The 72,089-nt window shown below is 38.3% G+C and overlaps 1 protein-coding gene across 1 annotated transcript; it reads right to left on the bottom strand.

Moving 5' to 3' along the window:
* Positions 1 to 17,549: 17,549 nt before the first annotated feature.
* On the bottom strand, positions 17,550 to 57,575 carry LOC104369238 (collagen alpha-4(VI) chain-like). The gene is made up of 31 exons (XM_032991252.2): positions 57,455 to 57,575; positions 51,059 to 51,408; positions 47,980 to 48,058; positions 47,246 to 47,391; positions 47,058 to 47,150; positions 45,474 to 45,527; positions 44,512 to 44,583; positions 44,016 to 44,042; positions 42,624 to 42,668; positions 42,336 to 42,389; positions 42,028 to 42,090; positions 40,951 to 41,016; positions 39,808 to 39,861; positions 38,843 to 38,878; positions 36,414 to 36,476; positions 35,523 to 35,585; positions 34,552 to 34,614; positions 32,893 to 32,955; positions 32,401 to 32,451; positions 30,458 to 30,493; positions 30,267 to 30,329; positions 29,890 to 29,952; positions 27,591 to 27,626; positions 26,719 to 26,755; positions 26,131 to 26,142; positions 25,531 to 26,018; positions 23,486 to 23,576; positions 21,622 to 22,293; positions 20,635 to 20,728; positions 20,135 to 20,406; positions 17,550 to 18,221 (listed from the first exon to the last, which is right to left on the bottom strand). Exons 1-31 carry the CDS (start codon positions 57,573 to 57,575, stop codon positions 18,049 to 18,051), a joined length of 3,600 nt encoding a protein of 1,199 aa, XP_032847143.2. The 3' UTR covers positions 17,550 to 18,048.
* Positions 57,576 to 72,089: the final 14,514 nt, after the last annotated feature.

The following is a 72,089-nucleotide window of genomic DNA, read 5'->3' as shown; positions in this document are numbered from 1 at the left end:
GGACGGATAGGAAGAAAAAAAAAAAAAAACAACAAACAAAGCAAAACAAAGGACAACAGTATTGAAATCAGAACAAATAAAGAGAAATTTCTAAATTAATAGGTGTGGTAAAATTATTTGGCAGCTCAGTGTAAAGGAGTGGAGAAACTGATGGGAGTGAAGTTAAGAACAGTAAAGAAGGTCAGAAAAAGGACAAGGACAAAAATTAACCTGCAGTGCTGAAGCTGCAAGATAATTAGAATTAGGAAGGGTGAGAGAAGGATAATACTAGCTATATCTCTCAGGCACAAGAAGAAACAACAAAAAAGAATATGCACAGGATCTGAACACCACCACCCAAATAATCATGCAATTTATGCACAACACACTAGTGTCAGTCATCAGAGCCATCAGAAAACTGCACATATTACCACTCCAGACTACCATAACAGGAAGAAAATGTTTTGTTTCATTCCTTAGTTTCCCTTCACAATTAAAAAACGAAACATATCTTCCAGTATCAGCAAAATATATCAATTTTAGGTCTTACCCTGTGTCCTGGAGATCCCGTTTCCTGGACTGCATTCCAGACCAGCAGGTCCTGAACACCCTGTGAATGGTAGCATGTTACATATGGGGTATTCAAAGAACATTCACAGGCAACATAAAAGTTACACTTTTCTATTGGAAATCAACAGATTTCCTTTCTTCTTCCTTTATTTACTACATGCTTAAGTTCCACTGACTTAGGTGTAAATGAAAACTAAGAAAGAAGAGCATCAGGTCTGACAATTTTCACTTTTAAGAGATAAACAACCCAGTTAATGTCAAAACGTCAATTTTCTTCTAGTAGTTCAGCTCATTTTTGTTAAGTGTATTATCTATCCAATATGTTCAAAGCCCATTTACAAATACAATCCTCAAAATTATATTAACACATGCACATCTTTGCTTTCTGTGGCAAGACCCTTGTTTAATTTCTGACTTTTTTGGAAAAGCAGTACTGAGTAAAAAGAGCTCAGTGGGACTGAACTCTTCCTGGTCTGTTCCCATCCACAGCACCCAGCTCCCCTTTCTGTAGGGAGCAGTCAGCCCTCACTGCCCCCTGTCACAGCAGAGAGGATCTGAAGTTAATATTTAGCCATGGAAAAACTTGGGGAAAAATCAGGACAAAGAAGTAAATGGAGAATAAATGTGATCATCACACTGCTCTTAAACCAGAAATTTTCTTCTACAGCAGTATTTTATCTAAAAGGCACAAAAGTCATGTGAACTGGAACAGCAGGCAGGACACTCAGAAATGGTCATTGCTTCTGTTTAGGGTGACACAGGGACAAAGCATGGCCAGCATTAGCAGACTTTGAAAATGACAGACATAACATCCAAAAATCAATACAAGTGTGAAATCAGCACATCAAGGAGAAGCCTATTTAAAAAAAAAAAATCAATATTAAATAACAACAATTATAAGGTACTTGCCATTCAGCCTCTATACCCTTTTAGCTCACATTCCCCCACAATTCCCTTGTGCCCAGCTTCACCCTAGTTAATTGGGAAAAAAAGGTAATTAAAATGTGAAAATTGGCTCTTTTGATAAAAATATAAACTTCTCAAGAAATTATAACAGCATTTTCCCACTGAAGCACAGGCTTATGAAAGATTACATATAAAAAATCAGTCATGGATTCATGAAAAAAAAACCAAACCAAACCTACACAATGACCAGCCAATGACTTTTTTTACCAGGGAAAAAGAAAATGAGATGCAGTTGTTACTTTAATGTGGCATCACAAGACAACAAAAGACTTGCAACATCTTGTTCCACACATGTGAAAAAACTTCTCCCTCTAATCTCCCAAAACCATACTGTTGACTGCAGTGTATTCTCTCTAATACCTTCTCTATGGCAGAAGAGTGCTGCTTCCAAAATGTGATTTATCTACTTGTTTACTAAAGCACACACTGATTTCCCATGAGAACAGTGAAGAGTTGGCAGTTCAATTTATTTAACAAAACTTCTAATCACTCCCTAATTACCATGTAAGTAAAAATATTGGAGAAAATATTAACGGGCAATTTCTGCACACAGAACATCGAAAATGTCCGGTGATATCAACAAGAACAAGTCCCTGACAGATATTCTACATCTGTGGGGGAATGTGTATCAGTCAGCAAACTTTCAGAACATGGGGCACTCCTTACTCTTTGTTACTCCATACACAAATGGCCATTTACCAGGAAGGTTTGGGTCAGAGATCTGGCACTCAACTTGCCTCTGTTGTCCCCAAGCCATGATGTTCAGCAGAATGACTTTGCTTTTGCTGTGGCCATAGCTCTGCATCCAAGGAGAGTATAGATGTTAAGCAGCCTTATTAGCAGAAGTCTAATGTATAACGCCAATTTCACAGCTCAGTCCTGCTTATGCAATCTGATCATCCCTCATTTTAATGGGTTTTTTTTAGAACTGGTTGAGGCTCTATACTTTACATTCAGCTTGGAAAAACTTTAAACCTCTGGAAAGTCTGATTTTTAAAGTTGTGATTCTGAGTTGGGACCAAAAAAAAAAAGAAAAAAAAAAGGAAAAAGAAGCATTTTTCCATGGGATAGAACTTTGTTGTTTCATTTAGTTGTCATTATTGTATTATTTTATTAATTAACTGAAGGATATCCTCCACTTGTAATATTTTGAACAATTATGGACTTCCTATTAGAAAAACAAGTCCTATCAAAAACTTCTATAAATACCACTTTTCTTTTGCAAAACAGAGAGGGGACAAACGATTTTTTTCCAAGCTAAATATATTTTGGCATTTCAATATAAGAAACCTAAAATTCATAACAAGCCCACAGGGATATTAATGGTTGGCATGTATCAAACACAAGCTTATTAAATACTTCCAGAATTAACTAGCTGGATTTAGAAACACACAACTAGTTAGCTTGTTATTTTACTTTAGAAGTTACCAACTCTGGTTTTTATGTTCAGAAATTTTTTCGTATTTTTTCTGTGTTTTAGTTCTCTTTTTTAAGCTTTTGCCATATAAAAGATGATGTTAACAGACTGTTGGACTTGCAAAATTGGGCACTTGAAAGTAAGGGAAGGTCAGGACTTCCGGTGATAAACTTCCAATTTATTTCTCTCCAAAACTATTTTTTCTCCTTTGTCCATATATTAGTAGCACAGAGTTAGCCTGAATGACTTCACTCTGACATGGTCATACAGTGCAGCAGAGCAAGACCTCCTATGTCCATCTACTTTTACTGTAGGGAAGGCAGGAGCTGTTTTCCCAAAGTTCCTGTCTACAAGCAAGTTGGTCTGAAGCTTCTGGAGTAGGAAGAACCACTGTTGGTCCCATTTGTGTGACAGCCTGTAGATCAGCCTCTGATCTGGACATCAGGAAGCGTGATGTAAGGAATTGCAACACACTGAGGAGGAGCAAGATGACTTATACTCCATTTCACCTTATACATATGCTCACTGTGCCCCTGAACCAGTCCAGAGAGAAGCAAAATTGCTGCAGTCCATGGGAAGTAAGATCTTAAAAGCAAACACAGAGGAAAAAGTTGGTCTTGGCTTGACCCGAGAAGACAGGAGAGATGGTGGGAATATGTACAGTGTTGTCTTCAAAGCTGATCCAGTCTAAAAGAAGGAAAGGTATTATATAGAGAGAAGAAAGCCAAGTTCACCAAAAAAAAAAGTCCTCCTGCAATCACTGATTACTCTGAAAACACTACTGCACTGTCTCTAACTGTACCTCAAAGCAAGTCTTTAAAGAACCTAGCCCCAAAAGAAACTGCATTTTTATACTACTACTACTAGAAACCAGTCAAACTATTGTTTATGCTCTCTTCACAATCAGCACAATTAGAACCATATTGCAAAACTACCAGAGATGGAAACTCAAAACCTAAAGCACCTGGTTATTCTCTATTTACTAACTCAAATGACATTTTTCTTCAGTACTATTAATAGAAATATTGTAATATTACAGTAGAATGGACCAAAGTTTGGGATCATATCTACACTTGTAATTCACGCATGTATTCATTCATAATATCTCTAATATAATAGGAGACTCACAGCAAAACGTAGATTAAAATTTATATTCTCTCAGTTATTCTGAAAGAAAAAAATATATGTTCTCTCTGTTATTACACTTAATATCAGGTCTTAATTGACCAAACTGAAATTATTCCTAAATTATATGCCTTTCAGGACAGGACAGGCCTCCTGCTTTAGGACTGGTGTAGCCAAAATAAGCAGCATAAGGATAAAAGTACAAACCTGCCTTCCATGCAAATCATGTGGACCTCTTTTTCCTTTTGGTCTGGGATCACCAGGTTGCCTCTATTAAAAAAGAATAATTAAGTAATCATACTCATTGGAGTCATGCTTGGTTAAATCAATACTGTAAATTTCAAAATGAGGTTCTGCAAAGGAGATATGAAATATTGTATTGCATGTTGTTCTTCAACTCTCTAAATACAGACTGAAAGGAAGATTTTCATAATATTGGCAGACAACTAGATTTTTCAAAGAATATATGATTTCCAAGCCAAAGAACAAAACATTTCTAGTGTCAGGTCAAACAGCCTCTATTAAAGGATAAGAAATGATGAGTATTAAAGGGGTAAAATCACTGACTCCAAAAAGTCAGCTTATAGTCTCACAATCCAATTTCAAAACGCATGGAAGAATTTCCTTCATCCTGTGGAATAACCATCTGACTACACCAGCTGACAAACCCCACACATTCATCCATAAATACAAAGGAATCTAACTGATCTGAAAGAAGATATAACAACACTATTACCTTCAAGCTACTTTCTTATGATTTGTAAAATCAGATAAGCAGCCTCAGAGTTGCAGGCAAGAAAGTACTTTAAACCCAACTTCCATGATAAAAGCCACTTTGCATTTATCCTTTATTTAGATGTGCAAATGCTAGACTGAGTGATCTCACCCAACAGAAGTTCTGCATATATCCTGACACCTGTATTTATGTCTATGAAAATTACAATTGTTTACTTTTGAGATAACCTACATATCCTAAAATGCATAAAGTATTTCAAATATCTTACACTTTCACCATAAAGACTGTAACTCTTAATTCTGTCAGGCATTTGTTTTTTGAATTCTCAGCTTATCATGATTCTGAAAGTTTGAGTTAAAAGGGAACACTAAAACTCTATTATAATACTTTTATTTGAATCACTTCTTCTGATCTCTGGTTATGTGACACTTTCCCCCACACCCTTTAATAGCTATTTTAGTCTAGCATCGAGCTTATAATTTTTTTTCGGAAGAGTAAATCAAATAATCATAAATTGCGAGGTCCTAGTGGAAGAACTACACAACACAACATGGTTTACCATGCATATGATACCAGTCTTATAAAGCAGCTTATCAATTTACAGAGTTAGCAAACTATCCAGAGGGTAAAAGTTATATCTAAAGGTTTAATAGATGAAACAAAATTAATTTAAAGCTCTGCTTCCCTGAACTTTCTAGTCCACAGAGGCTTTTCAAATAACAAAAAGTCCAGATGTAAAAAGTGTATACTCTTGAAAAGCTCTGTGCAGCTGTGGCCCAAACCATGCGTACTGTGCTGGCTGTGATTGCTTTTTTTTTTTTTTTTTTTTAAATGAATTTAAGTATCATACAAACTGCAATTCAAAAAGAAACATGATAAAGCTTATTTAAACTTCAACATACGATTGCTACTCAGATCAAGGGACTGGTCCTGCAGACATGCCCTAGACCTTTGCCTGGGAAATAGTTCCAGAGGTCGATTCCAAGAGCAGAATAGGCAAGCCACTTTTAAATCAAAAACATTAAGGGAGGGAATTAAACAAATAAAACTAATACACTAAGTTAACTAAGGGAACCTTACTTTAATTCCTGTTTTCCCAGGAGCTCCGTGAGTCTCTACCAGACCCACAGTTCCTGCTTCATTCCAAAATAAACAGAAGGAGACAAATACTACGATGTAAAATAAGAAAACAGAGAAAAAACACAGATTCTTTCTCAGGTTGGACTTACATTTTATAAAAATCAACTAATGCCATAAAATTCATAGGCTACACAACCACTATCTATGCCTCCTTACAGCCCCTCCACTAGAAAGGAGCTGTCAAGGTTCCAGGAAAAAGGTTGATCTTCCAAACAGCACACAAGATGGCATATCAATAAGGCCATATTCCTCTTTGATGCTGGGATTCATCTGCAACCCACAGTTGAGCAGAATGACTAGGAAGGAGGAAACTAAACAGAAGAAAACTGTAGGTGCTATTCTATCACTTGTAAGTTAAAATTAAGGTTATTGACAGATTTTGTCTTGAAAGTGGGTCAGAGAACATGATCCCATTTTCTCCAGGACTTTAATCCAATGTAGGTATTTTTGATATAACAAGAGTTTGGCTTAACCAAACTTTGCCACTTCCCTTAGTATCCTCTCTCTGAAATATCTGGGTGCAGAATGACAACAGCCAATGTAAATAAAACTTAGCTTTCTAGTTGTAAACTAACACACTCCACTTCTTTCCTCTCCCTTAAATAGCAGAAGCTTTAAAAACAGAGGCCATTATTACTTTCATTGGGATAGCCCATTTTTTCTAGTCTTCATCATGCCAAACTTTTTTTCTGTTCATTTCCAAACAAGTGTTGTTATTTGTTCTTATACTCTATACCTAGCAAAAATATCTTAACAACATTGATAGCAGCTGTCCATCAACATGGTCATTTAAAAACCTGCAGGGCAAAATACTGTCTGCTATTACAGGAGAACCAGTACAAGCATCAGTAGCAATGGGAACTTTGCTTGAGCAAGCCAGCTTAGCAGCTTGGCCTTGTATCTGTAGCCAAAGAGCAGCTGCCACACTATTCTGAAGAAAGCCACACCATTCTAAAGATTTTCTGAAGGAAATCAGCAGATGTGGGGTTTGGATGATACATGACAGCAAAGGCAGCTCCACCCTCCCAGCCCTTCACAGCCGGCTTCCAGCAGCTGTGACTGATGCCTTCTGTTACTGAATGTAACATGGACCTTTGTATCTAACAGATCTCAAATACCAAAACTTGTGTGTTTCTAAAGAAGGACACGCATTTTCTGCACTTTTTAAAACAGGTGTAGAAAATGCACAACAGGAAGACAGAGTTCTCTCCATTGCTTTAGCATCTTTTTAAAGGAACAAGTCTCACTACAGGGTAATGAAAAGTACTCTTCCGCATTCTCTTTACAATGGACACAGTGACAAGCACATTTTTCTGTATACAGGACAGAGACATGGAGATTTCTATCTCTATCATCTCTCAGGGTATTTACAAAAGTGTAGAGTGGGGCTGGAAATTGATTTGACTATGTGCTAAGTAAGGCTTTACACCAGTGAGAGTACTGTAGCTAGGGATAATACCTATAAAGCTGCCAAACAACCGCAGTAACTTTCTTTCTTTTGCAACAACAGTAACAAAATCCCAGCAACACAGAGTGGTGCTTAGTGGACTTCGGTGAGGATTGGAATTGTGTGAATTAAATATTTGTATTCTAAAGTACAGACTAGAAATATTAAAAATTCTCTGTATCTTGCAGGTGACTGAGTTGTTAAGGGAAGGGACATCAGAAAGGGCAGTGCTTTCTCTAGTGCCCAGACCAGCATATCACATAATATGTGATACAGAAATGAAAACTGGAACAGTTGAGTGAAAAGATTAAGTGACCACAGACTAGAATCATTCCAGATAATAATGCTATGAAAATAGAAGAACAATGTGTCTCTATACTTCAGGATTGTATTTTCAACTTAAATGCTTCAAATAACAGCGTATCTAGCATCAACTATTTTAGAGTAGAAGGAAATTAAATAGTTTATTTCCAAACAAAAGTTGATATGGTCAGAAACTAAAAGTATTATTGACAACAAAGATCTTTGTAGATATAAGGAACTGTGTAACCACACAACATTCATTTCTGGGGAAAAAGGATATTACCAGAACAAGAGGTAGTTTTCTTGTGAATTACAGCAGGAAAGAAAGTGGGACAAACTAGAGTCAAATAGATTAAGCAGTTTGACTTGGTCTTTGCTCTTAATGTGATTTTGTGACCTGCTCTGTGTTCCTGGGAATGTTTGCCCTTGGCTCTCTGCTTCTTCTTCTTCCTCTGCTGCTGATCAAAGCAGGACTATTTGGACCTCAGATGTGTTTTCTAACAGGGTGTGACTCCACTTCCTAGAATAATGGCACTTCTTCTAGGGGGAGGAAACGAGTCCCTAGGGATTGTTAAGAACACAATAGCAGTCCTGGGTGTCATAAGCCAACACACAATGTATTGTATCAAATATTCTGATACAATATTTCCTTAAGAAAAGGTTTGCAAAAACGAGGCAAAGAAAAAAAAGCGGTCAGACAAGATTCCTAGTCACTCATTGGTGGTTGTGACTCATCTCACATAGCATGACAATCCGAGAGTTAATTGGGAGACAGGAAATCAATTCCCTTTTTGGTCATCAAACACCACACTTGTAAATAAACACAACAGTAACATCTACACAGTATGTTCAATCAAAACACTTAGGATTGGTTGCAAAACACTAGAGACAGTGAAAAAACTGGACAACTTTTGGACAGAACTGACAAAAATAACTGAAATTCAATCAAGAAAAATGCATCATAAGTCAAACTGAAGCCTGCTCAGCTCACTATTGGCAGAGGAAGATAAAGATAAGCAGTTGGTTCCCAGGGTAAATTGTTTGCTGGGGAACGTATCTTTAAATAAGACTGCATATAAAAAAAATAATTAACTGTCACATCAAGGAAGCATTCAAGATGTCTTTCCAAAATAACAGCAAGCATTCCATGCCTGCAGAAAGTATTGCTTTAAGAGTCTTGTTCTCAAGACAAAAAGACAGCATTGTTATAGATAAGCACACAACAGAAAAAAACATTATCTAGACTTCAATGTTGAGTGGCCTCTGAAAAAAAACAAGTGAAAATAGCTTTTATCTTCCATGACAATCTTTGAATTTGGCACCAGAATAGCAAAGAGGACATAAGCAAGCAACCTACAGGACACTGACAGTTCAAAACCAGTCTGTTCCAAAATTGGTGCTCACATCAGAAATGGGGTAGGGCTTGATAGTCCCAGTGTATTATGTTTGATTCTAAAAAAGCTTTATGGAGACCATGACTTTGTAGCACAAAGGTTGTCCTCAACTAAAATGTACATTCAGATTCTACAAGATGAGGTTCTAAAAAAATCAGGCATTAATTTTGTAGAAAACACAGAGATATTAGATATAGATCAGCCTTCTGTTCTCATCAATACAATCCCTCCTTTTTATATATGTAATTATGTTTTCAACACCAAAGTCTCAGGGAACAATGTTGCAATGAAAACAAGACTCATCTCTAATAAGCCACTGATTGACTGGTATTCCGACAAACTGGAGCCACATAATCAATTTAGCTTGTACTGCCTCATACAGAGCAACTAGTATTTTCACTCTTTTTTTATTGAGAAGCAACAATTTGCTTGAATCCTGCCAGTATTTATTTTCAAAAGGACAGGAGGAAATAGCAAAGTGAGGGACAGAGGGAGATCTGGGAAGGTTGCCACAGGTAGGAACTCAACATTGTCTCCTTAGTGTACCAGGCAGCTACCGCTCGGGAAAGGGGAAAATTTCCATGAGCAGGGTCTACACTGTACAAATGAGTTGGGTGAAAAAATGCCTGCAGAGGCTAACATCTTTCACCCCTCTCCTGCCTTCCATCCGGTATGTTCACAGCAAGGGCCATCAGACCAGAAAGCAGGAGGTTGAGCTGGTTTCATGACCGCTGATCTGCTCAGTACAAAAGGCAGCAGCTCTACTTCCCTTTCTCCACATCCCCCTAAAAATGTCCAAAGTACAAGGGAAGGGAGCTCATGAACCCACATGTCTGTGTGGGAGATAGGAAATGTTTGGCAGTTGACAGAGGAGAGAATGGTAGCTGTAGAGAAAGAAGTGAAGCAGCAAGAGACTCTCCTGGGATTTGGGAAGCCAGTAAGAGGACTTACAGGACACACACTTGAGAGATATTAGTTCATATATATTACTTATTGCGTTCAACCACCAACTTTTAGCCTGTCTGGCCAAATTATTCCCCTGGATTGTGAAAATCAGTCTGTTTCCTTTGCTTTTGAACTAAAGTATTCAACTACAGTTATACAGATTGGTTGATTGACAATGCACAGGAGGTTGTAGGAAGTCAGAGCATGGACAGCAAGAAGGTTAATACACACATAACTAAACATCCATACCATCACAGCTCTTGAAAGCAAGCCCTTATAGAAAAACATGTGCTACAGCACTTGGAACAAGATTTACACCCAGAAAGGAGACTAAGGAACAAAAGCAGAAAACCTCTCTAAGACAAGTATTCACTAATGAAAGGACTAGAACTCCTGTGAACAAAATTTATGATAATTGTTAGATTAATAACATTAACTCATACTTGATAGTTTGTGCGTGACCAAATCTATGACCCTTCTTTTTGTCTTAGCTTATTAAAATAAAACTGTCAAGTCCTTTGTTAACAGCTCGTTATAGATAACTGCAACAGTGTATTAGGTATAATTGCAGAATTTATCACATCTTGGAAAAAATACTGATACAGAAGTGTCTTACACTATCACTTTTTTCTCCATTATTGATAGGAAGGTGGCGATATTAGAAAGCTATTATTTTATCAGTAATAAGTTTTATGGAAGTTTTTTATTGCTTTTTTCTCTTATCTATATGTATCTCCTTTCCTGGTCAATACCACATCCTGAAAAGAAACTTGAAAAATCAAGGTAATGAAAAACATTCAGATTGCAATCCTCAGTTGGTTACACATCCAGTACCTTACAAATAAATAAAACAGCATGTTTTCATTATATTACTTACTGGCGGGCCTGTCATATGTGCTGGCCTCCCTTTCTGTCCTTTTTGACCATTAATGACTTTTTGTCCCTAAACAAAGTGTACAAGAGTTCAGTTAACACAGGCACCATTAGTGTTGGTTTTTTCTTCCTTTTGTGAATAACAACCATGTTTACCTGAGGTCCTTTGTATCCTCATTTTCTTTGCAAGCCATACTGACCAAGGTGTCCACAATTGCCCTGTTTTTAAATGAAGACAAATATTTGTCTTGTTAAGGTTTTCTCATGTGACCTAACAGACATTAACGTGGTGGGATTTATTGTATTTAAAAGGTTTGTTTTTTCACGTTACATCTTCCTGCTATGGATAACATATCCATATGTAGCATGATGTAGCAACGTCACTCACATTGTCTTGAGAGTCTGTGGGTAACCAGAACAGCTATTTGCTCTACCCCTTGCTTCTTTCTGCTCCCAGCACTTTCAGTGAAGAGATTTAGCCTTGTAACAGTAATAGCTGCACCAGCATTGGCTTTTCCTGACCCAGCAGAAAGGCCTGTATTATATGCAGAATTTCAGCTCTGTTTGTGTTCAGATGAGACACCACTTCTTGTCCAGCAGGGTACATCACCAGGCCAATTCTTATGAATTTCTCCTTCATATCAAATGAGGATGTTAGGTTTTGCAGTATTTTTTTTAATTCTTTGAAGTCTGACTTTGAAGTACCATGATCAACTGTAAACACAATGTCAGCAACCAAGTCTCCATCACATATTGCAGTGGAAAAAGGATGAGAATAAAGTGTGTTAGTGGCCATCTTCTATGCTATTTCTATAATTAACTAACTGTGGACTGTTGGGGTTTTCTTCCTAAGACAAGGTAATTGGGGAGGGTCCATAGCCCCATAAGGAGTTGTATTTCATTAACAGATACTAGTTGTATCAATTACCAATGGGTAAAACCAAAAAAGATGACGACTTCATCTCCATTCCTTTCAGTATCAGAGAGTACAAGTGCCTGACACACACCTACACACGTAAAAGCACCAAGTTTTAATAATAATGCCAAGTGCAAAACTTCACGGGCACAAGTATGTCCATGTCACCCATATTCCTAATTCCCTATTTTAAAACAGGGTAACGCTAGGCAAAGTATTTAATACTCTGGGCTAACACAATCCTATTCTTTGTTTTTCAGCAGCCTGTGTATCTTGAATATTACAGAAGTTGCTGGAGATGAGAGAGCACGAGATCTAGAATGGCTAGCATCAGGTGGAAGGTGTAAGTCCTTACATGTCACCTCCCACATTATTTCCTTACCTTCTACTTCTTTAATGCTATACATCTAGAACTCTGTAACAATATTCAAGACATTTTTAGAAAACACAGGGAAGTCCCATTCCTCAGGAAAATAAGAGAATGACTGCATAGCCATCAAGTTCAGTTGGATCACAGCTTCATGTATCCTCAGGGCTATCACTTTTACTCCATTGTCTTGTAACATTCCTGCTGACTCTTCCAGATCATCTTCAGAAGGCAAAGACGACAGGACCAATAAAACCCGATTTCTAACTGCTTCATTAACCAATTCTTCAAAATACCTTTCATAAATGTAACAGGGGGCGTTGCCAGTTTTTAGCGGCCCACCTTGCAATGCTTGCATTTTTAGCACATGCATCAACATATGCTTCTTTGTTTTACATGTGTCCAGTTCAGACTCTTCATGAACTCCATCATTGTACTGGACAAGTGCATGATGGTATTGGTTAGAGTGCAATGGCAGATCAGATTTCAATTTGCTAATAAAGTCTTTCATGTAAGGAAATGCATAATTTTCTGTGTCCTGTTGGCCTTGAAGCAAAAGGACAGTATCTGTAGTGTCTGCAGATGCCACACTAAAACATAGCATTAACAATTTTTAACTAAATCCCCAGACTCCAAGAACACAATGTGGAGGCAATAAAGTGTCATTGTGCTTACTCAGCAATAGTCCAGAAACAGAAAAGCTTAAACAGTCTCTATATGTAGAAACTGGTCTACATAGTTTTTACTTTTATAAAAGCCTTTTCACTGTTACAACAGTTAACTAATGGAGTTCTAGACAAATGCTGAATTGCCCAATATCTGAAATTCTTGCTAACTTTAAAAAAAGACTGCCATATCTGTGATTCCTTAAGATCACACTGCAGCTTCATTTTGAGGAAATGCTAAGATCTTACATTTCTTATTAAGGAAATTAATTCTTTACATTGCTCCTAGTAAAGAAAATGCTTTCAAGTATTCAATTTCTTTCAGAATTTGAATTATTGAAAGCAATTTCTTTCCTGTACCTTCTCTCAGTTACAATTAGCAGGAGCCTAGACTCAGTTTATATTTCAAAATACTTCCCCTTTCAAAATGTGAAATATTTTGAAATATTTCAAATATGTCAAAGCCCATCACAGGAGTTCTGTTCTAACTAATTCTTCACAAACTCTTTACTACTAGCTGATATAGAAACAGAAACAAATTTTTCAAAGAACAGAATAAAACACACAACAAAGCTGCAAAATCCGTCATTTAGAAGTTGGCAGGTTCAGAACTGCTATCAGAATCAATTTTGCCACCATAGTTTTTAGGAAAAATCAGTAGTAATTTCAGAAACTCAAATCAAAACTTTTGCAGACACACGTATTGGCAAATGAATACAAAGAGACAGATATCTTACAAGGAGAAATTTTTTGTTGTTTTTTTTAAAGAAACCCTTTTCTGATGAGCAGAAGAGACAGTTTATGACACTTACCAGACAAAGGGAAAGGTGTCTGCATGGAACATTTCAGACCATCAGGGTCTCTAAATGGCTTATGAAGGCTGATGCCCTTTTAAAGAGTTTCAATTAATTTGTCATGGAAAATCCTCCCACAATGGTATTACATAGATACATTCTTGTGGTTTGGAAGCCTCTAAAAGTACATATTTGTTGTCTCCCCCTCCTCCTATTCTTTCTCTTTTCCCTTCTCCACCTCTCACCCTTTTTCTCTCTGGACTGAGCACCAAGATGACCTTCAGGGCCGAGATGCTTCAGACATCAGGAGCAGCAGCTCTGGAATTCACATCTGGCTCCTCCATGAAATCCCGCTTTGGGGATTTTGGCAGTACAGTCACCCACAGCATCCCTCAGCCCTGTTCATCCAGCACAATGAGGCAGTGGCCAGCAGCTCCCTTCAAACTCACAGGAATATTTCAGGGTTGGGTTTGTTTTGTTTTGTTTTGTTTTGTTTTTATGAGGGATAACAGTACACCAATCTCATGAGATGCTTGCAAAAAAAGTTGTCTCTGTTCCATCTCTGCCAAATGTCAGTCTGACACAGAGTAGAGTCTCTGGGACTCAGTGATCATGTGCTATCAAGTTCTGCCTCCCTTTCTCAGGATATAGGATGTGACAATTCTTCCACAGTAACCCAGGCCTCCAGCAAGATCAGCTGGTGGATATAAATCACCTGTCAGAAGCTGAGCCTGAACATACCATGAATGATGAAGATGGGAGAGGAAGGTATTGGGAAGAATTTGTAACCGTGATTTAGTCTTCTTAGGTTGGCTGTGCTCACCTTTGTTTTTTCAATGCAGTTTAGGAATGTTTTGGGAGTCTTCCTTATCAATGATAAATTCTGATATAACAGCATTTGCTAGCAATGGTTCCTTTCCCCACTGCTTGGCTATGGGATTCTGAGCTGAGCTGGCCAGCACTGGATAAACTCTAGTGTAAACTACAGCAATGCAGTATTTCTGGGCATCGAGTCAGTAGCCCCTTTAAAACTTCAGCAAGGATACAGCCAAGCACTTTGTTTCCTCAGAAATTCAGGCCCTGCTAATCTAAGGAGTCTGGCAGAGTCTAGTACACTCTATCACAGATACTGGGGTAAATTAGGCACAGCTGAGATAGGAAGACAGGAACAGAAAAAGGGATAGGATTAATTGCAACATAGTCTTTCACTATTAGAACACCTTCTTTACCAGCACTGGCAGTCCTGCATTTCAACAGTAATTATCTAGGGAGCTGACTCCTGATAGCCCTTCAGAAATGCCCTTTCTTGGGGCTGTGGCTGCTCGCACTGCTTTGCCTTGGGAATTCTGTGTCAATTCACAGACTTCTTGTCACTGAAAGTGTAAAGAAAAGAGAGTATTTCAGAATTCAAAGCTGTGGATTAAATTAGCCAAGGAAATTAATTAAAGAGTAGGAACCATATGTTATTTCCCCCTTAGATTCCCCTAGAGAACACTTGACCTTTTCCTTCACACCACTATTACAGTAAACCCCTGCCACCCTCCTTTCCTGTAGATCTAAGTTAACTGGTTGTTCGCATGTTGTCAGCTATTTGTACCGGCTTGCAATAAATATCTGGAAAGATGTAATACCTAGCAGATGTTTTAGTTTGATAAAGACATCAAACAGTCCTTGGTTTTCACAAACACCATATTTCTCAAATGAAATGGAGATGTTCTTCTATTAGACATACTTGAGAACTAGCAATAATTTTTTTTTTTTTTTTTTTCAAAAGGGGTTATGGGATTTGGAACTAAGTAATCCTTGATTTTCTCCAAGGCCTTGAAAACTGCTGACAGACATCCCTGGAGAGGGAAACGTGCATTCACCCAGAAAGAAAGTAGTCTGCGCAGAAATGGGTCATACAAGATGCTTCACAACACTACTTGACCCCAGAAAACAGCAGAGGTATGTGGTAATGCTGTCTACTGCCCAGCAGTGCATTTAGGTTTGATGTGAGTTGGACTTATACCAGCTGCCTCTAAAGTCATTGGGATCTTTTCTTTGGCTTCAAGTGAGAGACACAGTGATGTAACCTGCTAACGGACTGACCTGCAGAGTTGCTGAATAGAACCACTGCTATGGGGCTGCCAAGAAACTTGCTACAGAGGTTCAGAGACTGGACACTTCCTTCTCTTTTCTTTCAATTCATGAGGAGGAGGGAGGGAGCCACTGATTTTGAAAGAGGACAGAAGCTACTGCCAACTGGCAGAGTCTGTGGAGAAACAGTTATTAGACACAGAGAACAGCATTTTGGAAATCTAGATATTAAAAACTTCAGAATTAGAAGCACTGTATATATTGTAATAAAAAGCAAACATAGGTTCAATTTATTACTTCACAAAGTAAATAATCCAGCTCTAGACCCCAAACAGACTGCTAAGGTGCCTTCCTTAAGCACCATTTCCAAGTCACAAATGTAGAAAAAGAACAGAAACAGAGTCTAGAGCACCTTCCACTCCATGGCAGTCCCATTCTGTCTCTTGCAAGAAAATCCAAAGCTGAAAGACCAAAGGCTTCATCAGCTCACCTGTTCCCACTCAGAGTTTGGGTCAGTAGCAGTGTTGTGGTTTGGGCCTGATCAGCAGCCAACCCCCGCAGCTAATCACCCTCCCTTCCCGGGAATGGGGGAGGGGATTAGAGGGGTGAAGGGAGACTCACAGGCTGAAATAAGAACAGTTTAATAATGGCAATAAAATGAAAACAATAACGATGATGGGGGGAAAACAAAAAGCAATATATAACCAGGCAATGTACAGCGTAATTGCTCCCCACCCGCTGACCAATCCCCAGCCCGATCCCGGCCAGCGACCCTGAGATACCAAGATCCCACAATCGCAATCCCGGAGGAGAGAGAGCTCCTTCCCAACCACCCCTCCTCTATACAGTGAACATGACGTTCCATGATATGGAATATTTCACTGGCCAGTTTGGGTCAGGTGCTCTGTCCGTGCTCCCTCCCTGCTCCCTGTGCCCTTGCACACGGGCAGGACATGAGGAGTCTGAGAGTCCTTGAAGTCTCGGTAGCAGCTGAAAACATCAGTGTGCTATCAGCATTTTTCCCATACCAACCCCAAAGCTAAATCCAAAACACAGCACTCATCTAGTCCCCGGAAAGGAATATTAACTCTATTTCAGCCCAAACTAAGACAAGCAGTAAACCATGAGACATTTTGACCCCTCCTCAGCTGAGCTAAGGGTGGCACTGTCACCTTTGAGTTGCTCAGCATTATTATAGCCCTGAGGCTGACAGAGCCTCACAAGAGTCCACTCTGATCAAAGTCACTGTTCACAACAGACTCCTCCTGGGTAAGCCAAAACCACCAGGCTCTGGAAATCCAAGTTCATGTATGTTCCTTAAAAGTTTGTTGAGGATCTCTTGGCCAGCAGTCCATGCAAATACGTTAGAGATATTTTATCTATCTTGTTGTAGACAAATACAGAGAACAAAATTACAGGTGAATACAGCCACCTCTATAAAGAGTGGCCCAAAGTGACAAAGGTAAATGCACCATGACTTACACAGACATAAAATGGGCAACAGCAGAGTTTGGGTAACAGCATAGTGTGAAAGCTCAGCTAAGTCCTACTCTTCTGTAGGGCACTGCATCTTTAATCAGAAGATGTCCTTGGGATTTTTTTTTTCCCCCTCAAAAGCAACCACAAAATGTAATGTTCTCAAATGAATGCACTTGTTTAACATTTGGTAATAAGTGAAAGGGACCAATGCTTATTTACATATGAGAAGTCACACTATGAGAATACATCTGTTGCAAGAACTAACAGCAGAAGTGAAATATTTGAGAATGATTGATTTTATTCACATGTTGGATTATTCAGAAAAAAAATAAAAAGCCAAGAATGACTCTATGGTAGAAAACACTTTAAATCAAAGTGAAGTGAGTTCTAGTAAGTCTATGTCATTTGAGAGCTAAATGCTTTTTGGTATTTCCTGTAAGCAGGATAAATGCAAGCAAATGCATCAAAACATTTTGACGTTAGTGTCTTGCATCCACTGTTATTTCATTAAAATCTCTGAGGTATTGTTTTATTTTTTCACTATATTTAGAAAGTGCTCATTTTGATGTTTATGGAAGAACGTCAAGTTTCCATAATTTTATCCCTTTTAAACAATACGCTCTTGGCTAACAGAAGTTCCTCAATACTCAGCATGCTATATCAGATGAACTGAGAAATACCTTTAATTTTCTTTTTCACTATTAAGTTACTAGGTAATAACTTCACAGTCAAGTATATCTTTCAACTAAATCATGGGAGCCGAGAGGCTATGTAGGGCTTTCTCTTTCAAGTCCTTTTCCCCATCACCCTGATAGTATAACTAAAGACTTAAAGTAATTTAAGTGTCTCTGGATTAGGGAGATACTATACACAAGAATCCACATTCTTCTTGTGTTTCAAATCTATTTTTATTGCCTCCACAGCCCCCGTACCAGAACTGACCGCATATTTTCTGCTCTTTGTCGTAGTACCACTTCAGAACGTAATTCTCACATTCTCCACTATCGTGAGCAAGGTCACATGCATCTGGAAAATAGAAATAAGAGACATATTTAATGAAAGAAAGATCCACCCTTCTCAGCATTGTAATTTCTGGGAAAAGTAACGTTCAGTGCAAGCTGGCAGATGAAAAGGTAGCCAGTGTTCAAGGTCTACAAGGATTCACACCAAGTATTCACACAGAAACCCACAGTGCCAGCATGGTCTGAAGCCTCTCTTCTTATGATTGATCTAACCAGAAAAAATGTCTGAAGCGATTAGATTTTCAGTGACATAAATAAAAGAAATGCTAAAAGTTCTTTAGCCTTTTAATATAGACTTTTTACTAAAATTATTGTAAAATGATCACACCTGGTCTATAGAGATCAGGTAAATAAAGCTTTTCAGAATGTCCCTCTTCTTTACTCCAACTTGTTACACTGGTATCCATCAGTAAAACTTCAGAAATGAACATACACATAGATGGTTAAATTATCCATGATAGTCTCTTAGCCAAATCCCAGAGTAATAAAGATGTAAATTGCATAAATTAGCCCAAAAGTAGGTGAGAGTAGCATACTTTGTAGCAATCAGGTATTCAGTAAGTACAGATCTAATCAGCTTTTACCAGTGTAAATTCAGTTACTCGAAGTCAGAAGAGCAGCTCTAGACTTCAGTATCTGTATGACATCAAAGGGGAATCACTGAGAACTAAACCAAAATACTGATAAAACTACCCAAACCAAAGTTTTAAAATAACATAACCTTCTGCTCCTACTCAGCTGAAAAACAGTAATCTCAAGCAATAGATCAGTACAAAGTACATCTCTCAAAAGCCAAATTCTGGAACTGTGCTACATGTTTCTAGAACTGCTAGATCACTAATTACAACTCAGGATTGGGAATGTCCGTTCATACATCTCCTTAAGCAGCTTAGGTCACTGCTCACAACATCAGTGCAACGACCCTGACTGCTTCCTCACAGGAAATACTTTCTTTGTAACGTATAAACAGTAACATCCCTTCATGATACTGAATCTTCTGTGTGACCACAGAGTTCACGAATAGGTTAATGGGAGCACTGATTCAAGTTTGAACACATGCAGTTAGGTGATCAGATCAATTCCATCTGTGCTGAACAAGTCTGTCATGCACTGTGGATGTATGGCATCCCCAGAGGTACATTAGCTTTTAATTAAAGATCCCATATTAACAGTTTTGCAAAAGCATTGGTCCTCTGTCATCGGGGAAGGAGATACCAGACATCCCCAGAATCATTGTTGAGTGGAGAGGGATGAAAAACAAAAGGAAGGCAGCTGTAGCAATGAGCTACCACACCCAAAGCTATGCAGACATCACCGCATATTTTTCACAGAAATTCTCTCCAGTTGTAGCCTAGACAATAAAAACACTCAACAGTGTTAAAAGAATGTTGTAACAAATTATCTTACCATCAGCTTCCCATACCTATTTTATGAAATGGCAAATTTGCAAAGAAAAAGGCATAATTAGGAAACAAAGTAAAAAACACGAAGAATATATATTTTGATAGGGTATCTCTGCTGAGGGATCCTGTTCTTCCTACAGGAACAGACTAGCAGAGACATATTTAGTTACTCCGTGTTGAGCTAAGTTAGCAGCAGGAGTAACTCAGTAATTATAGTGCAATTTAGGGATTTAAAATGATCAGGTGTTTCAGTAAAGGAGATTAGAACTTTATATTATATTATTAAAGAAGTTACAAATCAAAGCTAAAGTCATAATGACACCTGCAGTTCAGTCTTTAATTACAAACTCTTACCGTATGGATTTGGACTGAATACAAAAGTATGGTGACAAAACGCTCTGAAAAACGTAATAAAGGGAAATGCTTCATACTGCATAAATATTCAGCTGAGCCCTTCACCATTTATAGTCTTTGTACTGAATTTAAAAAGATTTTCATATTCTAAAAATCATACCATAATCACTGTAGGCAGCTCTAGTTTCTACTGTTGCCTGTAAGTTTTCCTCGTTCACCTCCTGAGCTTCTCCATATTCTTGTGGCTTTTCTCCTTCTGCATCCTCCTTTGTGAAATACTCATTCTCCTCATCACCATATCCCGTTTCTGGTGTTGTGTACACACGTTCTGTGGTGGTCTCTTTAATATTCTCCAGGACTCTATTTTCAGTTATTTCAATGTCTTCTAAACCATGACCATAATCGGTTTCATTAGTTCCAGGAAAAGGCATCCTTCAAAGCAGGAGTGAAAAAAGAAAAAAAAAAAAAAAAAAAAAGTATTTAAGCATCACTATGCCCTTGAAAAATGCATCTGGTTCATTTCTTCTGAACATCATGAAAAAAAATTTTGATCCCAATCTTGTTTCTATTAAAACTACTTTGAATATCACTACTAACCCAAAAGAAGAAATCCTATGTTCAGAGATACATACTCAAAAAGTTTAATAGGAAATTTGAAACCTTTCAATAGTAGACAGTTGCTGTTGTGTGTCTCCCTGATCCAAGTTTTCGCACTCTTCTTGAAGTTCAGGTGGAGGATAACTGTTCATTTCTTCTGTGGGGAAAGCACAGATACCACGGGTGAATTCTGAAGTCCTCCAAACCCCAGTAGTTTTAATAAAAAGCACTATGTTATTTTTTTTGTTGTGAACTGGAGTTTGCATCTTTCAATAAGTAACACACCATATCTCGAGTGACTGACACTATACCCAGGAAAATTAAAATCATTTTAGAGATCAGCTAGATGAGAATAACTCCTGAACCAACCTTTTATACTTTTGTCTTGCTCTGTAATACACTATCTATCCTTCTATCGAAATTTTGACACCTCTAAGTACATGCTTCTGATGAGGATTTAAAATCAGTGACAATTTCCTTCTTTATATTCTCTTGTTTGTATTTCAAAGCACCTAGGACCTCCTAATCTGCATGAACGTGTCTTGAAAAGTGAAGAAGTTCTTTCTCTGCTCTACAGAGGAGGAATAACTGCAGTAAAGAGAGGTTAATACCAAATCTGCTAAACATTTAAACTTGTATCTGCCCCAAAGCCTGAATAGGCATAAACATCTCAGTAAATCTGGACCTGCCAATGGTCAGAGGAGAAATGAAGTCCTAAATCAGGAACATAACTCTTTTCTCTTCACTGAAGAATGGTCTTTCTTTAGTGAAAGTGGAGTCAACAAAGCTACACATTAAATACAAACTTAAGGGAAAAAAAAACTACTGAAGACTTTGGCCTAAGGGACCATTAGAAGAATATATTGCTGTTCTGTCATTACTGGCACTTCTGTTACTGTCCAGCATCTGCAGCAAACTAAAGATGAAAGATTGGCTAGCTAAATTATGACTAGAAACTGAATAATAGTGCATATACACTGACTACCTTTTTCTACACAGCATTTCTCTTGCTTTCCATAACTTAAGCAAACACCATTGTGTGCTACTTACGTTGTAGAAGATACAGAAATGCCCGGCTAAATCTCTGGGCATATACCATCTCAGATGTTGACACCCTGCCCAATGTCAGTAAGTGCTGGTCTGTGGGGGAGCTTGACAGCTCCATCAGCTGGTTGTCACTCACATCATTGCCAAGTGCAAGAGTGAACAAGGTGAATCCTTGGCACTTGGCTCCGAGTGAAATTTCTCTCAGCTTCTCTCTGTCCCATGTGCTTGTTTTGCTTCCAACTATTGTAAATATGACCCTGTGTTTTCTTTGTCTGGGGGCTTTAAAGAATACATTTTCAACCGTCCACTGTAGAGCAGAAGCAATGGCTGATGGCCCTTCCAGTTGGTGAACAGACTCGTGGATATGTTTCTTCATCAAATCTTTATTGCCATATGTGACTAGATCAAACTCCAAGGCCACAGGGGTCTGGTTTCTGTCAGGCAAGAAGCCTCTGGGAGCCTGCTGCACCAGTGCCACTCTGATGCCTCCATATGATTCATTTGGCTGTGAGGAAACAACAAACTGATCTAGCATGTTGCTCACAAAGTCTTTGGCTCTTTGAAACTCTTCACTGCCGATGCTGCGAGAGCTGTCCATGATATAAGTGATATCCATATCCATCAAAACAGCAGGAGAAAAAGGCACCTCGCAGTTGGTACTGGGTTTGCATTTGTCTAGAGAGGAAGAGCCAATAGGCAGCAAACTATTTAGCAATACAACAAAAGCAACTGTTTGGAAAAAAAAAATTCACACAGTCCTATTCATCTATTTTATTTTTCTTACATTTTGATTTTAAATAAATCAGTTTGGTAACTTGAAATCTCATTCTAGTAAGGAGCAACAGATGAGTCTTGCCAAACAGGGTTTTGAGATACCATAGGAAATTATTCAGGCATGAGAGCAAAATAAGTTCATAAGGTAAAACTTAACAGAGTTCCCTTAAGGAGTTTTCTTTTGTCGAAATCTAAATATTGTAAAGGATACTGGAGCAAACTCTATTTTTCATCTCAGACCACTGTTCAGCATTCTGAAATATTATCATTTAGTAGCTTCCCCCCCGCTCCTTCCCCATAGAATTTACAGTAAATTAGTCTGGTTTCCCAGAATCATGTTATTTTAAGTGCATTTTTGTTTAAAAGGAAATGCCAAACACAGTAATTCATTTCACATGTCTGAGACAGCAACTAATTAAACAGCTTTTATGGTTTTGAGACTCAAATTCTTACTGTCCACTGAAGGGGAAATTCAAATCATAACTTCTCAGCAGTAGTAATGTGTAACCAAGGAATGAATGGCACGGAGGTCAAGAAGTCCCTAATTGCAGAAGGGGTTAAACTGGCTGGAAGTAGGAATGCCAGAGACAGGACTCCCTGTAAGGGAGTGAAGTTTCTCTTGGTGATGACAAGAAACAGCCACAGGATTGTCTTGTATCGATCCTGGAATGTGAGCACTGCGTGGCCACCTCTGGGCAGCAGAGCTGGGCTGAGCTGCCCATGCAACCAACTCATGGGATTGGTGCTGGTGCAAGTGTATGTGAGGAATCAGCTCTTAACGCATCTTTGCAGACCGCTTGTAGAAACAGTTGGGGCAGCAGGACTCTGCCCAATGCACTGGGTTATTTTGGGGGGTTTTTTTGGGGGGTGGGGGGGCATAGTGGGGGCGGGTTTCTTGTTTGTTTGTATTTTTTTAATATTAAAGCACAAACGTTATTTAACGGGTACTGTAAAAATTCCCCAACACTCCACTGAAAAAAAAAAAAAAAAAAACAAAAACCCAAAACCACCACCAAAAAAACGCCACAGTAGAATTTATTACTGAAAGGGTAGAAAGACCAATACAGCAGCCGGAATTTGTAAAATGCCTTACCAAAGCAAAGTGTACAATATGTGATGCTCTCCAAACTTTCATCCTGTTGTCTTTCCCAAACAAACAATTGAAATCTTCTAGTATCGTCAATCTGTGTTTTAAAGCAGACACAAAAGTAACATTTAAAAGGTAGATAAAGGACAGATAAAATATATTAAGACTTTTGGTTTTTTGGCCAGTGAAGGGCTATCACTTTTTTTCTTTTCTTTGTAGGGTTCTACAGAGAAAAGAGCAGGATCTCCTATCTCAGCTCTTTTTGGAACAAAGAGAAACCCTCCACAGTGAAGATGTTTTCTGGGGAGAAAAAATTCTAGCATTAGAACAACTTCTGTGTTGCCTGTGATCACCTGAATAAAGACAATCTTCCCCAGTAGATGTGACCACAGAAATTTTTGAGAAACTCTGAAGATGCTCGAACAACCTCCTATAATTTCACTGACCACTCAACCCCATCCAAATGTGATTCAAGGGAAAAAACGTTTCCTTGTGGACTACGATAAATAAAAATGGCTTTAAAGTATCATAATATTGCAGGATATGAACCATATATATGGATAAGATAAAATAGGTGAGGAAATAAATAATTATTTATTTTCATTAAATTTAGGCTTTGTGTGTGTTATATACAACACATACACAACAGAATTCACTTCTGATTAATGTCTGTAAAGGATGTTTGAGATAGGCCTCTTCAAATGAATTAGAATTGGCAATGACTTTTCAAGTGATCTCCACACTGAGGCTCCTAAAGCAAACTAACCAAGCCAGTAAGTATCTGTGGCTACAGGCTGGTAAAATCATGAAGATTAAACCACCTCTCAACTGCAAGGGCAGAAGTCCATCTGAAAAAGGGAGGTTGTATTTTCTTGGCTGGTGGTGGTAAAGTTAGTTGCCTTCCCACCACTGTAACCATAAAGGAGAGCTCAGAAGTGATTTTTCTTTTTCCTTTCCCCCTGTTAAGCAGCTTTTTTAAACTTTTCTACTCTGAAAACTGATTTATAGAAAGTTGGCACCTTTGTAAATACCAGATGTTGTCATATGCATTCAGATTCATAATCTGCTTATACTAAGTAAGCAAAATACTGATGCTTGCTCCTGTTTATCCTGTGGAGAAACCCAGTGAATGAACTACAAGCTTCTTTCTCATATGCCAGCAGAATTTTTTCATTCCACTAAATTACCATTCAGCCAGTCAAATACGTGAATTGACTAATATGAGGCTGCATGAGAATAAATATATTACGAAGACTAAAAGGCTGACTTAGATGCTGCTAGATCAGAACTTAGACTCCAAGTTTTGCACTTCTTGTCACATGTAAGCAAGCACAGTTTCCTTCTAAAGGATAATTTTGAAGAAAGAGCAGCTGGAAAGAATTCTACTTTGAAAAAAGTTAAAACTGAGCACAGATGATACAAAAATAAACTGAAAAGAGAGAGAACATGGAATCCATATTATGAAACTTTGAAGACACTTAGAATTGTTTTCCTTTGGTACCTGGTAAAATGGATTGCTTGTTTTTGTTTACTGTCTTTTCATATGAAGTCATATTTTAAAACAGAAGTTGATAATTTTCTCCTGTACTAACAGTAATACAGCTATCAAAAGGGATTTTGCTTATTTTAATTTTCTTTTGAAAAAAAAAAAAAAACAAACCTGATGTACTTGAAAGCCTTCTAGTACTACTTTTTCTAGAAACTAGGGCCACAGTTTGTTAATTAAATGGTTAGTACATGCCACAACTTAAGTGAAATGGCATAGATAACCAAGTGAAATCAACGCAATGTTACTGAAATTCTGTGAATTGGCATAAAAGCAATAGTCATAAATAATTCATGTGCAGAAAGACACCAGATGGTGATCACTATGGTCAAGTGCATCAGTGTTTTTTTGTTAAAATAGTAACCTTAACATACATACCCCTTTCTAACAAGGGATTGGACAGTTCCTGTAGAATGTACTGGCTTGAAAGCACACTTTACTCAAATACCAGTAGACACTAAGTAAATGGATGACTGACTCAATTTTCTATAGTCTGTCTACTTACTGAGAAGGCACGTCTGACATTTGGCACTTCACTGAAGGCAATAACCACTGGAGTGATATCCAGGGCACTCAACTCAAGTACAGCTGTGCTGATGGCAACATCATCCTGTGATGGACCATTGGCAAAAAACAGGGCAACTTTTCTTGTGAGGATGCCCTGACGAACACGTTTGAAGACATTTCTTGCAACAAATCTCATGGCTGCCCCAATATTACGTTTTCCAGTGGATCTCTCTAGCGGTATTCTCTGAACTGCTTGCAGCAGCAAGTTGCTTTTTTGGAATTCTGAGAATCGGATGAGATAGCGTATATTGGTATTGAAAGAAACAACAGAGACACGAGCGCCCGTTGGACAATTGCTTTCACTGATCTTAATGGCCTTCAGCAATAACATCACAATGTTCCTCATTCTTTCAAATGCAGCTGGCGTAACATCTTCAGACATATCAAAAGCAAACACCACTTCAGTTGGATAAACTGGACATGTGTCTGTGTATTGAAATAAAAAATTTGTGTGAGAACCTTTCCACAACTCAAACATTGTTAGTTTCTTCTTCAAGTCTATAAAAAAAATGGACATGCAGAGGCCAGACAGGCTTACCTGATGAGCAAGCTGGAATGAAGAAACGGAGAACAAATAAATTATTTTGTATTCATAGTCATTAAAATAGTGACATATTCACTTGCTTTCACTAAAGAGCTTGATCCAAAGCTCAGACAGCTGACAAAATCTGTCAGTGAGAGACAACACTCCTCTTCCACTATCAAATACTCAAAATAGTGCAATTTTACTAGATTAAGAATTAAAGAAATCGTTCTGGGTTCTGCTGAACACACAAGTCTGAGAATGAACACTCCAAATCTGGAGGACAGGTGATACACAAATATCATCTTCTCTCAGAGAATTCCCCAGAGAGGGCTGGCACATTGCCAAAGAATTAATTTAATTTTAGATGAAGAAAAGAGACATTTATTACAGTTTTTTGTAATTAAGAGATAGGGAAAATGAGCAAAAAGCCTAAACCTGTTTCATACACCTGCTGAAAACCCCTCACAGTTAACAACTACCAGTCATCATCAAAATGAACCCAGATGCAAACTACCAGCCTACAGGGTTTCCAATGGAGGCTATTCCATTTAAGAAGAGACTAAGCTGAATCGGAGGTAAAAGAAGATGCTCCCTACTTACGGCAGTTTTTTCGTGTAAAATTCACAAGTTCACAAGGCTGCAGGAGCAAAGCAAAAAAGTAATTAATGGCAAATCCCAGACCATCCCAGACTGGGAATCTTAGTATTGGTTTGAGCTGAAGGTCACATCCCAGCTTCTGAACTAACTCTCACTACAGTAAATCCAGAATCATGCATTCCAGTTCCTGTCTGTTTCATATAGTACAAGCGTTCTGCTCCTGCTGCAGAAAGTAAAGGTTTTTTTAGACATACTCTGTTGGCATTTAATCATGCTCTGGAGTATTAAGCAACCATTTATCCATTCTTTTTTTTGTGTGTAATAATCCGACCTAGGAGGTCACCAGGCAAAGACACTTCCTTAGGAGAATGGGCATTTCAATAGCAACTCACATAAGAAAAGAGGGGTCCATGAAGGAGGAGAGGACCCGTTCTGGACACAGAACACACCTGCAGATGTTGCCCAGGCAAGGGTTAGATGGAGCCTTTACGCAGAAATGTTCATTTTACATAGGATTAGGATTCTGAAGAAATCCTGCTCTGCTATTCTCAGTGAAAATAGCTGTTGCTGACGATATGCCTGCCTTTACAAGAGGGTGAGAAGTAATCCTAAAGTTGAGTTGGTGTGTAAACTGATATGAATTTAAAAATATGAAAGCATATAAACGGTCCAATAGTTTGTAAAACTTTGGACATGGCGTTAATCCATATGCATAACTGTTTCTCATTATTTGCAGAACAAAACCACCCGCTGCACTCTGACAAGTATTTGTTTTATAACAGCTAATTGTGCTCATTGCACTCAGTGCTTATAAACAGAAGACTAAAACTGCTAATTCCATACAGAGTGCTGTTAGCTGTAAGGCGATTACTTACTTCCATTAAAATGGTGCCCACTGGTCCCTTGGCACCCTGAAACAAATCAAACACAGGTCCAGAAAAGCAGACCCTGATAACTATTTCCATCTATTACTCTGTAGCACAAAGAAAATTCAGGCATGCAGTCTTTCCCTGACAACCATTTGTGAATTTGAAATATGAGGAGACATCAGTTCCCAGCATGGATTCCTGTGGACCTGTTCGAGACAGAGTTGCAAACTACTTTTCAGACTTCTTTCCCAGTCCATTATCCATAATGGTTTTATAAATGTTCGATACTTGTTGCCCTTGAGGACCAATATAATTCAGAATTGGATTTCCTTTCTGAACAGCAGTTTCTGTGCTATGGTTCAGTTATCTGCACCTTACATCCTTTTCAAACTCCAATGTGTGAGATGCTCGCCCTCTCCTCTTGCAAGGTACAATCCCCATAGTTCCACCTCAAAAGATCCTGCAGACCATACACAAATCATGACTGCTCAACCAGGATAGCTAGCTACAGCTACTCTGCAGCCTTCTTCTTGGGAGCTGTAGGCAAATGCCAGGATTCCAAGCATCTTCTTTCAAAATAAAAGTACTGTTTAATCTTCATAACAGGAATAATATACAGGGAAAATAACTTCTTTTCAATGCAGCTTCAGAGTTTTCATCATGTGTGCAATTCAGATGTGTAGCAAGACTACTGAAAATTTTCACTTATTCACAGGGTGCTGCTGTGAGATACACCAGAAAAATTTGAACTCCGCATCCCAAAACCTTTACTTTAGCCTCTCTCTACCATAACACTACAGTTTAACAAAATCATATAATTACTCATGTCCCCACATTACAACGCCATCTCCATATTTATTCCTTCCCCCTCCAATTAACCTTCCATTCCTCCATCTCCTGCCTGAGGGACCTTCCTCATCTCCTCTGCTGTCTTGCTGCTAGCACCATCACAGACATCCCTTGCTTTTATTTTCTTATGTTTCCCAGCAGGTCCCAGTTCCTCTTTGGTACCATTCAGCAAGAGTTAACTGTGAATTGCCTAACCCTAATGAATGCTACTTGTAGCAGCTTAGTGGTGGTGATTGAGCTGTGCAGGCTTGACCTATGTGGATAATCACACCACCAAGTTAGGAAGGATGAGTAAAACGGGCTGTTTTGGCTGGCCCTGCCTACTACCTGTACCTCTTCCTGCATTCCTATTTCTTCCACTTCCCACGGAGTTCCCATTTTCACATTTCACTGATGCACTGCTACTACAATAATCCCACCAAAAGTCCACAGATCCCAAGCTTCACTCTCACTTCTACATCTCCAGAGGAGATCTTGAGCTTGAAATCTCTCTGAAGGCTTCCTGACCATGGGATGTTGACAAGGCCAGCAGCTACCTGACTCATCAGCACACAAGGTCGGTCTGTCCTTAACGTATGTGAACAGCCAGCCAGGCAGCAGGGAGGGCAACACATTCTAGCTGGCACTCTTGGCCATTCTTGTGGCCAGCATCACAAAATAAAGTGGGCCAGGTACACTCAGTGTAATGATCAAAAAAATTAAATTGTTTTCTAAGTTGCATGTATCACATGGGCCATGTTATATAGGTAAAGATACTGTTATCAATAATGCTCCACATTTAAACTAAAAGAGTAAGCTTAAGAAAGTTTAACAAGAAAATAATTAACAGTGGGGATTGTTTCTGGTCACTATGGAGCTGATTTGCAGAACTGCTGCAAGATAAAGATAGACAGACACAGGGATTTTCCTAACTGCCTACAATGCTAGTCCTAAATCCTACTGAAATCCACAATCCTTTCCCCTGCTTAGATAGAGAATAAAACTTTTTGTTGTATAAAATGCAGATCAAGGACACTGGAAAAGTACATCAAGACATCTACTTGTATATAAGGATTAAGAGGTTACAGTCAATTTAAGCTTTAAGTAAGTGCCTGCAATTGCAAGTCTGATTTTAAATGGCTTTTCTCTTTAAATGAAAAATAAATTGGCTTTCAGCAGAACAATATAGTTCTACATTCTAGTAATCTCTTATTTTTTAATTACATATTTACCCAGCTTAAAGACAATACCAAAATACTGTGGAAGAAATTCTGCCCTGCATTGCATTGTTGCAGTTCCATTTCTAACAGCAGGTGCTCTTGTGCACACACATCCACAGGCAAGATGTAACTGTCAAGCTGATTAAGCATAGTTTACCACATGAAACATTATTAAATCTCTCATTACTCTAATAGAAAGTTTCAGAGCAATCTAAGAGTGATTTTTTTTTTTTTTTTTTTAAATAAAAATATATTACCACAGTTCCTGATGGCCCTTGGTCCCCTGGATCTCCCAGGGAACCTGGTGTGCCAGCATTACCCTAAAAAATAGAAATACAAGTTTTATTCTTTATAATTACAGACACAGGTGCATAATTTCAGCAGACAAAAGCCTCTATAACTATATTATGAGTTGGATCCTGGATTTACATAAATTTACTACCCCTAAGAATTATTAACAACTAACATCTCTAATGACTTATACCCGTATTCTCTCAAGACCTCTTGACCAGGATTTGGCAATAAAAGATCAGAGTGGGAACCAATTTCAAAAAATTTTGGTGAGGAAACACTTAAGGCATAAGGGCTTTACTTATAGAACTCTTCACAGAGTTAACAGATTTATCATTCTTACTCTTCTACCCCTAACTCCTTTGGGTCCTTCAGCTCCTGGAATGCCCGGGTCTCCATGTTCTCCCTAAAAATGAATCAAAGCCAAAACTTTATAGGAAAGGAGAAGATAAACAGAAAGACAGATAACCACTTTGAAACAAGAATAATGTAAAACAAGACATAAAGTAAGCAAACATGCCCATTTAATCATACCTCTGGACCAGGATATCCTACAAATCCAGATTGTCCCTACCAAAAAAAAAAAAAAAAAAGACAAAGACCTCATAAGAATCTAGAACTTTGTGATGTGCTTAGTGTTTGATGTCTATAAACCAAAAACAATTTCAAAATTATTCTTAGCTTTCCAGCCCATTCAAGCAACAGTGTCTACTACTCTGGTCTCAAATGACACCATTTTACATTAACACCTTGTTCATCTAAAAGAATAGCATTTTAAAAATTTTAGAGTTTCTGAATTTTCAAGAGTATTCCATTTCTCAAGTGTTTTATCAAAACTTACTTATGCCTCCTGGTAACAAACAGTGGAATTCATATTCAGTGACTGTAAGTAAAGTATAACATTCAGAACTTGGTGTTTGAATGCAGTTTCAAAATGTTGTACCCTTCATACTAAACACTGATACCATAATAGTTTGTTGGCATATTAGAATAACTATCAGAATTCACATCACTTATGTATGTACTCGTTTTAAGAGTTCCTTCCCAAGAAAGTAGATGTGCTTGTCAAGCATCATATGACTTTATCCTGCAACTGCCAGAAAATTACATGGACACAGGCCCCACATTACACCTAAGAGAGTGTAATGTGACTGTGATTATATATAATTATATAATTTATAGCATCCTTAAGTACAACATATACTAAAGGCTGTTCTCTCAGCTATTAGGAGAAACCAATTCTTTCTGGATCACTACTCTGTGGTAAATTGTATTTTTTTTTTTTGTTTTTATTAATTGTTTTAATTCAGGCCCTACCAAACCTTGGGCAGACACATTAGTGTACAAGAAGGGGTTTAAGTCAATCCTTTAAAACAATTAATAATGACAAGAAGACTTAGCAGAAAGCTTTTTTCCTCATTTCTTGTAACAAGGAAGATGTTCCCTGAAATGACCAAGTGGGAAATTCCAAGAGATTAAAAGAACTAGTCTTGCATATAGCATGTGTAACCTGTGAAACTCTCCCATCGAAGGAAATTGTTGGGGCTAGGAAGGTAAGAAAAGAGACAGGATAATAAGAAGCATCAAGAATCATTTTAATAAAAAGCCATTTTAGAAAAAGGAGCTCATCAGTTGGTGAGGCTCCTGGGAAGCCTTACGTATTTTTTCTGCAGCTTCTGCAGCACTGTGCTTCTCCCACAAAAAAAGGGAGAGTGAAACAGATGCACCTCTAGTGAGATCCACTGGACCACTTCTCTTTCACAAGCAATAAAAAAGGACTAGTACTGTAACACACAAACTCTTTGAAAGGAGGACTGCAGCTGTTCCCAACATCCTGACCACTTTGCTCATGGCTTGACCCATTGTTGCCATGATTTTGACCTCATCCTTTCAGCATACTTTTTATTTTAGCTGGATTCTTTTATGTTTTTAGATAAATAGGTGTTTCACTGCTATTTTTTTCAGGGCTGTGAGGGGAATGATAAGAATTTCTAAATACATAGCAATCCAGAGGTTAATCCTAAAACTTCTGACCATAGGAGCACAAGGAAGAAAGTTTCACATTAAAACAGTGAGGATGTTTGGAGAGCATCACCCCCACCTTGGTAGTCAAGGCATCCCTCCTCTGAAAGAAGAAAAATTAAGAGAGTCCAAGGTGGCTGGCCCACCAATATTTGCCAACAAGAATGGATAGTGAAGCAGACTGAACTGGGGAGAAAGCACTGTGTACTTCAGGAAGTACAGTCCCCCATATCCCTATATACATATCAAGGGAAAGAGTAAGAGAAAGTGGTTCTCAAAAGAATATCCTATTTCTTTCTCACGGGGATAGTTTTGGAAAGCCTGAGCCTCTTACTGAAACTCAGAAATGCACTGTGGTCATGTCTTATATTTCTTTTGAATTGAATATGGATGGTCATGTTTGATTTGACACTGCAGAATGGAGACTACAAGACATCCTGACTCTCAGCACTCACCTTTTCTCCTTTGCTCCCTTCAGGACCGTAGGCATCTCTGCCATCCATGCCCTGCATAGGTTGAATATACCATGAGTTAGCTTTTGATAGAGGATTAGATTTACATCCAATTCCATTTCAGAATAAAGACATTCCATTACAATGAGGTGGCCAGGCTGTTAGGACTGATGAAGTAGGGCAAGCTATCACAACACAGTTCAAAACCAGTAGCAAATGGTGGCAAAATCTGTAGAGAGAAAACAAGGATTAAGGCCACAGTTCCTCCCCACTGTGTGCCCTACCTCTAGCATATTCTCTCTCTCCTAGAGAACCTGAGGGGAAAGATATTCTCTCTAGCCCACAAGGAATCTGCTGTCCATAAGGAAACAGAGAACGAAAGGTGAAATAATTTTAATTGTATCAAATAGAGAAAATAAAAGGGAATGAACTGTACTGATTCCGGTGGATGGGTATTAAACTACAGGAGCCTTAAATTAGGGCAGAAAGACTCACAGGCATGCCTCTCCATCCAGCTGGTCCCACTGGGCCCTTCTCTCCAGGGTCACCAGGTTCACCCTGTTATAATCGAAACATAAAAGGCATTAGTTTGGCTCATGCAGGAGAATTCTTCTTCCTGAAATGTAAACTTGTCTGCTAGACTGAAGTGTGCTTATACATTTTATAGACTACTTGATGTTGTTGAAAGCATTCCCTTACAGATCATGTTTTATGGAAGGTTCCTTGTGGTGGAACTGGAAAATACCTGGCAAACCAGAATATGCTGAGCATTCATGTAGCCAAACCCCAAAGGCCTTCATTCAATAAAACTCCCGTTGTTATACAGAATTAGCAGTGAAAAGAGTGTTTTCTGGAAAAAAATATATTAATGGTATTGGGACATAGCCTGGAATTCTACCAGCCTGAAGCATCTGTTGAGAGCAGACAATATTTCTCAGGCAGGCTGTCTCCATTGTGCTCTTAGTCCTCCTGCAAGTTTTCTTTTTTTCAGTTCCTTTTTTGGTTTTCATTTTCTTAATGAACTTTATTCTAAAAGAACCCCAACATTAAACAGCAAAAAAATAGACTGAGAAAATGTAATGTATGATTGATTAAATTCCTATGTCTCTTCCCAATTTTTATCACTGTTTTACTGTACGTTTTCACACAAGGACTCTTTTCATAGTAGCACTTTGACCTTCTGGTACCTCTGTCTCTGAATGTAATAACCCTTCAGAGAGACCAAAAGGCTTAGCTAACTGGTATTACTTATGCCTTTTACATTCAGAGAAGCAACACCATCTAAAATAATGTTATTCTGAGTAAATAAAGTAAGACTCCCGTATCAATGCACGTTAATGAAAGGATAGTAAGAGATAACATTTACTATAAGTAAGTGAACCATAAGGTGGGCCCCCTATTAGTATAAGCCTTTCTGTGTGGCTTCATGTTGATTCAGTTCTCAACATATTCATTCCTGTATAATAGCCGTCATAAAAGTCAAGGTTCCTCAGACTGGTTAGGAATCTTTAGAACAAAAAGGTTAAAATAAGCAGCTATGCCTCATTAAACTGGGAAGTTCAGCTTGGACGTCATGAAAAGGTTCTTCACTAAGAGGGTGGTCGGTCACTGGAACAGGCTCCCCAGGGCAGCGGCCACAGCACCAAGCCTGTCAGAGTTCAAGGAGCATCTGGACGATGCTTTTAGTCACGTGATTTAGTTTTAGGTAGTCCTGTGAGGAGCATGGAGTTGGACTTGATGATCCTAATGGGTCCCCTTCCAACTTGAGATATTCTATGATTCTATGATTAATTGGTACAAATTTTCCATAGATTGGACAGATTCTATGAATCATAAAACAAGCTCAAATGTCAGCATTGCCTTATCCTTACTGCATTTTGTGAGAAGTCAGGCCCTATTAAGAACCACGACCACTACAGCAACTAGAACAGCGGTCACAGCAACACAAAAAACTTCTTAGTATATCTGTGACACCTGCAAGATTACTTTGAACACATCACTCACCTTCCCACGCAATCTAAAAATGTTTATAAAACTTAACATTCTTTACATGTTCCATAGGAACAACACAAGTGTTAGTTCATGCTTCTTCAGTCATATTCCTGAATGAATGACTGTTACATTGCTGCAATATAGTATCTTAAAAATATTTACCTTTGCTCCTCTTGCACCTAATTTCCCAACAGAGCCAGGTGAACCTGGAGGCCCCAGACTAGCCTGTAATCAGAAGTACCAGTTAAAAGGTGCACAGCAAAGAAAACAAGGGCTCATTGCTCTCAAGGATTCATTGCCACTTGAAATCATTATAGAATCAGTATAAATATTAGCACATTAACAGGCCTTCCAGGACTACAGTAGGTTACTGGTCAAGCTATCGTTCCAGTTATTGTTTGTTTTCTGTACGACAGCTTTAAAATTCTCAAAATGTTATTAAGTATGGCATGAATGTTATTTTCTATCTACACAGAAACCTAGTGAATACATGTATAGTTGCACAAATAATATGAAAATATATATATATATGCACACACACAGAGGTATGTAAGCATAAACATCATTACATGACTAAAGCAGATGGCCAAGGATGACAAAGTAGGACCTTCCAGTCCTGAGTTACACTGGTGTAATTCCAGAATAAGAACGCCCAAAATCAACAGCATCACACAAGTGAGATCAGCAGGCAGTAGTTCAGCACTCAATAGTTAGAACCTCATCATATCTTAGTGTTAAATCTTACAAGCCATACTTTAATGCAACCACCTGATCATTATCTAACTTTGTCTTCAACCACATCACTGTACATCTGTATTTATACATGTTGCAAGCCATGTTATTATCCCTGATACTATAGAACTGAGAGTGGAATCTAGAGCTAAGGCTTTTCCATGCAGTCATGCAAATCTTGATAACAATGAAGTTCACTTCCTGCTCACCCACCTAAGCGTATCTTCAAGGCTGTTATTTTAACATATGAGGCTGCAAATCAGTTTCCTTAAGTACTATACTGAAAAATCCTCAGTTTCTTCTTTCTATAATTTTTTAAAAAACTCTTTATAAGAATAGTATCAACACTGAGAATGAAAAGCCCTAATGTGTACAGCGGGAATATATTATTTAAAGCTAACCAGAGGGCCTGGCATGCCTTGTGGTCCTGGAGGTCCTCTGATCCCCTGTAGTCCTCTTGGGCCCTGATGTAAAAAAGCCATTGAAAAACAAGTCAGTTCAATATTGACCGCCTTTCAGGGAAGATTAGTTTGCTGCAATGACCAGAATCCAATGCCTGTTTTGCCAGTCTTAATGCACAGGTGAAACTTCTGGCTGTTTGGCTGTAAGGGTTTGTCTGCATGAAGCAGCTGAGATGGTCACTGCCCGAGGGCCATAATCAGAGTGCCATTGCGGTGTCTAAGATATCAATGGAACCATAAACAACCCACCATGAACTAGGCACACTTTCTCCAGATGCCTAGATCTTAAAACTTAAGAGAATCTGTAGAGCATCTAGGAGCATCTTAAAACTGGAAGCTACTGTAAGCAGTCTATCACCATAATTCTCCTCAAAATTATTCCACCAAGCAAATTTTTAAAACACAAAGCTTTTCTCATTGGTTTTGTCAATCAGTATATCATTTTCATCATTTTAATCACCCTGGAAATACAGTACATCCAAAAATGCAAAAGATTTTATGTACTTACTACTAGCAATTTTAAATTCATTAATTTTTAAGATATCTGGTTGATAATATCCTGTAAGCTAGAGATGTGTTAATTAAATTACTTATTTTTGCTATTCACTTTCCTCTTTTTATTTCACTAGAAGCTTCACCCACATAAACTGAAAGAGAAACTTGCCACATTTAATTCCTCAGGGTTACAGAGATTTGCCAGGGAAGAATCTTACTCATAATATTCATTAGTTGAAGTAAACAAATAATTAAAAAGAAAAGCAAAAGATCAAGACTGACAATTCATCTTCTCCATGACTAACATAAAAACAACTCAGAAGTTCTTCTAGTTACCTGTGGGCCTGGAAGACCAGAGTTTCCTGGGTAACCTCCTTCCCCCAGATCTCCTTGCTCACCCTGCCAGAACAGAAACAAACCCAAAAAAACAACCACCAAATGAAACCAATTAACATTATAGTATGTACATCAACAGATAATTTCATATCTGCACAGAGTATCAGTTAATAGAATGTTTTTCAGTACTCCCAAACAGTTTTCAAGTAGCTTCAAATTCCTGTTAAAACTCAAAAAGCAAAAGAGTTGAGTAGCTTTTTTTGTTGTTCAGTGTGTGTGATGAACATAAAAGCCGCAGCCCAAGAGGTCAGTTCTATCTGCTTTGCATTTTGCCAAGTGTATTTTACATCACGGTCTCAGCATTACCCCTGTCCTTGTTTACTGAAGATACTATGAGAAATCATAAATCCAGGGCCACAAGCGCAGATCCTCTTCACCGTTATCCATGGAGAACTACTTCGAGGGGAAACCATGAGTTCACAATTCATCCTAGAATTAGATGTCTTCATACTCCCCATCTTTCACTCTGGTTACTCAGTGAGGAAAGTCAAATCTTCCTTGATGATAGAAAAAAACCCCCTTCTCCAGCTCCCATTTACATAAAGTTGCCATCTGAGGATGAGTCAGTTTAGCTGACATCCATAAGTAATATTTGCTGTCTGCTGGATTGAGTAAAATGGTGATAATTAGCACCAAGATATTCCAGGCTTTGCAGATCTCCTTGCACTGGAAAAATTATAAACATACATCTGAAGATTCTCATAAAACAGATGGTTCTGGAAAGAATCTCCTAAGGAAAACTGCATTCAAAAGGCTGAATTTCCATTCTCCACCATATGAATAAAAGATAACAATAGCAAAAAAAAAAATAAAAAATTGAGCAAGCTTATTTGTAGCCAGAGTAACAATACTGTAACATGGAACATCAGTTAGTAGACTGATACCAGGCTTATGCCAGTTGTAACTAATCAAATAGAAATAGATTTCCACAAAACACACTGACTGGAATGAAAATGGACAAATTTTTTAGATAAACTCTACTAGAATTCAGAACCAATAGGAAGTTTTCAACTACTTAACTTTGAATCAAGCCCAAAAGAGTTATTGTTCTTTTCTTCCCTCCACCCCCCCCCAATTCCTTTTCCTCTCTTTCATGCCTTCCTTTAGTTTATTCCCTTTCCATCTTCACTATTTTGTTTTGCTTTCAGAACACAGGCTGCAGTGTAGTTCTTGTTTATGAGAAACACCTCTCAGGCTACACACCACCTTCTGTTCCTTCTGTCTGCTGACTACTTCTGACTGTTGCATCATTATGGTTATTCTCACTGTTATTTATTAACATTTTACAGTTGGCCTTCAGTTTAAATGTTTGTTGCTGTTGCAGAAAAAGCACTCAATCCATGCAAAAGTTTCATGAAGAATCATGAGCCTTTTACCAAATTAAGAACACAGCAGGCACTTCAATTTACATACTGCATCCACAATTAAAAACATGAGAAACATCACAATTATCAAACTGTGCAAACTATTACCAGGTGTCCTCTAACAGCATGTTTTGTATAGGCTGAACACTTTCATATTGGGGACTTTGATAAAGGAAACAGGGTTTTGAAACAGACTTTGAAACAATTGCTACTTCAGGACTGAAACAAAGAGTGCACGTGCTTCATCCTGTTTCCTCTTTGATAGTAGGACTGCACTGGAACTGCATGAGTATGACTTGGAAAGAAGAGATGGGGTAAAGCTGAATTTTGCCCTGACCATGCTTGTGAGTTAAGAGTTGCATAGAACAACCTCTATTCAAAATGCTGGTTTGCACTTTTATTCAGAAGCTACAACTCTGTCCTTTCCCCGGACTCCAACACAGGGTAGAACTTCAAGACATATTCCATCCTGAGGGTACTGACGATGTCACAGATGAAATTGTGATGTTTCCCTGGGTTTATATGCAGTAAGATAAAGGGGAAATGCTATACCAAGGCATACACCATCTTCCTTATCTGTGTTAGCAACTCTGCAGAGACATTGGGTCAAATGTGCACTACTTGTGCTAGAGCAATGTGTTTCCTGGAGGGATCATATAACCTGTACTTCAGAAAGCAAGCAACGGGATAGAGATAAGGGATGTATCTTGCAAAGCAGACATATGGGGGGTCATGGTTTCAGATGTTCTTATAAACTTCTGCCAGGGCTACAGACAAAGGAAAATGTTTGTCAATGAAAGCTCCTTTCCAATTTTATATCCCTCAAGCCAGGAGGCCTCTGGCACACACCTGAGATCCAAAGGCTGTCTTGGCTTGAAATTGACTTTTGTTTGTTAAAACATTTGTGTCCTGGATCACACTGAAATTTCTCCCATAAGAGGGGCAAACGCTCAGGCTGGACATATAGCTACACATAGATATGAAGCAGGAGTGTCAGCCACTCACCTTTATACCTGGAGGGCCTCTTCGACCTGCTGCACCCTAGGAAGGAGCAGCATGAGAGATTGTTCAGTGTTCTGGATTTTAATATGTGAAACAGCTTATAATAAAATACAATCAAATCAAATACAGCTTATAGTAAGTAGAGATCATTTCCAAAGAACAATGACTAAAGGGTGGATTTGGGACTGAAATTCTTACACAAGTAAGCCTTACCAAAAAAAAAAAAAAGGTTTAGACCTTTTGTGAGTGCAGAGGGAAGACATCTTAACAAAATTCTGGAAAACATATTCCCAGTCAGTTGCCCCTTGGCTGAAATAAAGAGAACAAGAGCCCTCTTCTCTCCCTCTCAGCTAAGAGGTCTGCACCACTTCCCCCTGCACACTGCTCAGCAGCACTAGTGAATGTTACTGTTAAACCCCACGTCAGTAGAGGCTTTTAGGATGTTTCTGCAGCCTGACTGAGGAGTGATCATCATTCCAGACTTTGGCATTAGGCACCATTCTGACAGACTAGAAGAGGTGCCTTCATAAGTTCCAGTCTCTAGTGGATTAAAAAGAGCAGCTCAGCTGCTAGTGAGTTTTTATATTGTCTTGAACAGGCATATGGAACTTATGGTCACAGAGAGGAAAAAGGAATAGATTTATCTATGGTGAAATTATGAAGCAGTTAAAGCTCATAGGAAAGGTTGCATTGAGTTTAAGGCTTGTGATTTCACATGAATCAGACCTGAAATCAGATAGCAAATTCCTGATTTTTTTTAAAAAACCCAAACATACTGCAATGCACATAAACTGCTAAATTTGGAGCCAAATATATTTCACTATGAAAATTTTAGAAGATTTATGTTCTCTCCCAGTGCAGGAGTTTAAAGTGTGGGAAAGGAAGAAAAGAAAATTTGTTTTTCTCAATGGGAACACCATTGTATCTTGTATCAGCTACTTCCACACTGTTTTGATTACAATTCTTACATCAGGGCCAGCATCACCCTGCTCTCCTTGGAGTCCATGTGGCCCTGGGTCTCCCTGCAAAACAAAGTAATGAACAAGCTCCTTAAATACTCTTTCTTACACTTACACATTCTTCTTTATACATTCCTTCTTTGTTTCTTTCTCATAAGTAATTTCATTGCAATCAGTTGCACCATGCTATATGCTGATTCTTGTTTTCTGCAAATCATTACAATAAAGAATTATAAACCAGACAGATCATGCTTGCTTTGGATTTCCAGTCCATCAGTTACTAGGAGCTGATACTTAGTCAAGGCTTCTGTGAAATCATTTTTGTTGACTTTGTCCTTTCAGTTGGACTTCTTAAGATGAGAAAATTTGATGAGGTTCATTTCCAGAAAGTCATAAAGTCACATTTATTCTCCAAAGAGTGATCCTCAGAGTTTTTCTACTGCTTTCAGCACAGTCTACATAGACATATATGTACACACACGTCTGAACATGTGCACACAACCCTACTTGTTCAGACAGAATTAAACTTCTAAAATAGTGGATTTTTCTCACATGTTGCTAGTTCTCACTCTCTTAAGCTTCCATCCACCATCACTTATATACTACTGTCCAACTACTTATCATCTGCTTATTCTTTCTAAACAAAACACAGCAGTAAAATGGGCTGTGCTTTTCTGTTATGTTTTTTTTCTTGCAGTATTGCTCAAGCACCTCTTAAAAATTCAGATATCATGATATAAGCACATATCCCAGGTCTTATATTCTAGATAGAGGTCAAAATGAAGTTTATCCACCACCCTGAGAAAATAGCGGTTCAATAGTAAATGAACACAGGCTGTGGATACATTTTTCCCAGCATGGTTTTTAACAGTATCCTTACAACCCATTACTAGAAGCCTCTCAGGTTGGTGATGTAAATTTGTGGTAGAATAATATATTTATACTAAATCTTATCTCCCTTTAGCTCTATATTTTCAGAATATTTCCATACTCTTTGTTAACCATTTTACCTTTTTTTACAGTATCAAGCAATTATCAAAGTTTTCTGTGTTGCAGACATACGCTAAACACAAAATACAAAATAAAAGAGCTGTTTAGTCACAGACCTTAGCAATTATGCAAATCCTCCATAATAAAGAACTACTTGCTTACCTGACATGCTGGGTTTCCCTTTTCACCCTTAGGACCAGGAACATTATTGCTAGTCCCAGGATCTCCCTGGAAAAGTTAAGCAGAAAGCTCAGCATTTTCAGTGACCACACATTTATTACTCTGATTACAGAGGCAGGATATAGAAATAGGATTAATGAGATTTGTCACTGCAGCCAACAAAAAATACAAAGGTTAATTAAATGAATATACTTGTAAGAACACTATATAGGTACTTCTGCAAAGCCCACAAGTTTCTTTTGCAAAGAGATGAAAAGAAATATTACTAATAGGCAACAAATTAAACACTGAAAATGTAAAGCTGTTCTGGTTGTTTGGGTATACTTGAGTTAAGATCATAACTGGTTAGTGAGTGTCAGTTGGGGTTACACTAGAATGGAGTTCCATTTAGCCACTTAATGCTAGACATGGGTGAAATCCTGATCTCTTGGAGGAAGAAGTTCTCATGACACCTGATTATTTTTTAATAAGCATTAGAAGACAGGAGTCAAAACTATATTTGACTGTTTGGAACAAAGGTCTTCAGAATGTATGTGAGAAGACTCAAAGTTGTGCTACAAGAAATGTGGTTTCTCCACTGAAATTTTAGTCTTCAGGGACTGCATTTATATAAGACTCTGGAACACCCAAAGAAAAAACATTTCAGCACGAAGAAGTAACTTGCCTTTGCATCATTATAAATTGCTAACCAAGAGTGAGTGCACAGGGTTTTCAAGTGATCCAGAAATTCCTCTGTAGGGTGGGAACCACTGGGGAGAACTAAGTAGCTCCAAAAGGAGATATGTTGCCCATGGTAAAAACAAACAAACAAATAAAAGTGCAAGGAACAAGCAGGAGATCTGAGGCTTAAACACCTGCTTCCAAGCAACAGATCAAAATGTATCAGTCCATCTGCATCTAAAGCGTTCAGAACTCCTGGAACATGCCATACTTCTTGTAGAGTACTGCAGCATCAAGGATTGTGAAAAACTCTTCAAATCACATATATTTCAGGCAGTTCCATCACAAAATCCAGGCACAAATCAGTGGAAACTAAGTGAAATGAAGGAATATACTTACATGATCTCCTCTGAGACCAGATTCTCCTCGTTCACCTGGTTCTCCTCTGGGGCCTTTCCTGCCCTAAATTCATAAAAAAGAGCACAAGCAATTTGGGTACAGATAAAAACAGTATGTGTAGTAGAGGAAGGCCAGATAAGAGAGCACAGATCTGTTTATGTCAGTGGAGCTACACTGATTTACAGCAGGAGCCACATCATATTAGAGAACAGGCAGCTATTAAAAATAACTCACAGGCACTACAGATAGCATTACACTTTGGAAAGATGTTTCCATAAATCTAAACATTACTATAAAGGATACTTCACCTGTTTTCCTGTGTTGCCTTTTTCTCCAGAAGGTCCAGGAAATCCATGATCTCCCTAGACTCACAAAGGACAAAGAAAGAAGAAAAAATTCATGGTTGTTCTTTCTGAAAAATGTGGTTCTCAAATGTTGTCTGGCAGAATTCAACTTCAACCAGATATACAACTCTAAACACTAAACAACGGAATTTCTGTTCAGGTTTAAAGCCCATTCAAAGGCACAGAAATCCATACTTTTGAACCCTGACGTAGGTGTCTTTAATTGCATTGTACATTTAAAGCAATGATTACCTGCTCTCCATCAGTGCCATCAAATCCACTGTCACCATATTCACCCTGTAGCAATAAGCAAAAAAAAAACCATTAGCATCAGTGCACTTGTGCCTCTGACCAAGGGAAGAAGTGTTCACCCTGCTTTTGGAAACTTGTATTAGAATAGTGGTTTTCAATGGCTAGCAAGAATAATTAATAATAATAATTTAAAATAGGAATTAATAATTCAGCTCTTTAATGAATTATTAACTTCTAAAACAATTCAGAGTTAATAACATTTAATAAGAACATTTACTAAAACTATAGGTCTGAATCGGGATTTAAATTCTGCTTTTCCATCTGTTAGTTTTCAAATCTTTTTCCCAACTGCAGCACCTTCAACATCTAGACATAGTCCAAAACATAATTACTAGTATCCTATCTAACACGCTGATAATCTCCTAATTCTTTCGTCAACCATCACACGTGCTTGTATTGTGCTTATTTTTTTTTTAAATCATTTTATACCATGAACGGTGCATTGAAAAGCTAGAAGGAATAACCATGATAAAAACAATTACAGAAGACTGATTTTAGGCTTTCGGACTTGTTAAAGAAACTTCATTGCTGTCTCAGCAATGCGATGCTTGCTACATGAACAGCAGTCACACTCCCACTCAAACACACATTGCTGTTCTCTTCCCTTTGTCTGTAAAAACGAATCACCATATTGCAACCATTTATGGAAGCCATCTTCTCAGAAAACATCCATTCTATTCTTAGGGGCTTTGCGATGTTAACTTGTTCAGATGAAGAGTAAGGCTTCTGAACAGTTATAACTATTAGAACCTTATTTCATTTATGTATCTTCCACAATGTTTTAGACTTGGCTAAATAACACACTCCATTTTAAAATTCTATTTTGAAGTGCTTCTTCCATCCTTCTTTACAAGAATAAAAATGAAGGAACTAACTGATGTTTTTATTTGTAGTACGAAATGAAATTAGCAGAGACCACTACCCTTAAAGCTGAAAGGATATTTAACAAACTACAGAAAGTGGCACAAGAGCATGTTGTAAATGCTAGTTAAACCAACAGGAGTCTCTGATAGAGACTACAGATACAATTGCTTTGTAGGTTTTGATGCTAAATTGACTTTGCAAAACCACCTAGTTAAAGTTCCTGAGCAAAATTTCAATTCATTTATAAAAATTTTGTATGTACTACAAGAAAAATTAGTTGGATGTACATTTTGATAAGCTCACTTAAATCTATTCTTATATAACCATAGCAAAAGTATATTAAACACTCTGAACTTTTTACATTGTTTTTCTTCCTTGTTGATATTTTCATTTTACAAGGTAACATGAACTTAAAGGGAAGCAGAACACTGTTCTCAAAGAAAATTGATCACACATGAAAACACATACCTGACTTCCTCTATAGCCTCTGGCCCCCTGAAATTGAAAATAAACAGAGATGAAATTTGGTGAAAGTATTTTTATTGAGCTTGAGAAGCAGGTCACAATAGCTTGTTGTGCAGAGGCATGTTGGGCTCAGTATTATAGTCCCTACTGTAAAGCCCCCCACTGCCACATACGGGATTGACCCCTTTCCTGTGGGAAGACAGCACAGCCTTCATTTTCATTCCCGTTCTGCAAAGCTTTAAATCTTTACCTAAGGCCAGTATTTGGTGGTGGAAAAGTCACTGGCAAGTTGCTGAGTCAAACTCCTTAGCCATTTGACCATTTTTCAGTTACACAAAGTACCTCTTAAAAGAAGACAGCAAAAATTGTCTGCTATTCTTACAGCTGGGTCTTGCTCTTCATCCACACTTCAGGAAGACAGCACAGGGATTTTCCCTCAGTACAGAAAACAGGTTTGTGGGAAACAAAATTAGGAAATGCTTCAAAGTGACACACTTGCCTTATGGCCTCTGGCACCTGGACATCCCCTGTCTCCTTGAGTCCCATTGAAACCAGCTGGACCTCTCTCACCCTAAGAAACGCAAGAGAATGTTCAAACTCATCCATACAATGATGGTTACTGGATAATTCAACATATAAGATTAAAGCAAGACAGAATTATGTCACCATTCACTGCACTAAGGACACCTGAAATGTTCATACTGGCCATAAGAGAGTCAATCACTAGTTTGAGCTGCTGCTCTCACTATCATGCTATGTTTTAGACTGCACTACCAATCTCTGACTGAAATTTCTGTACTTGAATGGGGACCTTTCGGTCAGTTGTTTATTAACTGAACATCGAGTGACTTCTCTAGTCACTGACCGCTAAATACTTCTATTCCAGGTAGGATGGAAGTTTAAAAAAAAAAAAAAATGGAAAGAGAGCAGCATCTCTCAGCAGATCCCCTTAAATTGCTGTTTAAAAAGGTGAACAATAACAAACTAAATGAGAACATACAGTAGACATGAGAGCTCCCCTACTACCATGCAAAAACTTAAAGAGCCTAAGATGAGAAGAACAAACACCACTGGTGATTTGGAAATCACCAAAACATGCTACAAAATTTAGCTTTGTTATCCAGTTATAAGATATTGACTCACACTAAGAAGGGATGGGTTTTTCTGTAAGAACTATCAGAACAGAATCTGGTAGAGTGTGTCACAAAAAAATGACTGTATGAGTTACCATAAATATGCCACATAAAATGCTGTTGTGTGAGTCTTTCTAATTGATTCTGTTTCTGCATAGTTATTACTAATTATGGTGAGGTGCAGACGCACAAAGAATCATGTCTATACATTTACATTCAGATACATATTGCTTAAACACATTGATGAGCACTGAGTAAATAAGTGAGCACAGACAGGTTCAGGCACCAACCAACATCACCTTAGCAGGAAGGAATAATGTTTACTTACAATCCCACCTTCCTCACCAGGATGGCCAGGAGATCCTCTGTAACCTGTACTTCCCTGAAAAACAGGAATTTAAGAGATAAATAACACTGTTATTCAAGCACACTGGGTTCATTTCTATCAGATTACTCTGAACATGGAGATAGAAAACATTTCCTGAAAATTAGATCTGATTATGCTGAGGAGAGCAGGCTCCATCAAGTACATTTACACAGACATTCTGCACAGTCCTAGGTACTTGACATGGCTGTAAAAAAACAAAACAAAAAAAAAAAAAAACAACAAAAAAAAACACAAAACAAACAAAAAAAACCAAAACAAAACCACAACAAAGTTCAATATAAAAATTCAGTGTGTTATTTCAGGAAACTGCCTGATGGACTGACAAAGTTCATTCAAAGCTCATTGGGATATTTGGTCAAATTAAATACCTTCCTTACTGATTTGGAAAAGGAAGCATTATACAGTAATGAAATTCTAAGGTGAAATGAAAAATATAAGGAGCTGAAAAGTTGTTAGGACAAAGATATTGCAATATCTTACAAAGACTTTTAGAAATATTGCAACTTCATATTTGAAGTCATGCAAATCTCATATCCTCAGGGCAAAAACTCAGACAGAAAGACACTAGAACAGATGGAATTTCTAGGAATGAAAATGAACAAAAATGAGGTGAATTTGTGCTGCAAAAACTTGCTTTTATAATTGTAGGCTGTACAACCCAGGCATCATGTCAGTCCGTCTGCAAAACAACTATGTCTACATTCTGAACACTGTTTTGTCTAAACATGTTAAGCTAGACATTTTACTAAAACAGAAAGATGTGAGAAAATCAACAAGAGTAATGGAAGAAATCAATAAATTGGTTTATGAACAAATATTAGAAGACTACTTTTGCTAAGAGATAACAAAAAATTAATTTATCTACAATCATATAATTGAAGAGTGTGAACTAGAGATACAATTTACTTAGCATGTTACCGGAATAAGTAGAAATAATGGAATGAGTAGTAGCCAAATGGAGACTACACATACTAACCACCTTAATAATGAAGTCTACTAGGATTCTGTATAAGTGGAAATATTTGTAATACTTGAAAGGCTTAAAACAGACAATACAAAATCTTAAAGGAAATTATGTAAGTTAGAGCTGTACTGGATCAGAAGAAACATATATAAGAGGATATTTGGAATAACCAGAGGCACAAAAGGGTAAGGCTCACACCTAGTGAAGAAGGATAATTTTCTACTCTTAGCTTGTCGGCTGGAAGTTTCTCATTCACAATGGCTAATGAGCATTTTGGTTAAATCAGACTTAAATTTTTAAATCCCTCTCTATTTTCTGCTGAACTGGTGAAGAAGAGTGCTTAATTATATTCATACGTATGAATGATTTTCACTACAAAAACACTTTTGCAATAGGAACATGCAGCAAAGAAACAATCACATTTCATGTCTCTCCTTCACCTGTCCTAGCAGCAGCAAAGGTCATGGGCCCATGCATGTACACTCTAAAATATTACAAAAAATGAATACACTTTGAAAAATAAAGCAAATCTTAAGTAATGTCTATCTTAGCTGTCTTGCCTTCATTCCAGGACTTCCCTGGCTACCATGATCACCATTTTCTCCAAGGCATTTACAAATAACCTTACAGCATTTCCTTTCTGCAACAGTATCCTAAAAAAAAGAAGAAACATTTAATCTATGTATAATAATCATAAAACAACGACTGATTTTTTCCCCCCTTTTGTTTATATCACAGAAGAACTTACAAGGTTTCTCTGCAAGATGTTTGCAATCTTTGCAAACCCAACACTCAGAGGTTCATTGTATCCAAACCCTCTGCCAAACTCCACTTCCCAAAGTTCAGTCAAGTTCTGTGTATTGTCCAGGCCAACTAGTAGAAGTGCATCAACACCTTCAACGTAAGCATAGATTTAAAGTGGTGAATGGCTGAACTATATTATTTAACCAACAATATCATTGTGAATAACAGCAGTTCTGCAAAAGACTTACATTTGATGGTTTCAACACAGTATGTTAAAACATATCAAGCTATTGAGAATAATGTGTAAGAGAAAAAACCAGACCAGTAATTTTCCAATTAAATTCTTTCCTTGGTTGTCAGACCAGACTGCTACTCAGTGCCCAAACAGAAATGTAAAACTTTTCTCCTGCAGATGTCAGAGTTGGGTCTAACTTTGGTGCTGAGTTCATCAGTGAGAGGGACCTGCCCCAAATTGCCCCAGTTGCTGGATCTGGACCCCAGAAACCAGAACCATTCCAGGCCCTCTGCACCCCTAGGCATGTTCCTGGCATCATCTGCCACCCAGTGACAAGCCACCATATACACTGGTTCACATGGAGAAGCAAACACTCCCAGTGACTCTGAGGAATGCCATGTGAGTGTGGAGAGGTAATATTATGTGGAAAAGCTGCAGTGGGGGAGCAATACATTGGGCCATTGGTAGTAGGAGGCTGAAGCATCAATGAGCTACTGTAATACCTTTAAAGCGAAGTGAGTAAGCTGCTTTTCTGAGATCTTCCAGTGAATCATCCACCCCATCTGAAAATACTAACAGAACCTGTCAGGAAAGGGAGCAACACCAAGTCAATTGAGAAGAGACTAAATGTCGAGTCATCGTAAAAAGTACAGTTAGCCTTGAAATCTGTTTAGAAGGTGGTCAAATTGCACTGCACTGTGGTAGATCTGAAACATGCTGGAAAAAGTGCTGAGGAGCAAGGAGAAGAGAACACAAAAGCCTCTCTTCCCTGACAGCACTTATTTGAGGGATTTGTCTTGCTGATCAGTTCATAGCATTGCTATTAATTGTATCTGCCATCATCTTAGTATGTCAGGTAGAAGGCCAATTCTGCTGTGACTTATCCACTGAAGACCTTTCTCTGATGTCAGAAGAGTTCTCTTATATGTGAATGCGGAGAAGAACTCAGAGCAAACAAAATTTCCCTTTCTGCAAGAGCAGCTCCAGCTGGCTCTCGATTGAGCCACATTAGGAAGTGCATCCTCTCTAGGTCCAATCCTCCTTCCCTGCAGATGGTTATGTCCCCTTGACATTTCCACATCGGCAGTGCAGCACCCTGCTCCACTCTCCACCATATTTTTCCCTTGTTAACACATAAGGCTTAGCTCACATAAGGACACGAATCCTGACCCTTTGTACTGGCTACACTCCCACCTTTTCAAGCCAAAGAGCTATAGTTAAGGCTCTTCCAGGGCTGAGGTAAGCACAATTTCTTAAAGTTCCCCTTCAAGCTACCAGTCTCTTCCCATTTCTCTCCTCAGCTTCCCCCCTTCAAACTAGCAGAAGTCTTCTCAGGCCCCATCCATCCAGTGGATTAGGTTTCCCAGAAAGAGGTTGCACAAGTAAACTGTCTCCTGCCCCCAACAGTAATGACTTCCTAAACTCTCTGATCAACAAGTGGGTAAGCACAGCTAGAGCTCCTTCCCTCCAATCCTTCTTATTTTACATTCCCTATATAATGCCCAGCTTCAACCAATGAGAACTCCGTTACTTCTATTAAGGCAAATGAAGTGACTGCCACACCATACATCCCACTTCTGTTCTAAATCAGCAAAGAGACCAGAATTTAAGAGCGGGTAGAATTAACTGATTTTAGTGGTGGAATGTTCCCAAACATCCAATAAGGTGGCACTGATACTGATTCTACATTTGTTCAAGCAGAGTGTGATACAGTGGAGAGCTGGACCATGGATGGGTAAACACATCACAGACTGTTAGAAACAACACTGTAGGCCTGAACTTGATGCTTTTTTTTGGCAATCTTTTGATTTTAAAAACATGCCAGGTGGGAATGTGGGGTGTTAGTGTGGGCATTATATACATTTACAGAGCTTTCATTTATATAAAGCTCTTGTTGGAACATATCTGAGTCTTGCTTTGTCAAAAATGGTGGTCCAACTCTTCTGCTGAAAAACAAATAATGAAGAAAAGAAGAAATATAAAGAACAGAGAATCACTGTCCCTGATGAGGTTTATAACCAGTAATCTTTACAGAACTAGCATATTAATGCTCAGGATCCCAGGGAGATTAATTTGTGACTTCGTGTGCATTCTAAAGTCTTGTATTTTCAATTTGCAAATAAACAGTATCAGAAAGGAATATTAATCCACTGGTAAAGTACTGAGATACGCAGCATATTTATTTCCAGTAATAATGCATATGCAGAAGGAAGCCTTGTTTAGCTCTAATCTTCAACAGAGATCTAACAGGATTGGCAATTAGGAAAAAAAAAAAAAAAAAAAAAAAAGCACTGCTTTTACTTGTATGTCAAACAAGTTCTCTCTACCGAGGCCCAAAAGAAGAAAAATCATATGTGGTCATGTTTCCTGTTCAGAATAAAATGACATTTTAAGAAATCTTTGGGGAAAAACAGTATTAAATATGCACAAAATTACAACCTAAATTGGTAAGCCCTACCTATCCAAATGCTGTAAAAAAATAGAATGCCAACTTTCACCTGAAAGCAGGGGAATCTTCAACAATATAGTTATCTCACTCCACATCAGATTAAAATTAACATCATCCAAAAGTTAAAATAAGGTTCACAGAGGAAACCTCTTATGTATTTTGCAAGGGCTGTCCTTCCTCAGTAGGAAGATGTTCCTGCATAGAGACCTCAGTAAGTGATAATATTCAAACAGCTACTACAGGACCTGCTCAGCGCTTTACTAAATCAGCACCTTATTAAGAATAAACTGTCAGGGCAATGACCCTGAAACACTCCAATAAGATCTTTCTTTCACCTAAGTGGAATAATTCCTCATTCACTTCAGAAGAGATTAGATCAACCTTCACGCTTCTCCCTTCACCTCACTTCAAGATGGATGAATTAACTGCAGCATCTATGCATATTTTCCTTATCACCAGTTATTCATGAGCAGAACTCAGTTTTGTTATTTTAAATTAAATTATTTGACAAGTTAACTACACAAATAAACTTCTTTAAACAAATTTCTCGCATGATGGTTTCTGTGATATCTGCTTAGAGCTGTCATTATTCTGGACAGAGATTCAGGATTTCGAGTTTCTGAAAGAGAACTGTTTCCACTACTCAAAGTACAAAGACATTCTGTGGCAGATATAAGGTGGTTTCCTGTATGAATACTCATGATCATATGTATTTACTCAAACGTTCTGGGTACCATCTCACTACAGGAGTATCTAGGGAATAGGAACTGATATATGCATTTATATCAGGGCAAATGAAAGAACAGGAGTTTCTATATAAACCTAAGGAAACACTTTTTTTACCATGAGGGTGACTGAGCACTGACACAGGTTGCAGAGTCGCCATTCTTGGAGATACTCAAAAGCCATCTGGACACTGTCCTGGGCAGCCTGCTCTAGCTAACACTCCTTGAGCACAGAGGACAAGGTGACACCCAGAGGTTCCTTCCAACCTCAACCATTCTGTGATTTTTCTTACTGAATTCGCCAGTTCCTGAATTACCTTTTTGTCTCCCTGGAGTACTCACCATCAGAATCTGTAAACATCAAACTGCATAATTTTTCCAGCATATATGTTCACACCATTAAGTTACCTTAACTTTAGCAGAGGTCACACTAAAGAACTTCTCCTCAAGTGCCTGAAGGAATTCTGCATTCAGGTAGGTGTCCACAGTGGCCTGTGCATCTAAGAAATTCTGTATGATCTCTTCATTATAGTCTTCAAAATCGGAGTCAAAGATGAATTGTTTGGTACGTGTCAATACTTGAAACTTGAATCTAACATTGACTGGAGAGCCAGAATGACAGCTGGTATTTGGCAGCAATTTCATCTGGAGTAAAAGCTTGGGAAGAAATGCTTGCAATTTCTGTTTCAGAAGCACTGTGGATGCTGGCCGCACGTGCCTTGAAATATCAATTGCTATAGAAAGATCAATGTCACAATCTGAAAAAAGTAGAAGAAATAGGAAACTATAAACATAGACTATTTGTGACCTTGTCTTTTGTCAGAATCATGGAACAAAATTCAATATGCGATATTTAAAACCAGAAGTCAGAATCAGTGAGTTTTTCCATAAACATATCCGTAAAATACCATGAGCCCACTAGTTTCAGTAAGGCTATGAGAATTTGCAGATACTAAGGACTACATTACTGGACATATGTACGTACCCAAACTGCAAAAACAGGTCACTGTTCTCCAGCTGTCAAATGTCTTCAAAGGGCCTAGTCTTGCAAATGTTTCCATGAGCTTTTCTACTAACTGGGAATGTGCAACACGTATTCCAATTGCAATGGGAAGCTTGATGGCTGACTGTGCTTTATCACTTTGTCACAAGACCAGATGATACATACAAATGTAGAAAAACAGGCCAAAGAAACAAACATGAGAGAAAGAGGCAGCACTGCCTACGTGAAATGTCATATATCCACTGTGAATAACAGCTGCTGTAAGGTGAGGGCTACCCCAGTTACATAATTGCTTGCATGGCTCCTGAGAATAACAGCAAATACTGTGATGTGGTTAATTTCTCTCCCCTCCTCAATCGTCTTGCCATCATTAAGCAGCTAAACCACTTGGCTTATTTCTTCCATGCCTTGATTCTTCAAGTGTCATACTGAATTTTATACTGTGCCCCTATATGCATTATCATCCAATGTTATACCTCTGCAAGGAAGTCAGAAGCATGCAATTTTATCTGTAAAACAGCACTCTCCCTAATTGTATTCCTTCTTCACCCACTGACTCTGAAACACCACACACAAGGCTGTTTTCCAAGTTCGCTAGTTTGGGCTAGTTCCAACAGACCATTATTCGATATATGTTTCATTACAGTTTTCTAGGTTTTCCCTCACTCACTAAAAAGATGAACGTGTTTAGTTCTAACCAAATACATCCGGAAATATTTTCATCTGAGTGGCCATTGTTCAGTTTCAGTATTTTCACCTGGGGTACAAACTGTCCCCTGAGGGGTATGATTTGCTGGTAAGCAGCATGAAAATCTTTAAACGTAAAAGGTCACACAGAATGAGTTTTTATGGCTAAAAATTCTGACATTCAGACCTCAGAGCAACGTAAGAAATCTATACAGCTTTTCTGTTTAGTCCATAACAAGAGAAAATTTCTTTTAAACAGTTAAATATATCTGTACACTCATATACGTCTACATCCACCCACCCACCAGTCATGCCCCTTAACCAGGTTGTGAGGCTGCATGTCTGATTTCAAGATTCACAGAACACCTGTGATGCAAAGGCCACCAACAGTTCAAGGAACAACATTTTTTCTAATTGTGCAGGATGTTTCTGATTAAACATCTCCATGAACATAAATTTTGTTAGATATTTCTTCCAGTACATGTTCATGTTCAGCACACACAGAGTATGTTTTCACAATAACATTTTTCTGAGATCTGGGTCTTTTTAATCATGTAGTTTGGAGGCAGTTCAAAGGGCAACCATGGACTCCGCAGTTTAGCCCTACACAATTGGTCATCCACACTGCCTAGCTCTTAAAACATTCCCCACCAACTCCTCAGTACCAGCAATAATACTAAAATAGCAGTAAAGCAATTCACTTTTGTGCTACTGTGCTGTGCATGAGAATGTGTAAAACAGTTTCTAGTAGGTATTCTATACTCTGTTAGTAATCTCTATTTATTTGGAGGAGTAAAAACCTCTGTGCAGCTAACCTCTTTTTCTAATAATCTGTTCTCCAACACACATCCACATTGTTAAACTGCCCTATTTTATTTGCTGCAAAGGTATCTTTTTTTCCTCTGTTGATGGGGGATGATGTTGATGTACCTTGAATGCATTTTTTTTTAATTTGAAAAATCTGGCAGTTTAAGAGAAGGTGACTGGAGAAAGGGGAATGAATAGATTCATTACAGGAAAGAAGGTCAGCAAATATAGTAAAACAGATGACAGAACAAGATGAAACAGGCTTCGCTGGAAGTTGATCTTTTGTTTTATGAGACAAATTTATGCAAAACTTAACAATAAACACATGCATCAGTGAGATCAAAGCCAATATGCTTTCCTTAACTTCTCTCTCTCTAAACAAGTATGCCTGTATATATGTTTACTGCTGTATCTCCCATTAAATCTCCCTGTTCTCTGGCCATGAAACACCAGGAGGTGCTACTGCATCAGCCACAGCCACTGCGCTGTGTTCTGCTCTCTGCAGTGTAAACCATTAGTCACAGAAGCTGTTCACAGCAAGGCCATGTGAGGCCAACTCATGATCTATCCTACTTAAACCCAGAGACCTTCCATGCATAGGTAAAATCTGTCCTTTTCCACTATTAGCTTGCAGAAGAAATCTCAGATCCTTACATATCATCTAAAAGATCAGCTGGAAGTGTCATAACAAGACAAAGCTTGTAACAAAAAACAAGCCCTCAGCTGAGGGAGGCCAGACATTACCTAGCAGTAAATCAGATTAACTATCCCAGTCACCACACTCATCCTCCTGCTACCTGCAGGGCCATTGTGAGGGAAAAAAAAAACACCTGAACTTCATGACTTCTGTGGGGAAAGACAACACATTGGTACCCCTGAAATAGAGAGGATTCTTGTCCATCATTTTTGCTGCAGAAGCAGGGTTCCCTAACATATTTATTGGCAGTGCATCATAGTCCTGCGCAAAGAGTAATCTTTCTTGATCTTCAGAATAATGTCTTCAAGTTCTGCTCTGCTTGCTTTGTTCACTCCAACAGCAGTTAAGTTGATTCCACTTCCTTCCAAAGCTTATATGGCTGTGGGAAGATTGGCTCTATCCAATGCTACAGTTGATTCATCAGTAAGAATAAGGATCCTGGTGACAGCAAGGAAAGATGCACGCCCACCCTAATTCCCACCAACTCTCTGTCTGATGAAGCTCACAGCCCTTGCTGTGAAAGGCTGGCCTGGCAAAGGCCTCAAGTTGAAGTCTACTCCTTTACCTAGACTCAGAGGAGTATGAATTCAGTGAGAAATGCATCTCCCAGTTGGAGCTACAGACCAAAACACCAAACTGAACTTTATCCATTTCAACCACTGAGTCATTAACTCCTACAAGCTGCTGCACATTTTTGAACTGCAGGTCTGTATCACCAGATGATCTACACACAACATGGGGGCTATGGGACCTCTCGTCTCTGAGCCTGACTCTAACCCTGACCTCTGTGACGTTCAACCCATGACTGTGACCTCCAGTGCCTGAGCCTGACCCCTGAGCCTGGCTCTAAGCAGGACAGCTCTTATTGTGATGATACTTGGGTCAATCACCACCATAACTTTATAAACCTCACTGAAGCTTTCCTGAACGGTAATTTCCTCTTACATACAATGCACACACCAAACAGGAAGCCTGATAGCACTGAAATTACAATTATTTATGTACTTCTTACTTCTTCTCAAACTCCACAACTGTCATGGGGCTACAAACATTTTTGTTACAATTTCATTACAAAGCCATTTTTTTATTTTCCATCCAATATTTGACAGCTATAGAAAAAACTTCAGGGTGATGACGTGTTTCCTTGGGAGATGTTGCAATTTTATCAAGCTTGCTACTCTGTGATATTCTGGATATCCACAGCATAGACAGTAACACTTTTATGTCTTAGTTTAGATGCTGGTTCATTGTAAACATCCAAGAATTGGCCATCAGTGATCACCACAGCAATTTGCTGTACTCTATTTCCTGCGGTCCATTGCTTGAGTAAAAACCTTCTCCCTCAGGAATTAAATAGCTGCTCCAGTGTATGTTTTCCCCCCTCAATATGGTAAATTCTTCAAATAATTCAGGATTTCTTATTTATTCTTGAATGTGTCCAGGGTGAACTCTAGCCTTGGCTCATTACTGTACAGCACTAGCCCAACTCTTACATTGCTCAGATCAATATCTAGGGTACTAACAATTTTTAAAAGAAAGGCCCTTAGCAGCTGGAAGTTTTTTGACCCAGTTTTGCTGGATTCATCCACAAGAAACATAACATCTGCAACAGTCATACTGGGACACACTAAGAGTAAAGTAAATATCAGGAAGGTACAATTCATGTAGGTCACACCATGGTATAATTGGGACAATCAGAAGAGGTTGGTACAAAAAGGATCATCTCAAGGTAATACTCAAGATGGCGTTACAATAAAACACGAAATCTAAATTCCTATAAGTGAAGAGCAGAGATTTATATATTGACTTTCACAGTAAAAGAAATCCCTGAAATAAACACCATACCTTAACTGGACCCTTGGCCACACTACAGGGAAGTCAATAAGGCAAATGCTTTTTTCACTCTCCTGCAGAGTGACTGCTAATCAGGTCACCTCAGGATATTAGGGAAGTTATTCTGTGGCCATTTTCTAAAAAATTCAGGCAAAATTACCCTGTTAGAGTAGGCAATTCCACTGCAGCCAACCCCTCTAGACCACTGCCCTTCTCCCCTTCATTAATACAAGTAAATACAACAAACTGTGCATCAACAAGTATTGCCACTACACAGCCCAAAGTGGTAAATATTTTGTCCATATAGAACCTCTCTAAAAGCACAGCTGCCAGCCATTTGCACTGTTTTCTTCCCTCACAGCCACCTGAGAAGTTACTCTGGATTACCAGTGACTTAGAATGCTGCTGGTTTTGCTCTGGTAATACATCATACCAGCTGGCATGTTTGGATCAAGGTTATAAAGCTTGAAAGTGAAAGTGATTCTCTAGCATAAACTGAAGGCTCTGCCCAGTTTTGGTGCCTCCTTCTTTGTAATGTAATTTCTGTACCTTCTGCAAGGTATCACTCTTGTTATAGTAAATGTTCAACAAGAATTAGGTGTATGGCACATCCCTGTAATGAATCATACCAACACAGACTTTGTCTTGCCCAATATCAAAGACATTGACCACTGTGTACAAGAAGTCTTGCATGATCTTGAACTTCTTTGTCCCTGTACTCCAGGATCCATCTACCAGGAAGATAATGTCTGCCATAGCTTTCCTGCAGACTGAAGAAATATTTTGTAACTCTCCTGTTTTCCTACAGGATGGGTAATCTAATAGAAGAGTAATTTTGCACCCTGATTGCTTTTCAGAATCCAAGACCTATTGACCTTTTGCAGAAAAATCCTTCCATCTATCCTGGTAAATTCTCAGCACCCACTAGTTCCCCTTTTTTCCCCCTGCTCATCATATAGAGGGTCAGGGGCTAAATTCTTCTGCAACACCATTCTTAGGCAATGGAAAGATGCTGAAACTTACACTGACACAATTTCCATACACAGCCTTTTCAGAACTCATATGTAGTAAACGCATATGGTAACCGCTGTACACACTTCTGTATGTGAACCACAGCCATAAGAATGTGTTGACCTGCTGTCAAATGAGCCCAAAGGAGAAGTCACTCATGCACTTCGAGCTCCATTCTGCAAGCATACATTACTAATAAATATTATCTGAGGGGAAAAGAAACAAATTCACACCAACTTAAACAGGAGTAACCATATTTACTTGTAGTAAATACTAAACTCATATGTTTCCACATTTTTCAGAAGCATGTGACAGTAGTAGGATGATGCTAGTAGGGCATGGATGAAACAGTTACTATGTCCTCAAACCAAATCATGCAGAAAATGTTCTGCAACTGACAGAACACTTTCTCAAGCAGATTTTCCCAAAGACATGACTACCAAAATGAAAATGCTAAATCCTGTGACTTACCTTGTTTTTCACTGCCTTACAACTGTAAGAATTTTTCACTGCTTTTGAAAATACAGAACCTCAGCATGAATAAAAAATCCCAAATTTTAATGAGCTGTTGCATTTAATTTTGCATTTTTTTAGTACAACCCTCCTATCCTAGTTTAAACATATGTTTCATAAAAACATATCACATTATCCCTAGTTATGCAAAGAATAAACTGTCATCAACTCTTCGTCTCTCTCTGGCATTGGTTATAAATGGAAAAAAATAATTTTGTGGTCAACCTGAAGAGTAATTTCTTTAGTGTATTACCAGTCTGCTGTGCATCTATAGAGCAGAGTGTGGAAGCAAATAGAAGAAGAAGGGGTTTCCAGTCATCCATTTTGAAAATCTCCCTAGAAAAAAAAAAAAGACAGTAAGAAATACAGAGCATCATTTCCTCAGAAAGAGTTTTTTAATTGTGGATGAAATGGGTAAGCTCATTTCATTAACAATATGGAGGCTTTCTAGATGTATGCAATTTAAAGCAGCACTTTAAATTTGTATTTTCTTCCCTCAGCTTTTAGCATACAGGCTTTGAACACAGAGCTGTTAGAGTTTGACACTGATGTACAGCATATAACCAAAATGAACTGTTCACTGCTCTGCTCTCACAATCATGCTTTGTTCTGATTCACACAGCTATATTTACCACAATCTGAAATTCAACTAAAAGCAAGCTATTCAAAATGTAAGATTAATGGGAGTTATGCTTCTAAGATTCCCCTCTAGCCTTGAAATTCTCCACCCACACATAGATTTAAAAGAAAAATTGGTGGTGGTATCTATATACAATACACATAGAACTCATTTACAAATGAAATATGCCAGTTGGCCAGTAATGAAGACGCTTGCCATATAAAACTGCCACAACTCAATACTGTGGGAAACACGAATGAAAATATCAGAGCAAGAAAGTACAAAATTAAGCCACTTTGAGCTTAAGCACACTAAACAAGTGAGAACAAAAGAGTTTTTAAAAACTTTCAGTTCTAGAACATATGAACACTAAACAGCTAAAAGAATAAAAAGAAATAATAAACCAGAGCCTTGGAGGCTAACCATGCAAAAAAGAATTAATATGAAAATATTTCATATGTTGTTTTTCTTTGGAGCTGCTGAATTTCTCTTTCTTTTCTGACTAGTTCCACCCTCACATTCTCTCCCAAGGTTGGGTAGGTTCGTCCAGCAGGGAGGATGAGAAAACCAGGTATAGTGCTCATTTATTCTATGATCTTTGGTTAATTCAAGTATTTAAAATAGACAAGTAAAAGATGCCACTGCTGCGTTTCAGCCAGGCAAAGTCACTCCTCTCACCAGCCCTTTGTTGCTGGTCTTCTGTCATCTGACAGCATCTCTTCCTCTTCTATAGGAAAGAATGGCTTGACAGAGATGCTGCCCATGTTGTGCTACCTTCCCACAGATGTGTATGTCAGAGGCAATGCTGTTCAATACTGTGTGTAGTCTCTTCCTCAGGCCTCCAAACACACCTGCTGGCAGCAAGGATTCTAAGGAAATTAGACTGAGGAGGATGACTGAGGAATGAATGACTGAGGAGGGTGAGGTAAAATTCAGCAAGCTGGCATAACTCAGATATTACGCCCAAATGCTCTGTGACTGAAAGACATCCCACTGGGGCTACCCGAAGAACTGCATACTTAACATACTGCCTATGTTAGAGGTATATTGGTGTGGAAGATGCATGGCTACTGACTTTTATGTGCTACCACCCGTTTATTACCAAAATTTTATAGAAAGCACTGCTAAGCTACCAGTAATATAGAATAAACCAAACACTGCTCTGTCTCAGGCTAACTTTTGAACCTCTTGGTTGATCCTGACAGATGCTCAGATCAGAAGAGACTGCTTGAGCCACTTATATTCCAGGCTTGGGCCTGAGACAGAGTGCAACCTCAGTAAACTGAGGATAGTAGCTTGGCTTTTTTTTTTTTTTTTTTTTTTTAAAAAGGTTTCAGGGCTTCTGGAATTCTGATGACAACAGTGAATCTAGAGCTTATTTGCACACAAATTTCCCCAACATCTGTGTCTCTGCCATTGCTTAACATCTAATAATTATGGTGGCATGAATACTGCCTAAACTTTCAAATAATAGAGAAATGTATATGAACACACACAGAAGCTATCAGATAGCAAGCAAAAAACAAGCTAGTTCATCCTCCCAGCAACTAGAGGGCTTCCTAGGCATGCCTCTTGGAACCTAGGAGCATCCTTCTCAGAATCAACCACTCTCAGACACGGAAAAACTCCTCTTGTGGAAGGCTGTGGAACTGAATCCGTATAGAGGGAGAGGTTATCCAAGAGATGGCTATAGCATAACAGGCTAATTCACGCATTAGTCTTTTCAGTATCTTCAAGGTATGTGCTGGGGGCAGGGTATCTACCTATACATGGAGATTGCTCCTTTTTTATTTGTCACTTTTGTTTGCTAAGCTTCCCTTTGCCACTAGTCATCAAGAAACTCCTAGTGATCAGAACAAAAGTCCATCTTGCCCAATCCCTTATCGTTAACAACAGGCATTAGCTTAAGTAAAGAGCCTAAAAGGAAAGTTAAGGAATGTAGGTATCTTCTCCCACACAGATTGGTTTAAAGGTTTCCAGGTTGCATTTGTGTGAATGTCGTGGTTTGGTCATATGGAACATAATTCCATAAATTCTTCTAATCTCTTTTGAAGCCAGCTATACTTTTGTATTAAAATCACAAGCCAGTTAGATTATCATATTGTAAACTTTTATATTCTACTGAAAAAGCAAGCTAAGCATCTATGAAAACACAAGTTGATGATCAACTGTTGCTGTTAACAATTCATTACACTGGTTTTTAAACTAAATCTGGGATCTGCAAAGACAATATTGGAAAGGCTACAGCTGGTCTAACATCATAACACAGGGTTCAGTTCCAGGTTCTTAGGGTAACACTATATAATAATACCCTAGGTCTCGTCAATAACAAAAAGCAATGAATAGAAATCATCTGCTTGAATCTATATTCTACCCTCAGGCAATAGCAAAATTTCATTACCAAGTATCACCACACCAAGCCCCATTGTAGCTCCTGAAAGGTTCTTTGGAACCTTCTCCTGTGAGGAGATAAAAAGCCACAATTCCTATATTCCAAGATATTTCTCACATATGGGCACGATTTACTATTATTAGTACTGCAGTAACACAGAGATTCCAGATGTAACTGAGGTCCCTATGCAACAAAAGGGGTTCCAGGTACTATGTGGCCCTTAAAAAGAACAGAAGACAATGATGAGGTTTCTGCATTGTGGAAACCTTCTTCATGCCTCTGCACATTGCAATTTTCTTTAATAAGCACTTCTAACATATGGGAAACTGTAGTATATCATATATGAAACCACAGCAAATAAAAATGCTTTGCAGTCATCTTATATGCCATCTTCACAAATAAATTTTGTCTTGGATTTAATTAATTTTTCTGTATATATTCTTGATAGTTACTGAATCTCTAAGAGTTCTCCTTGATCACTTTGACAGAGATTTGATCCCAAGTTATCAGTTTTCACTACTATGCCTCATGATATCAGCCTCTTTTTTAGATGTTAATATAAGCAAAAAGTTTATACTCAGAGACAATATTTTAATGGTATCCAAAATAAAAATAATCATAATTACTAACTGCCATTACTGCTTTATGCAGTACCTATTTTGATAGCACACTTATTGTGCCAGAGGAACAGTCAGCATCTTGAACTATCTGGTTTTAATAAACTGCACATAGATCTATAGACACAGTTAGAAACGTACATATTCAAGGGCAGGCAAGTAAAATGCTGCCAGTATTTCCAAAGCCTCTAGTTAGTGTTTTTCTTTAAAAATTTCCACCACTATCAGTTTGTAAAAAACTTAAGGGCACCAATATCACCATGCTTCCAGCATTATGTGGCTGCCTACAGTCAGGTGAGCAAAATACAGTTGCTGTTTTAGCAAGGGGCTATATTTTCCTCAATAATGTAAACATTCAAATTAGGTACCAAAGCCTAGCTCTTACTGTTACACCATACACAACAATTGGTGACTACTGAGCTCTGAACTATTTCCGTAGCTCCTAATAGCTGTAGTCTCTGTTTGCCGCCTCCAGCTTTTTCCAATCTCATGACTCAAGAATGTTCCCTGCTCATAGGGTCAGATACCCTACACCTGCAAAATCTCTCACACTCTTCCTAAACAGTGAGTGCAGACGGGAACTTATTTCCCACTTGCTCTTTATTTTTCCCCTTCAGTATCCCCCACTGACATCAGGCAGTTTCTTCAAATACACAGGGACACTGCAATTTAAAAACGTGTGCAGACTATTGTCCTTACTTGTACCATTTATTTTGCCTTATCTTCCCATAGAAAATTCCAATCACATATTACAAGCTGCATAAACAGAAATACTTTATGACCCTCATGTGTATTCTTCGTTATTTGATAAAGTAAAATGAAAGAGGTAATTTAATGGAAAACTCATGCCATATAGCTCATAGATACTATGGATCAAAGCCTAAACAAACTCACTCAGAAACATTCAGTGTCACAGAGCATTACCAATTCTGCATATTAGGCTAGCAATGTTAATTCCAGAACTTACATGAATATAAAACAGTATACACAAGGTCCCAGGATAAGCTACATATCTGTAGTTGTTTATATAAACATATATAGGCATGATCTATGTAAGATGCTAAGACAGCAATATCTAAGACTTCTTTACACTTTAATGCTATTTTAGCAGTCAACAGTAGGAAAATTATTAAAAGCCCTTAGAAAACGGTATAAAAGGATACATTTTAAAGCTTATTTCACTGACAGCATTTTTCCTTATTTGTTCCCAGAGACTCATCAATATGTATACAATAAATCTTAAGGAAAGGGAAAGATCAAAAGTACTCCCAAATGCCTCACAAAGATTGCTTGCAACTATATTTTAATTTTTTCATCAGCTAATGTCCCAATTTTATCTTCAGCTGCTTCAATGTTTTACACAAGTAAATGAAAGTCATCCTGTAGGTGTTTGCTGCCAGAGAAAAATGCACGGTCAAATGTTAATACACTTCTTAAGCCCACTATCAAAAGCATGGAGATTTTGAGGCAACATCTGTTTTTCACCTATAACTTATAACCACGTTGCATGCAGGATCTCCCTGTGCACCCCGGTTTGGGGACACTTTCCCTCTTCCATTTGTATATACTAAGAGAAGGAACACAATCTTTTTTGTGACAACTTCAAATCTCATCTCTACCAGTGCAAATGAATGTGAGCAGGTAGCTTTCTCCTACCTACTGAAGTACTCCAGTTAGATTTCTTCAACTCTTACATGCTGATTTAATTCCTTCTTAAGTCTTTGGAAAAAGCCTGAGTCCTGGAGCGCAGCAGACAGACAGCTTCAGCTCACATGCACCAGTTAGTTATCCCTTTCCTCCACCACCCCCTTTTCTCTCATTAAAGCAAATTCAAAGCCTGGATTCCATCTGTGGAACTTCCTGGTTTCACCAAACAGTAAAACCAGGAGAAATCCATCCCGCCCTCCCACCTCACCACTCTCCTCATCTGTCCACATGCTGAACTTTCACCACTGAGACATACTAATACCAGAAGAAGGATAAACGTTGCTGTAAAAATAAGGCAAACTATTTTCTAAGTGCCAGCTCTTTATGTAAGTGAAAAATCTTTTTGTTGGTTATCTCCTTTCTACAGGCACATTTTTTCCTACATGTCCATTATTTTTTTGTTAGCACTGAACCGTCTTAGGGAAAAAGTTGCATATTCACCTGCTGCAGGTTTCTCAGAGAAAAGAGTTTCGTAATGATTTCAGGTACAATCACATGGTCAGATACTCATTCAAGCAAGGAAACCCTGGGTGACCTACCTGTCCTAGGAAGTCAGTGTGATCGACATAAAGCTCAAGATGTTCCAAAGAGTGGTTTCATTTAGAAGGGCAAGAAGCCACAGCTGGAAAGGATGTGGCCATAGGGATAGGAACACCCCTACATACGGACATACAAGCACACAGCCTGCCCATTAGGTGTCAACATCCAGTCTTAAATGGCAAAACTGACTGACATTAAAAGTCAGTTTCACTTACTGTTAGAACTGGTGTTTGCCTGTCTGTAAGGTAGGGGGCTGGATGTTTACTCCCTGACTTGATTTTAAAGAACAGAGAGACGTAAAGATTTTCCATTTCAGTATTTGGTGCACCTTTTATAAGTCTATTGTCTATTTTTCTTTTCTGACTAAAGCTTAATAGTTAGCATGTTATTATTCTGTAAGCATTAAACACTCATTATCATTCATACTTGTATCTTCCTGCTGGCTTAAACAGCACAAATTGTAATGAGCACACATTAACAAAAAAATTAAATGGACCCTGGTATCCTAGCAGCCTCAAACAGTTCTTAACCTACCATGAAATTAAAAATCAAATTATAGTTTCTCTCTTCAGTCAAGAGGATCCTCCAAAACAAAAGCATCTAGCAGAAAACCCAGATAATTATGATGTCTCCATATTGGAAGTAACCATTCCCATGTAGTCCCTCCTGAAGTCAGATGTACCGAATGTATTAATTACATACTTATACTCCCTCAGGGTCAGGACCTGAGCTCTCAGCACCTTTTAAAAACCTGCTCTACCTACCCACCTTCCCCTAGCTCGCATGAGCAGCCTGCACTTCCGACAATGCATTGCAGTCTCTCTCCCTCCAGGAAGAGCTAAAGCAGGCAGACAAGCAGAGCCGGGTATCAGAACCAAAAATTCCATAAGACTCAAGATTTCTGAAACTGCTCTGCTGCCTGCCCCAACACCCAATAATTTGCTTCTGGGAAATCTTCAGTGAAAAGTCCTTCCCTCCCCCCCTGAAATATTTAGCACAGAATAAAATAAAACAAATAGCTGTAAACCCAATTAGTTGAAAATAAATTCTAACCAAAATACTTGCTGCACACCTGGCTATTCTGAGCCTGACAAGTTTTCACTTCTTCACTTTGCATACTCTGTAAATAGCTATTTACTAATCACTCTCTAATTTCATTGCTATACTCAGTTGAATTTAGTTGTCTTTAAGAATATGAATTCAGTGAAACTATCCCATGTTGTCATTAAAATGTGAACAATGCTGTACACAGAACCATGGCTTTAGACTTTTCTCCTGGTTTAGTTTCCTTAAGAAAGAAGTCAGGCTGAATGTTACATTTCACCTTTCATCCCAGATGGGGGAAATAATTTGAAAAATCAAACCCCATTATTTGAGCTGTGAGGCTGAAGAGTTCTTGCCTAGCAATGACTCATTCTGACCCAGAACAAGTTCACTTTCAAACTCCTAACTATTTTGCTCTTTGGCATCAACAAACAAAGGGCATAAGGGGACCTCATGATAATTTGGGATTGTAACCTATAATGTGTGTATATATAGATGCTTATACATATTTCACAGCAAGGTGGGTTTGCTTCCTACTAACGAATTTGTTAAAAGGGTGTAAAGGAGGTCAGAAGAGCTCCTTGGAACGAGGAGTACTCTTCCCAAACCGGGAAGTCCTTATGAAACAGAAGATACATTTGTTATTGTTCTTGTCTCTTTCCTATCAGTCATGGCTTTAGATGTACTTTGCATAAGATGTAGTATCACGGCAGTATCAAGGATCAAGTTTGTTTGCTTATAGAAAAGAACACTAAGGTGACCAATGAAAAGCATTAAAGCAGGAAACCAAAACCATTTGACAGGTCTTGTAAAATGGGCCAGATAAACCCGGAGGATGATACAAGTAATTTGTCATATCCTTGACAGTTCCTCTGACTGAAAAGTAGACAAATGTGAACAGCATGAAGGCTAAGAATATCAACTTTACCCACATGTGCTTCAGTGACTCATTCAGTAAAGGATATTAAGTGAACTGAACACAAACATTTCATTCATGAAAGCAGCTTCTCAAAGCCAAAAGTTCTTAAGAAAACTAACAGATGTGATTCTTCTGCTCCAGGAATACTGAGTGGGAAAGCATCCTATACACAGGAGTAAGTACTCAAACCCAGTCTCATCTGGAACAAATATTAGAATATAAATAGTCAAGGTTACCTCATGCTGAACTACCACAAAGTGGGGAATTCAAAATTGAGGGCAACAGTTTACATGTCATGTTACAGAAGTTTTTGAACCACCAGTACATTATCCACTAACATATGCTAGACAAACCTTTGAAATAGGACTAAAAATCTGAGGTTAGTGGTGGTGGCAAGATGCAGGTTCTTTTTTTATAAAAGCTTTATATAAGAAAATTGTAACCTTGCAATAACCAATAGATGTAATATTTCTGCTAATATCACTTGGCCAAAAAACCTAATTGTCCTCTCATTTCTAACCCTGAAAACCATGCAGTTTTACCAGAATCCATCACTTTTGATAGCAGGAAAACATGAAGTTAGAAAGAGGCAAGACTTCTGTTCGTGAATATTTTCACAAGATCTGCCCTGAAAACAACTGGAAAACTGTAACTATGTAGCTACAGTTGTGAGGTATATCTCTTCTTTCTTGCCACTTCTAGGCTTTTAATTGCTTATAACTAGTCTTTTAAAGTAATAAAATTTAAACCGGGCTTTCACTAAGATGAAAAATATATATATCCTGGGAAATAAAGAAAGCAAGATGCTCTTCATTTTAATGTTTTCCTCTGAATCTTTCCAGTGCTTTTCTCATTGTCCTAACTCTTGGAAAACTGAAAAAGCAACAGCTTTTCTCATCCTATCTTTCCTTACTGCAAACCATCCAAACTACCATATCGCCCATAATTAGTTCAAAGCTCATCTTGCCTTGTCAAATGAAACGTCTTTGTAACATCAACAAGCAGAGATTGTACCCCAAGGATGTCACATATACATTTCTGAAGCATCTTATTATTATTAGATACATATTTTACTTTGAATCATTTGGAATAGATTTTGTTTATCCAAAGGCTCTTTGCTTATTGACTGAAACAAACAGAGTCTGTTTAACCAAATGATACTATTTTTGGATTTGAATATGTGGAAGAATTATGTAAATTGCATGCAGGCAAATCAGAGCTGAAAGCTTTATGGCCATCATCTCTAAAACTACAGCTGTTGAAAAAGCAATGAAAACTAAACAGCATGTTTTATATATTGCCACATCGTGAGAACAAACCAAAGTAAATGCTCAAAGTGTGGAAAGCTGACACTTTCTCAGGTGTCTAGAGTACTTATGCAGGTAACTTAGAAAATCCTTTTTGTGACACTCACCATGCACTAGATATAAAGTTAATGTACATGAAAACATTTGTTAAAAATCCTCAGAAACAGTACCACTATATTAGAGCTCTTAGTAGGAAAAACAGTTTTGCAAGGAGCTAAAGAACTTTAAAATGTGGTTTCACACTGAACCAAAATAAGAGCCAAAAATTCCAATTTCTCCTTAAAGAGAAATTAATATGAAAATAGTTCGGCATCAGTCAAAGTATTGCATTTTCTGAAAAAGTGGTTTCCACTGATTTTTTTGGAAATATTCTAATACCAAGCTTTTAAACACCAAAATGAACTATATCACACTTAAAAAGTGAAGGTGCTTTTTGCTTCATTTTACAGAGGAAACCCAAGGAACCAAGTTGTTAAGAACAAAAATATCTGCTAATACTGTGTACTCAACTTCAGGTGTGGCATTTCAAAGTACCTAGTAGTCAAAGTACAGCTCTTTCTGATCTCAGTTTAAAAAAGCCAGACTCCAGCACTTAAAAATAAAAATAATAAAAAGATAATCAGGCATGCAGAGAAATAAAAACAGACCAAAACCACCCAAACTCCTAGAACACACAATAAGAGACTACCTGTGACAAGTTTGTCATATATGATTCGTCAATATTATGCAACACTATCTTGGCAGATGCAGGGATATCACTTAAGTGTCTGGAGTAGTACCGAAGATTCTGTGTTCTCTTCCTTCAAAGCCCCGTCCTTTTTGTCCCAATAAAACCATACAGAATTGTGCTCATAACCTCCTTCACTACTTTACTTTTATTATTATTTTTTAATTCACAAATCCAGGTTTTTCAGTGTACATGAAGAACTATGTAGGAAAAATACTTTGAGATAACATACAATTAAACGCTGGTTCATACTGCATATACACAGGGAGTCAGTCATGGAATTTGGCCTCTACAGCATCATCTACAAAAAGAATCCTCTGTTTCCTTAGGACCACACGAAAGAAAACAACAAATATAGCATCTCTGTTTTTTCCCTGAGCGCTACTAAGATTTCCTGGCCAATGTTTCAGTTCAAGATTACCATATGCCTTTATTTATTTACTGATTGGAGTTCTTACATGAGCAATTATGTTTCCACATTCTAATTTTGCTTCAGAAGGCTGTAGGTTCAATTCAGTTGCAAAAGGGCTTCTAAATAAATGCTTTGTCTGATGTCAAGAAAACTAAAAAAAGTGGAATCTTACACATTGTATTGCCCAACATAGTGACATACAGATAATTTAACTGCAGTTCAGTCCCTTTTTAAAGCATGCTAATTACTTCCAAACACTGAAAGCAAAGCTCTTGAGATCCTCTGCAAGTTGAGCATGGAAGTGTGTCCCAGTACCACCTGGTGATGCTGGACTCAACAGATAGTAAATACCCCTTCAACAAAAGGAGACAGCAGCAGCTATGTAATCAAATCTACCTGGAGCTGTTCTAGGTAAGAAAAATTCTTGTACACGCTGCAGAAATGTTTAGGAGGTTTCAAACTTAAATTGGAAGGAAAATGCTGAATGCTACAGTATTAAAAATAACAGTTTTCCTAGGTATCTTCTCACTTACATACACAGTACACCAAGCTTGTGCTCATCAGCAATATATAGTACAGCTACATCTGTATACAGCTTCTCTTTCAGATTCTTTAATTAATGGATTGGGGATGGAAAAGCACAGTACTCTTCAGAATTGTTTTCATAGGGGTTACGTTGTCCCTTGCCCCCATTTTATAATGTACTCATCAAATGCAGCGTTTAAAAAAACAGGTGTCTCGGCTTCCCACTCCCTATTAATTACTCTAGTCTCAGGATACAGTACATGTAGCAGCCACATGCTGGAACACCTCAAACAAAAAAAAGGAAGTAAAAGATCAAGCAACATGACAGAAACGAAGGACTCATATTCTGCTGAAGCTCACAGAAAGTTTCTAGAAATTGTGTCACTGTCAACAGCTTATAAAAATCCCAGACCTTTGCAGCCAACAAATGCATCGTATGCCAGAGTTTCAAAATGTTTTGAGTACTTTATGAGAAAATTAGAGGTTTACCCATTAAAAAAAAAAAAATTACCTGGAAAAACTTAGAAAGATTGACTAGCAGAACAGCATTGGTCAAGATGTCCAATAACTTCATGCGGGTCCCTCACAATTCAATAAGTATTACTTGCATGAATACATGAAAATCCTAAAAGATTCTACTAAAAATGGTAAATTCTGTCAATAAAATCTCATCTGTGGATTAGGCTGATATAAACCCTGTATCACTTATTCTTGCAACTACTGAGGCAGATGGCCTCTACAATTGTAACCTGACAACTTAAAAGCATAGATATAACTACCGACCTGGCCAAAATAAAAGAGATAAAGGCAATGAATTGGAAGAGAATGTTCAGGTCATTTCAATGCTACTTTTTAATAGAATAGACAGAAAAAGTGACCCCAATTTCCACCTGCTTGCTCAGGATATTTCTAGAAACCTGTTGCGAAATTTGATGTGCTAGTAGGGTTATCTTTAGCACACTATCAGACCACCTGTGCAAAGGTACGTCTTCCAGAGTTGAACAACTCTTGTTTGAGGCAACCCTTCCAAGGAAGAGTTTGAAGAAGATCTGCTCCTTTTGCTCCTGGGACAACAGGAATCAGTACTGAAAATGCAGCAGGAGAGAACCTGTCTCTATACCTTCTCCCAGCAGTAAATGTACACAGTACTTTTGTTCCTGAGCACAAGCCCCTTTGAGCTAATAGACTGATGAGTAGATTCTGCAGCCAAATAAACTTAACATTTGCATCTGTGGATACTGAAAGCAGAGAACAGCCAAACCTCACTGTGCTCCTCTCCTGAGATGAGAGGAGCTCATACTCCCAGACTGCTCTCAACCATAAAATCTGAAAAATTAGCATGTTTAAGGCTTTCGTATCAGCTGAGGAAGACCCTTGCAAAGATGCTCTCTGGAACTCTTTCAGGTTCCAAGAACAACACAAAGAACCCTTAGCACAACTAAGGAATAAGCCCATGGAGGTAGCTGTGCTAGTGCCAGTAATTTTCCTGAGCATTTGACATGCCACTAATTCAGGATCAGTCATAACTTTGCATCAGGACCAAAGGAATACAGAGATGTGTAATGTACAGTCCTAAACCTCCTATCACCACATCCTTATCAGCTGGGATCCAGGATTAGATTCAACATTGGAAATTGCAGTCATAAATAAGAAGAGTCAGGAGTGAACTTTCAGTCTCAAACCTGCATTTCCTAACCTGTAAACACCAGGTTTAATTTAACACTGCCGTATATAGCTATTTAGGGGATTTTAGGAACTGAATAAGCCTTCTACTCTGCTATCCCACATTGGCATGTTTATTGTAACAACTATCTATGCAAACACTAATATTATTTACTCTTAAGCTAAACTGTTGTCCAAATACAGTGCAGATATCAAACATGCACTACGGAGACAATGAAGCCTATCCACACAGCTTACCAACGCAATTCATGTTCATGTTCTCTGTGGTATGAAGATACGCAAGGCAAGGGAACATTTTCAGCTGTCACATCTCTGGTACCAGTATTCACATTCCAGAGGAATACAAATTGTTACGAGGAGCATCACTGAAGTCTTGAGCTCCATGAAGCATCATTTCAACAATATCAGTCTCCCTGACCTCTGATTTCAGTGATGTTCTTGTTTCAACTAATCAAAAAGACCCAGCTATGATAGTGTTCTACAATAAAGTCTGATCTTAGGCCTACCAGCTTCAACTTGAAAGGGTGGGAGTGGGGCACTGTCTTATAGAAGTAATCTCACAGTCAAAAACCACCTTTTTTTTCTTGTGCAGGTACTTGTCATCTTGATCACTTCCTTAAGCCAGTTTACCATAGGGCTGCAAAATGTAGTTGTGCCTGATGGGGACAACCCCCAAAACAATAGCAAGCCATCAGAGGCAGTAGGGTTTGGAGGACAGGGATTGTTGAAACCAGCTTAAAGAGAAGGCACGTGGTGCTAACAACTCACAGCCTTTGAAAGGTATTCTTGCTCCTGTCTTCCATGACACATCCCTCACTGTTGACTGCCATTGTTTAATTTTCCTCAGACCCTTGCTTGAGACAATTTCACCTACTACAACAAACACCCAAAAAAGCAGAAAGAAAAAAAAAAAAAAAAAAAAAAAAGAAAATGTGAAGTACAACTTTTTACTACTTGAGTGAGCAAAAGCAGAAAATGGAAGATTCTGGCAATGGCTAGAACCAAGACAGGGAAAAATGGGACAGGACTACATTGTCTGTACTGACCAACCTGTAGTACCCTGGGTCTTCCTTTTTAACGCTTTCCAAAAATGGGGGTTATGTTTCTCCTTTTCCAGTCACTGGGAACTTCATCAGACTGCCACAACTTCTCAAATATGATAGTGACTTAGCAACTTCATCAGCCAGTTCCCTCAGGATCCTCAGATGCATCTCATCAGGTCCCGTGGACTTGTGCACCTTCAGGTTCCTTAGCTGGTCTTGAATCTCACCTTCTCCTAAGGTGGTACTTCATTCTCCCAGTCCCTGCCTTTGGATTCTGTGAACTGAGCAGCGTGGCTAGAGCACTTGTTGTTGGTGAAGACCAAGGCAAAAAAATGTTGAGTACCTCAGCCCCCTCCATGTCTGTTGTAGCCAGGTCTCCCATTTCTCTCATCATGGGGGTACAGTTTCTTTCTCTTCCTTTGTTATCCCATGTACCTGAAGAAACCCTTGTTATTTTTCACATTCCTAGCCAGGTCAAGCTCCAGCTGTGATTTGGATATCCCAATCCCTTCCTTGCACCTTGACTTTTTCTCTGTTTTTTCATTTTGTTTTCAACTTGCTTTAGCCTACAGCTGTGTCATCTTTTTTTTCCCAGGAAACATCTTCTGTGTATCATACAGTCTCAAAACCCACACACTTTCATTCTCTTCTGTTTTATAGCAATCAGCTGTCTCGGGAAAGACAGGCAGCAATTTTGCTTTTTTCCAATTTATTCCCTATTCAACCATATTCTTTGGGATATGAACCAGCAAAGCATCACTGACTTCAATACCACAGTTTACAGTAGATAAGGATCTGGTGTACAGATGAGGATTTCATTCCAACCTTTCCAATAATCTCTTTCCTTAGAAGTTAAAAGAAAAGCTATGGCACTTTAGACTGCCTGGCACTGGCAATGACCAACTTAAGAGTGACTCTACTGGCCACACTACTTCCAGGTACCAGAGAGATCTTTTGGTTCATCCAGTGAAAAATTTAGTAGAAAAGTCCATCCCTTCTGAACACAGTAAAAGGTGTAAAAAAACAGTGCGAGATGCAGACATAATATGGATGACCTAGTGATGCTACTATAAGCAAGCTAATGCTGGAACAGAGATCACATAGTTCATGTTTCTGGTTAATCTATCCCTGCTCTCATCACATGGAGCTCTACACAGTGTGGACTACAGCACACCAAGTAACGAGGCAATTGCAGTTTGGGTTTTTTGTTTGTTTGTTTTGGTTTTTTGGGGGGGTTTTTTAGAGAAAATATAGTGCTTTTAATTAAAAAAAAAAATGCATTCCTTCCAGTTTGCTGGAAGAAGCATGACAGTCTCTGTGAGAAAAGTGATACAAAGTCTTCTGCTTTTGGAT

The sequence above is a fragment of the Tyto alba genome, unplaced genomic scaffold (genome assembly GCF_018691265.1).
Source record: "Tyto alba isolate M040663 unplaced genomic scaffold, T.alba_DEE_v4.0 Super-Scaffold_46, whole genome shotgun sequence".
NCBI classification, from domain to species: Eukaryota; Metazoa; Chordata; class Aves; order Strigiformes; family Tytonidae; genus Tyto; species Tyto alba.
Note: the sequence above shows the minus strand (reverse complement) of the source record. Positions and strands in the feature narration are given on the sequence as shown.

What these genes read in the sequence shown, in the direction of transcription:
- LOC104369238 (XM_032991252.2), bottom strand. Translation starts at nt 57,575, where the DNA reads ATGCTCTGTATTTCTTACTGTCTTTTTTTTTTTTCTAGGGAGATTTTC. An exon ending in TATAGATGCACAGCAGACTG is followed by an intron (nt 51,409 to 57,454) that starts GTAATACACTAA and finishes TACTTTTTTCAG; the next exon opens with ATTGTGACATTGATCTTTCT. An exon ending in CAGGTGCCAGAGGCCATAAG is followed by an intron (nt 44,043 to 44,511) that starts GCAAGTGTGTCA and finishes TTTCAATTTCAG; the next exon opens with GGGGCCAGAGGCTATAGAGG.